Consider the following 72,089-nt stretch of genomic DNA (forward strand, 5'->3'; position numbering starts at 1 on the left):
AACATTCGATGAAAAGGATATTAAGATTGGCAAAGCATGATAACTAAACCTATGCAACAAGTGAGAAGCAACACTCACGTTGTAGCACTGGAAATCAAGCATAGCTTTGAATTCCATGAATTGTTTTAGAAGATGGGTTTGAGGCCCATGGTTGTAAAACATTGGGGTTGAACATTTATCATATATGAAATGTATTTTCATATTCCATTTAATCTTGGTTTAGTATTAAATGATGAGTCCCTTCAAATTTGACGATATATTCAAGATAGACTGTCAGGACCAGTCCTGTGACTAAGAAATGTCTATCAAGTGAACTTGAATGTCAAAAGTTGAAAATGGTCCCTGGTCGGAGTTATCTATAAAATTGGACGCATAGAAAACGTTAGACGATTAGAATGCAAGATGACTAGTAGTTCTGTTTCTTGAACTATGTGGACATGGCAATGTCATAATCATTTGCATAGATACTTACTTTGGGAAGACTAGTATCGGACAAGACCTATGAAACTTTACTGTAAGAGATGAAAGTCTGTCATAAGTAAATTTCATTAAATTATTAGACACTAAATCCTCAATACCTGAGTGATTTGAGATTACTTGTTTGAGAACTGGTTGCTTTGACGTTGACCAACCGTCGCACCGTAAAAGGAGGCTATAAAGGCAACGCTCAGGTAATCACCTATCAAACGAAGTCTAATCTCAAGATCGCAAGATTGGGATTGTCCTCCCATAAATCGGGATGAGATGCTTAAAAGTTGTACAAGGCCACTCGGAGAGCTAGAAACTGTGAAATGCATGGCCGTGCTCGGATGAATCATAGGCTATGATTATCTGTTTATTTGATCAGTTGAACTCTGAAACCGAGGAACACCTCTGGACATAATAAGGATGACAACTCTTACCTTATGTTCAAGAGCAAGCATCGAGCGACAAAGGAATTAGGAAATGCACACTTGTCCCTAAGGACAAGTGGGAGACTGAAGGAAATAATGCCCTTGGTCCAAGTATGCATTCTATGTTAAGTCTAATAAATGCGGTTCAGTATTAATTAACAAGTTAATAATTCAGTGAGATCAAGTGAGCTGAATGCCTAGCTAGAGGCCGCTTCAGTTCAAGTGGAATTAATGATATTAATCCACAGCTTACTCTTGACTGAACCCGTAGGGTCACACAAATAGTACGTAAACGGATCAAGTATTTAATGGCATTAAATACTCCATCTATGAATATTCGGAACCGACGGATCTTGGTTTCAGTGGGAGCTAAGATCGTCACAGGCAAGAAATGAATACTCCGGAAACGATGATATTGCCGGAAACGGAAATATGGATCGTATCGGAAATATGAATATTATCCAAATCGTAAATGTTGCCGGAAACGGAAACATGGTACGTATCGGAAAATATTATTGGAAATGGAAATTTAATCGGAAGCGTATCGTACGAATTAGCATCGGACGAGGCTTGCCGGACGAAGGCCCAGCACGAAGCCGGGGCCATCGCCCAGCAAGCATGCGCGCCACAAGCCCAGCCAAGGCAGCGCCCAGGCCTACCGCAAGGCAGGCCCAGCGCGCGCCAAGGGCCACGGCTGCGTGGGCCGTGCTGCGCGGGCTGCTGCTCGCACGCGCATGGGCAGCCCTTGTGGCTGCCGTGTGTGTGTGAGTTTGTGCTCATGCGTGATTCCTGAATCTACAAGAGTCAGTGTATGATTAAGTTTCTATTCCTAATTGGATAAATTAATTAAATAGAATTCATGTAGGATTCTAATTTCGATTAATTCGTATCCTACTAGGATTACGATTCCTTTTCCATAACTCTATAAATAAAGGCCTAGGGGTCATAATTTATATATAAGTTTCAAAGTATTCAAAAGTGAGTTTTTTGAGAGAAAATTAAAACACACATCTTGCTCAAAAGTGCCGAAATTTTCTAGTACCTTAAGGGCGATTCTAGTTGGTCAATCTTAAGGCGGATCCGGACGTGCTGTGGACTATCTACGGAGGGACGACACTTGGAGTCCTAAAAGACTTGTTCTTGTTCGGTTCGGGCGCAGCTAGGGAGGGCACGCAACAAAGAGTATGCATCCAAATTATGCTATATGATTATGTGTAAATAATATGTTGTCCTGGGTTAATGGTTGTTTCCGCATGATTTATGTAATGTCATATGTATCATAACCTAACAAACACCCCTTAAGGGTAACACGTAGCGTCCATTGCTTTGTGCGTGCAAAATTCATGAACGAATTATATAAAAATTAAAACTTTTTAATTCAAATTTATAGACAAATTAATAAATTATATTAATTTCATAAATTTAGGGCGAAAAATCGAAAATTTATTAATCAATTAATTTCCGATTATCATGGATTCAAATCTAGGTCATAAAAACTTTAAAATTTATCAAAAATTAACAACTTTATGGTGGTTTTTAATCATGGATGCCTAATTAAATCATCAATTAATTATGAAAATCAAATCAAATTCTAAATTATTCGAATTTCAACAAATTAATTACAATTACAAATTAGGTTGTATAATTAACGAGCTTAGGCACTTAAATTTGTTAAACATATACTGTAGGTCAATCAAAAATTAAAGATTTAACAACAAGAAGCGCAAATATTTAATTTAACATCTTAAAAATTACAAATTTTGCGTTCGAAAAACTAAAACCTCCGAAAAGTTATAGTTAGGCTTCGAATTTGGGAATTCTGGGTTGGCCGAAAAATAATAATTTTGTCAAAATTTTAGAATGCCTTTTACATACAGAATTGACACAAAAATCACTCGATTTCGTTGAGAAACGAAGAAATTGCCGAAAAACTGCGAACATATAATTAAATAATTGCAAATTTGCAATTAATTACAATTACGAAATTAATCACCCATTTTAATTCCTTGCAAATTTATAAAATTTAACCATGTTAACTAATTATTATGGAATTAATTAGAGGCTCGTGATACCACTGTTAGGTTATGATACATACTAGTATTTTATGCACGCGATGCGTGCGAGATTATACACAGGGTGGATATATTGTCACAAACCTCTTTAAAACAAAATGCTACGATTATGAGACTTGAATACTTGATTGTGAGTTAAAAAAGAAATTGAGTATAAAAATAAGACTTGATTGCGAGTACAACGACTATTCTGTCTCTTACGCTTCGACTTGTCACTTGACATTCTGACATCTCTCATTCTACGATTATGAAGGGTCCTTGGAAGCATCTTTTTTTGCAGGCTATGGAAGGGTCCTTGGAAGAATATTAAATCTCTATGTTCATGTTATCTATTGTTCCACATTAAGCTAGGACTTTTATTTTTATTTTAAATCTAAAAATCTAATTCATTAAAAGGAAGTCAAAATTAACTCCAATACTTGTTCAATCAAACATGAATTCGACCAAAACAAAACTCAAATCCAATAAAATCGACCATATCTCAATAAAATACCATATTAAATTCATAAAATCAAACAAAAAATTCGAGATCTAAATAAAAGAACAAAAACCGAAAAAAGGAAAAATTCAAAATACCTGCTCGAAACACAGCCAGCCAAGAGGCTTTATGCAGGCATGGCCGGCGATCTTGCGGCCATGCGACACTAAGCCACAAATCTGTCCCAACATTAAAAGGAAAAAAACACCAAAGCAACCAAAGGTTATTCCTAAGCCAAACATAACCTAGTAAAAAAAAGCAATAAAGTATAAGAAACCTGAAGATTATTCCTCACCAGATATTTGGAAAAGTTGATGCATGCAATTCTTTTATAGCCAATGGTGAGTCAGATCAAGTCAGGTATAAAATAGCTGCTTGATCTGCTAATATTGTGTAATCGCTCACCTGAATTGATTTGAGAAAGGAGAGGATATGAGAGTATTTCACTAGTAGAAAAATATTTATTTGCTGCTATGCGTTAGTAGCGTTAATTTAAAAACGCCTCTAACTAAATGATAAAATGGAGGAATCAGGTGAAGGAGCATTCATTGGCGGCATTAGTTTTAATTATAACGCCTCGAATCGGTGTTAATTTTTAGTTAGCGGCGTCTTCATGTATAACGCTGCAGTGTTCTAGCTCCCAATGCAGGAACAAAATTTCACCCCGCGCATAATTCTTTGTTTAGGTTCTCGTCATTTCATAAAACCTCCTCCCTAAACTGGGTCTGACTATGAACTCTCTCTTCACCAGCGAGTCTCGCCGGAAAAATGAAGCTTGAGATTCATCTCCACCGTGATTGTCTGGCCTTCGAACTCATATCCACCGTCGCCGTTCTTACTAAAGGTAAATTATGCTTCCACTCGTCTCTCCTCCTCCTTGCCATTTTTTCCGTTCAATTACTATATTCCCCTTGTTTCAGTCTCTCAATTTTACATGAATATGTTTGAATTATCGAATTATTTCTCTCTTGCTCTCCCCTCTCCTCTCTCCCGCTGAAACTGTAAAACCCTAATTATCAATTTCAAATTTTCGCTTTAAAACCTTAAAAATCCTTCGAATTTGAGGTCAGGTAATTTCGTGTGTCTAATTTATTATGAAAATTTGATTTTTAGGTCAGGTGCTTGGAAGAAAGAGGACCTCAAATTTAAGAGAAACACGAGTTTTATTCCAGTAAGACATACTTTTACTTGCTAAAACATGAGTTTTACTTTAATTGTCTATTTATATTTTCTGGGTTTGGTTTGAAATGAGTGCAGAAATCAGGGAGGTTGTTGCAACATCAAGTGCTATAATATAATTCAGAAGGTGAATTTTTAAATTGAAGTTATTAATTTTTGTTGTTCTGATAATTAACTTGAGTGAGTTGTTATGGTATTGTTATTTTGTTTCAACTTTCATTATCTCTTGCTGTTGGATCTTTTCAATACACTAAATTATGGTGATTTAGCAAGTACTTAGTTCTACTTTAGGTGATTAAAATTAAACAATCAAATGATTGAGAAAATTTGGACTTATACAACTTTTTCTTGTACGACTACTGATTATGGTGATATAAAGTCTAAAGAATGTCTGTACATACTGTAGTATATTAAGTTTTGATATTGTAGTGGTAGTGTTGGACACTGTTGTTTGATTGTTATTGTTGAGGAACATATGAGTTATATTACACGGTTATATTGTTCATTGTTGCTCTTTGGAACTAGACGTCGGCAATACAAGAGTATAGAGTAATACACTTAGCTTAAATCTGAGGTTTCAATCCCCTTGTTTTATAAATGTATCTTGGCGTTGCTTAAATTTTTAGTATCTTTACCAGGAAGGGGAAAAAGTGTCTTGTGGTAGGTGATAAGTCTTGCTACTTCGTTGAATCTTAGCCCAGAAACACACCTGACTAATCAATTTTCAGAAGGCGACAAAGGGTGTGTCCCTCATCTCTCTGTGTAAAGTAGGTCGCAGTTCAGATAGTTGAGTCTGCTCTTTAGCTAGAAGTCTTATTGTGGAAGAAGTTTATTAGAACCTATCTTTATTTATTGTTGGAGGTTGCTAAATTTTGATTGCATATGTAGGAGTATCATACTAGCTCACTGTAGGACAAAAGAACTCAATTACCAGCTTTTCTGGTTTAGTTTTGAGCAGCATATTGTAGAGATTTGAAGAAATTAAACAACTCCTGAAATAGATTGGCATTTGTTGCTTCTGATGTATTGTGATGTTGATGTCTGATGTATTGTTGCTTCTACTATACTGTGTTGTTGCTATCTGTTGTTGTTGTTGTTATACTATGCTGTTATTATGAGATGTTGTTGCTGCTATGCACAATCTGTTGTTGATGTTGTTGTTGTTCTAAGTTGTAGCATCTGCTGTTATGCACAAGTTATTGCTGGTATAGATTTAGATAACTTTTACACTTCTTTTCGTATTATTTATCTACTATGTTTCAGCTAGGAACGTCTTTCTTGGGTGGTCTTTGGCAAGATACAATTACCAATTGGTTGCATGGTGCTGTGTTGTACTTCTGTCTCTAACTTATTACTTTCCATGTCCTACTTAGATGACTCCCAAACTATGAATTTCCCCTTTAATAGCATCCAAAAGCTTCACCTACCTCCTCTCATTAGTTCTAATGTAGGCTAAGCTTTACTGCGGACAAGTCCCAGAATAATTTAGAGCTTTATTATTTGTGATTTGTGACAGCATGCCCCCTTTGCCTTTATGCTCCTAGGTTATTCATGGGTGTTTTATATAACGCCAGTACACTTTGACTACTGTTTACAGGGTTTTATTAGCTTTAAACTGGTTTATATCAGCTGGATAATGGCCTGATATATGAGACTAGCTCTGAGGAGAGCTAATATGACCCTAGGTTTTATTGGCTTTAAACTGATTCAGGTGTTGTCTATTAACTGGTCTTTGCCAGGAGAAGGCTGCTCTGTTTTTTTTGGCAGAAGATACAAACACACAAAGGAAGAATCACCCATATTTTCTAGCTTTTTGAGCCAGATCATGGGAAAACTTAACTCTATTTCTACTACATTTGACAATGGAGCAGTGTTCAAAACTATCAGCTATCATTCTAATCTCACTGCAAATTGAAACCAGTTCTAATCTACATTCAGGAAACTCCCTTAATGCTTTAATACTGTTGTACCAATCAGTGAGAATTGTTAAACATCGAAGTTGAAGAGATACAGCTTTCTGCATACCAGCCGAAATTGCCTTCATTTTAGATTGTCCAACATTTACTGCTTGTACTCTCTGACCATCTGCACACACAATTCTTCTATTTACTTCTATACCCCATCCTACTGCAGCAATCTGTTAGGTTATGATACATATGACATTACATAGATCATGCGGAAACAACCATTAACCCAGGAAACATATTATTTACACATAATCATTTAGCATAGTTTAGATGCATACTCTTTGTTGCGTGCCTTCCCTAGCTGCGCCCGAACCGAACAAGAACAAGTCTTTTAGGACTCCAAGTGTCGTCCCTCCGTAGAAAGTCCACAGCACGTCCGGATCCGCCTTAAGATTGACCAACTAGAATCGCCCTTAAGGTACTCAGAAAATTCGGCACTTTTGGGGCAAGATGGGTGTTTGAATTTTCTCTCAAAAACTCACTTTTGAATACTTTAAAACTTGTGTATAAATTATGACCCCTAGGCCTTTATTTATAGAGTTATGGAAAAGGAATCGTAATCCTAGTAGGATGCGAATTAATTGGAATTAGAATTCTACATGAATTCTACTTAATCAATTTATCCAATAGGAATAGACATTTAATCATACACTGACTCTTGCAGATTCAGGAATCTCGCATGAGCTCAAACTCACACACACACGGCAGCCACAAGGACTGCCCACGCATGCGAGCAGCAGCCCACGCAGCGCGGCCCACGCATGCGTGGCCTTGTGCGCGCTGGGCTGTGGCGTGCGTGCTTGCTGGGCGATGGCCTGGCTTCGTGCTGGGCCTTCGTCCGGCAGGCCTCGTCCGATGCTAATTCGTACGATACGCTTCCGATTAAAATTCCATTTCCGGAATCTATTTCCGATACGAACAATATTCAATATTTCCGATTCCGGAATTAATTTCCGTTTCGAACAAATATTTAATATTTCCGTTTCCGGATTTATTTTCCGATTCCGGAATATTTCCGATTCTGACAATATTTCCGTTTCCGGCAATATTTCCGATTCTGGTAATATTTCCATTTCCAACAATATTTTCCGATACGTACCATGTTTCCGTTTCCGGCAACATCTACGACTTGGATAATATTCATATTTCCGATACGATCCATATTTCCGTTTCCGGCAATATCATCGTTTCCGGAGTATTCATTTCTTGCCTGTGACGATCTTAGCTCCCACTGAAACCAAGATCCGTCGGTTCCGAATATTCATAGATGGAGTATTTAATGCCATTAAATACTTGATCCGTTTACGTACTATTTGTGTGACCCTACGGGTTCAGTCAAGAGTAAGCTGTGGATTAATATCATTAATTCCACTTGAACTGAAGCGGCCTCTAGCTAGGCATTCAGCTCACTTGATCTCACTGAATTATTAACTTGTTAATTAATACTGAACCGCATTTATTAGACTTAACATAGAATGCATACTTGGACCAAGGGCATTATTTCCTTCAGTCTCCCACTTGTCCTTAGGGACAAGTGTGCATTTCCTAATTCCTTTGTCGCTCGATGCTTGCTCTTGAACATAAGGTAAGAGTTGTCATCCTTATTATGTCCAGAGGTGTTCCTCGGTTTCAGAGTTCAACTGATCAAATAAACAGATAATCATAGCCTATGATTCATCCGAGCACGGCCATGCATTTCACAGTTTCTAGCTCTCCGAGTGGCCTTGTACAACTTTTAAGAATCTCTTCCCGATTTATGGGAGGACAATCCCAATCTTGCGATCTTGAGATTAGACTTCGTTTGATAGGTGATTACCTGAGCGTTGCCTTTATAGCCTCCTTTTACGGTGCGACGGTTGGTCAACGTCAAAGCAACCAGTTCTCAAACAAGTAATCTCAAATCACTCAGGTATTGAGGATTTAGTGTCTAATAATTTAATGAAATTTACTTATGACAGACTTTCATCTCTTACAGTAAAGTTTCATAGGTCTTGTCCGATACTAGTCTTCCCAAAGTAAGTATCTATGCAAATGATTATGACATTGCCATGTCCACATAGTTCAAGAAACAGAACTACTAGTCATCTTGCATTCTAATCGTCTAACGTTTTCTATGCGTCCAATTTTATAGAAAACTCCGATTAGGGACCATTTTCAACCTTTGACATTCAAGTTCACTTGATAGACATTTCTTAGTCACAGGACTGGTCCTGACAGTCTATCTTGAATATATCGTCAAGTTGAAGGGACTCATCATTTAATAAACCACAAATTAAATGGAAAAATGAATTTCTTTCATTTATTGTGAATGATTAACCAATAATGTTTTACAAAGATTTAAACTCTAAAACTTTAAAACATTAAACAGAGACATCAAAGCCATTCTCCAATATGCTTGATTCCCATAGCTGCAGTGTGCGAGTTGTGCTTCGCTTGCGGCAGAGGTTTAGTTAATGGATCTGATATGTTGTCATCAGTTCCAATTTTGCTTATCTCGACTTCTTTTCTTTCAACGAACTCTCGTAGAAGGTGAAATCTACGAAGTACATGCTTGACTCTCTGGTGGTGTCTAGGCTCTTTTGCCTGTGCAATAGCTCCGTTATTATCACAATACAGGGCTATTGGTCCTTTAATGGAGGGGACTACACCAAGTTCTCCTATGAACTTCCTTAGCCATATAGCTTCCTTTGCTGCTTCATGTGCAGCAATGTACTCCGCTTCAGTTGTAGAATCCGCAATGGTGCTTTGCTTAGCACTTTTCCAGCTTACTGCTCCTCCGTTGAGGCAGAAGACAAACCCAGACTGTGATCTGAAATCATCTTTGTCGGTTTGGAAACTTGCGTCCGTATAGCCTTTAACAATTAATTCATCATCTCCACCATAGACCAGGAAGTCATCTTTGTGCCTTTTCAGGTACTTCAGAATATTCTTGGCAGCAGTCCAATGCGCCTCTCCTGGGTCTGACTGGTATCTGCTCGTAGCACTGAGTGCGTACGCAACATCCGGGCGTGTACATATCATAGCATACATTATTGAACCAATCAATGATGCATATGGAATCCCATTCATTCGTCTACGCTCATCAAGTGTTTTTGGGCACTGAGTCTTGCTTAGAGTCATTCCATGAGACATGGGTAGGTAGCCTCGCTTGGAGTCCGCCATCTTGAACCTATCAAGCACCTTATTGATATAAGTGCTTTGACTAAGTCCAATCATCTTTTTAGATCTATCTCTGTAAATCTTGATGCCCAATATGTACTGTGCTTCTCCTAGATCCTTCATCGAAAAACATTTCCCAAGCCAAATCTTGACAGAGTTCAACATAGGAATGTCATTTCCGATAAGCAATATGTCGTCGACATATAATACTAGGAAAGCAATTTTGCTCCCACTGACCTTCTTGTATACACAAGATTCGTCCGCGTTCTTGATGAAACCAAAGTCACTGACTGCTTCATCAAAACGTATATTCCAGCTCCTGGATGCCTGCTTCAATCCGTAGATTGACTTCTTTAGCTTGCATACCTTTTTAGCATTCTTTGGATCCTCAAAACCTTCAGGCTGTGTCATAAACACAGTTTCTGTTAAAACGCCGTTTAAGAAAGCAGTTTTGACATCCATCTGCCATATTTCGTAATCGTAATATGCAGCGATTGCTAACATTATTCGAATAGACTTTAGCATTGCAACTGGTGAAAAGGTTTCATCGTAATCCACACCGTGGACTTGCCTGTAACCTTTCGCAACCAATATAGCTTTGAAAACTTCAAGTTTCCCATCCTTGTCCTTTTTCAGTTTGAAAACCCATTTGCTTCCAATGGCTTGGTAGCCATCTGGCAAATCGACCAAATCCCATACTTGGTTTTCAGACATGGAGTCTAATTCAGATTGCATGGCTTCTTGCCATTGCTTGGAGCTAGGGCTCGTCATAGCTTGCTTGTAAGTCGCAGGTTCATCACTTTCAAGTAATAGAACGTCATAGCTCTCGTTCGTCAAAATACCCAAGTACCTTTCCGGTTGAGATCTATATCTTTGCGATCTACGCGGGGTAACATTTCTAGATTGACCATGATTCTCACCAGATTCTTCTAAAGATCTCTGAGTTTCATCCTGAATGTCATCTTGAGCATTCTCTAGAGTTTGTTGTTCGACTCGAATTTCTTCGAGGTCTACTTTTCTCCCACTTGTCATTTTGGAAATATGATCCTTCTCCAAAAAGACACCATCTCGAGCAACAAACACTTTGTTCTCAGATGTATTGTAGAAGTAATACCCCTTTGTTTCCTTTGGATAGCCCACAAGGATACATTTGTCAGATTTTGGATGAAGTTTGTCTGAAATTAATCGTTTGACGTATACTTCACATCCCCAAATCTTAAGAAAAGACACATTTGGAGGCTTTCCAAACCATAATTCGTATGGAGTCTTTTCGACAGCTTTAGACGGAGCTCTATTTATAGTGAGTGCAGCTGTATTTAGTGCATGTCCCCAAAATTCTAATGGAAGTTCGGCCTGACCCATCATTGACCTGACCATGTCTAGCAAGGTTCTGTTCCTCCGTTCTGACACACCGTTCCATTGTGGTGTTCCAGGAGGAGTCAATTCTGATAGAATTCCACATTCTTTCAGATGGTCATCAAATTCATAGCTCAGATATTCACCGCCTCTATCAGACCGCAGTGCCTTGATCTTCTTGCCTAATTGATTCTCTACTTCACTCTGAAATTCCTTGAATTTGTCAAAGGATTCAGACTTATGCTTCATTAGGTAGACATAACCATACCTACTGAAGTCATCAGTGAAAGTGATAAAGTAGCTGAAACCACCTTTAGCATTTGTACTCATTGGTCCACATACATCTGTATGGATTAAACCCAATAGTTCATTTGCTCTTTCTCCAACTTTAGAGAAAGGTTGCTTTGTCATTTTGCCAAGTAAACATGATTCGCATTTACCATAATCCTCTAAGTCAAATGGTTCTAGAATTCCTTCCCTTTGAAGTCTTTCTAAGCGTTTCAAGTTTATATGGCCTAATCGACAATGCCACAGATAGGTGAGATCTGAATCATCCTTTTTGGCCTTTTTGGTATTTATGTTATATACTTGTTTGTCGTGATCTAATAAATAAAGTCCATTGACTAATCTAGCAGATCCATAAAACATCTCTTTAAAATAAAACGAACAACTATTGTCTTTTATTATAAAGGAAAATCCCTTAGCATCTAAGCAAGAAACTGAAATGATGTTTTTAGTAAGACTTGGAACATGGAAACATTCTTCCAGTTCCAAAACTAGCCCGGAGGGCAACGACAAATAGTAAGTTCCTACGGCTAATGCAGCAATCCGTGCTCCATTTCCCACTCGTAGGTCGACTTCACCCTTGCTTAACTTTCTACTTCTTCTTAGTCCCTGTGGATTGGAACATAAGTGTGAGCCACAACCTGTATCTAATACCCAAGAAGTTGAATTAGCAAGTATACAGTCTATAACGAAAATACCTGAAGATGGAACGACTGTTCCGTTCTTCTGATCTTCCTTTAGCTTCAAGCAATCTCTCTTCCAATGCCCCTTCTTCTTGCAGTAGAAGCATTCGGATTCAGAAGTGGGTTGACTGACCTTCCTCTTTGCAGATTTGGCGCCAGTTTGCTTAGTTGGGCTGGCCTTGTTGCCACCTTTCTTAGCATTCCTCTTCTTTCCAGATTTCTTGAACTTGCCCCCACGCACCATAAGCACATCCTGCTTATCACTTTTGAGCGTCTTTTCAGCGGTCTTCAGCATACCGTGAAGCTCAGTGAGCGTTTTGTCCAGACTATTCATACTGTAGTTCAGTTTGAACTGATCATACCCGCTATGAAGAGAATGGAGGATGGTGTCTATAGCCATTTCCTGAGAAAATTGCTGATCCAGCCGACTCATATTCTCAATGAGTCCAATCATTTTGAGAACATGTGGACTTACGGGCTCGCCTTTCTTAAGCTTGGTCTCAAGAATTTGCCTATGAGTCTCGAATCTTTCGACTCGAGCCAGATCTTGGAACATGTTCTTCAACTCACTGATGATTGTGAAAGCATCTGAGTTGATGAACGTTTTCTGCAGATCCGCACTCATGGTGGCGAGCATTAGACATTTCACATCCTTGTTGGCATCAATCCAACGATTGAGGGCTGCCTGAGTGATCCCGTCGCCTGGAGCTTCGGGCATCGCCTCATCTAGGACATACTCCTTTTCTTCCTGCATAAGAACTATTTGCAAGTTCCTTTGCCAGTCAAGGAAGTTTTTCCCGTTCAACTTCTCCTTTTCGAGAATTGATCGAATGTTGAATGAATTGTTGTTTGCCATATTAAAAACTACAATTGAAAAGAATAAACAAATAAATAACCATTCACAGTTTCTCTTAATAAACTTAAATTCTAGCATTCATGCATAATTCAATGTTTATTAAGCATTTTATTCAAGTTATGTGTTCCGGCAGGTGTGAATAAAATGATTCCAAGATCCTAAAATCATTGAAGAACTAAGCACAGTTTGTCGACTTAATCCTAGAACATCTTAGGTAAGAAAAAGCCTTTTGCTAATAGTCTAGAAACTATTCTTGGTTGATAGGTACGTCTAAGAACTTATTAGGTAAACCTATCGAATTTGCCACGACATAAAAGGACTCCTTACTTATATCGTTGAGTTTCACCAAAACTAACATGTACTCACAATTATTTGTGTACCTTGCCCCTTTAGGACCAATAAGTAACACCTCGCTGAGCGAAAACTATTACTAGATTGATGTAAAGGATATCCAAGCAAGTGTATATTTTGGCATGGCACCTTTTAACTCAATTTTTAAGTTTGGAACTTAAGGCTCTTACTATGTTGGTTAGATTTTAAGTGAACTAAAATCCTTAATCATGCAACATAATCAAGCTTTTGATCTCATGCATTTTAAGACATATTTAAAGCAATAAATAACTTAAAACATGCATAAGATATTTGTGATCTAGTATGGCCCGACTTCATCTTGAAGCTTTGACTTCAAAGTCCGTCTTGAAAATCTCCGTGGGAGGCACCATTTTCTTCAAATAGGATAAGTTATAACTAATTACAACTATTTGATGGTACGCAGACCATATTTGAATTGAAAAACAACTTTGGTACTTTAGACCAATTACATTCAAATTAATGGTACGCAGACCATATTTTCTATCCTATTTGGGCCATACTAGTCACTTCATAACCTGCAAAACAGTACATATACAATATATACCATTCACCCATTCATTATCATGAATGGCCCACATAGCTGGTTAGTTAAACACATTATGCATCACGTAAACATTTGCAGCAATTAATCAAGGGCACCAATAATCTACCAATTATTCAGTCCTTATTAATTCTAATCGAGTTGTTTTAACCTTAAGGATTTGTAGACCTAATCAAGAGTTTATGACTAAAAGCACTCCCACTTAAACCAATAAATTCATATGCTTTACTAATTTTAAACATAAAATTGTATTTCTAGTCTAACCGGAAACATACAAATTTAATTAAAATTTAAAGCTCATATAAATTTATAATTGAATCCAAAAATTTAATTTTAATTTCAGTCACATTTAAATTAATTTATAATTTTAATTTTAGTAAAATAATTAGAATAAATGCCATTTATTATAATTATAATATTCAAAATTAAAATCCAAGAAATTAATTCAAATTATTAATTTTAAAATCAATTAAAAATTACGTGAACTGAAATTTTCAAATTAAACATTCAAAACGATCTAATCGTAACGCAAACACCCTACGCGTTGCACGCCCATGGGCTGTACGCACACAGCCATTGCTGGCCATGTGCGCGCAGCCCATGCGCTCGTTGCATAGTTGCTGCTGTCCCATACGCAAGCCTCCGCACAGCGCCCACCGCACGCGAGCTATCGCTCGCAGCGCGCGCGCGTTACCGCGCTCGCTGGTGCGCGAGATCGCTCGCTGGTTTGCGCGAGCCATCGCTCGCTGGGGCGCTGCATCGCTCGCTGGCGCGCGAGATCGCGCGCTGGTGCGCGCGAGCCATCGCTCGCTGGGGCGCTGCATCGCTCGCTGGCGCGCGAGATCGCGCGCTGGCGCGCGAGATCGCTCGCTGGTGCGCGCGAGTGATGCTGGGCGCAGCGCTCGTGGCACGCGAGCTTGCGCTCGCTGCGCACGAGGCTGCGCGCTGTTGTGCGAGGCAGCGCGCGCTGTGGCGCAGCTCGCTTGCTGCCCACACGCGACTGCCTTGGCTCGCCCCTCGCCCATGCCCATCCGTTCATTGCTCGTGGCACACGACACAAGGCAGGGCTGCTGCCTTGTGCTCGTGCACTACGCCCTTGCTCATTGCATTCGTGCCGCACGGGCGACGAGCTCCCTTGCTCGTCGTCGCATGCCCGCATTATACAACACCCCTTAAGGGTAACACGAAGCGTCCATTGCTTCGTGCGTGCAAGTTATTTGAACGAATCGCATAAAATTTAAAATTTATATTTAAAATTAATGACAAATTAATAAATAATATTAATTTCATAATTTTAGGGCGAAAAATCGAAAATTTATTATCCAATTGATTTCCGATTGATATGGATTCAAGTCTAGGTCATAAAAATTTAAAATTTATCGTAAATTTACAATTTTTATGGTGGTTTTTAATCATAGGTTTCTAATTAAATTACAATTAATTATGAAAATCAAATTAATTCTAAATTATTCTAATTTTCAACAAATTAATCATAATTACAAATTAGATTGCATAATTAACAAGACTAGGCATTCAAACTTGTTAAACATATGCAATAGGTCAATCAAAAATTCAAGATTTATCAACAAGAATCGCAAATATTTAATTTAACATCTTAAATTTACGAAATTTTGCATTCGAAAAACTAAAACCTTCGAAAAGTCATAGTTAGGCTTCGAATTTGAGAATTCTGGGTTCGGCAGAAAAATAATATTTTTGTCAAAATTTTAGAATGCCTTTTACATGCGGAATTGACACAAAAATCACTCAATTCGGATGAGTAATGAAGAAACTGCCGAAAAAACTGCGTACGTATAATTAAATAAACGCAATTTGCAACTAATTAACAATTACGAAAATTAATCACCCCTTTTAATTCTTGCAAATTTGTAATATTTAACCATGTTCATGCAATTTAGATTATGAAAATAATAAGGGGCTCGTGATACCACTGTTAGGTTATGATACATATGACATTACATAGATCATGCGGAAACAACCATTAACCCAGGAAACATATTATTTACACATAATCATTTAGCATAGTTTAGATGCATACTCTTTGTTGCGTGCCTTCCCTAGCTGCGCCCGAACCGAACAAGAACAAGTCTTTTAGGACTCCAAGTGTCGTCCCTCCGTAGAAAGTCCACAGCACGTCCGGATCCGCCTTAAGATTGACCAACTAGAATCGCCCTTAAGGTACTCAGAAAATTCGGCACTTTTGGGGCAAGATGGGTGTTTGAATTTTCTCTCAAAAACTCACTTTTGAATACTTTAAAACTTGTGTATAAATTATGACCCCTAGGCCTTTATTTATAGAGTTATGGAAAAGGAATCGTAATCCTAGTAGGATGCGAATTAATTGGAATTAGAATTCTACATGAATTCTACTTAATCAATTTATCCAATAGGAATAGACATTTAATCATACACTGACTCTTGCAGATTCAGGAATCTCGCATGAGCTCAAACTCACACACACACGGCAGCCACAAGGGCTGCCCACGCATGCGAGCAGCAGCCCACGCAGCGCGGCCCACGCATGCGTGGCCTTGTGCGCGCTGGGCTGTGGCGTGCGTGCTTGCTGGGCGATGGCCTGGCTTCGTGCTGGGCCTTCGTCCGGCAGGCCTCGTCCGATGCTAATTCGTACGATACGCTTCCGATTAAAATTCCATTTCCGGAATCTATTTCCGATACGAACAATATTCAATATTTCCGATTCCGGAATTAATTTCCGTTTCGAACAAATATTTAATATTTCCGTTTCCGGATTTATTTTCCGATTCCGGTAATATTTCCGATTCTGACAATATTTCCGTTTCCGGCAATATTTCCGATTCTGGTAATATTTCCATTTCCAACAATATTTTCCGATACGTACCATGTTTCCGTTTCCGGCAACATCTACGACTTGGATAATATTCATATTTCCGATACGATCCATATTTCCGTTTCCGGCAATATCATCGTTTCCGGAGTATTCATTTCTTGCCTGTGACGATCTTAGCTCCCACTGAAACCAAGATCCGTCGGTTCCGAATATTCATAGATGGAGTATTTAATGCCATTAATACTTGATCCGTTTACGTACTATTTGTGTGACCCTACGGGTTCAGTCAAGAGTAAGCTGTGGATTAATATCATTAATTCCACTTGAACTGAAGCGGCCTCTAGCTAGGCATTCAGCTCACTTGATCTCACTGAATTATTAACTTGTTAATTAATACTGAACCGCATTTATTAGACTTAACATAGAATGCATACTTGGACCAAGGGCATTATTTCCTTCACAATCATACTCCCTTTCTTCTTTAAGTTTTTCCATGCCCCATCAACAATAAGTACATCTGCATTATCATCAGATAAACCTTTTAGAATCAGCCTGTTTTCATTAGTGCTAGACCAATCTGTTTCTGAATGTGTATTCTCCCTTTTGAAAGTCATGTTGCGCATTCTATCTGCTTCAATTGCTTCTTTCAAAAACACTTGACTTGTTTCAATTATCTGCAATGGATCAAAAGAAGTGCCTTAGAAAATAATACAGTTTCTATGAATCCAGATGATGATGCTTCAAAGTTAATTGATTTTCAGAAGATCATGAACTTTTCTTCTGAATTTGAGACTGTTTTAAAGGAGGTTATGTTCATTTCGGAATCTGATAAGAATGATGAAAGATTAAACAACTTTGCTGATAACGTGGAGGTACACTTTGCTGTGAGGAAAAAGAGAGAAATGCTGGCAAATGCTAGACAGTTGATTCTACGATGTGACTTTACTGTTCCAGAAGTAAGTCTCATTCAACCTGTCTTATATCTTTGTGCTCATCTGCTGGAATTACGTACTAACAATTAGCTCTCAGGAGTTTAGCAGCAAAGGACCTAAGTTCATAAATAACACATACAATGATTGTGCTGTCAATTTGCTTTTTTCGTCAGAGAGGTGTATAGTGTCCCTTGCTGCTTATCAGTTGATGAAGTTGGTGCATCAAACACTTCAAGTAAGATAGTTATTTCTGGCTATTATTCTGACTTGTTCACTTGTTTATATTATCATTATGTATAATCACACTAAGCTTTCATTTTGGCAAATTATGATGGAATGTGATACATGGATCATTCTGATTAGCGGATAAACCCCATGAAATGTTAAACTTGACATGTTTAAGAGTTACTTCACATGAACATTTTTCTTCACCATTTTATCACAGTTATACCTATTAGTTTTGCTTCGTGAACATTTTGCTTCATTTAGACCCATTAGTTTCTGAAATGGAAACTATTTTGTGTTATGATCATCTATTATGATACAACTAGGTTTATTTTTTTTGACTGTTGGTTAATTAAATAGAAATTGTGTTAGTTGAGATTTTAAGGGTGTTAATGTTAGGTTATGATACATATGACATTTACATAAATCATGCGGAAACAACCATTAACCCAGGAAACATATTATTTACACATAATCATTTAGCATAGTTTAGATGCATACTCTTTGTTGCGTGCCTTCCCTAGCTGCGCCCGAACCGAACAAGAACAAGTCTTTTAGGACTCCAAGTGTCGTCCCTCCGTAGAAAGTCCACAGCACGTCCGGATCCGCCTTAAGATTGACCAACTAGAATCGCCCTTAAGGTACTCAGAAAATTCGGCACTTTTGGGGCAAGATGGGTGTTTGAATTTTTTCTCAAAAAAAACTCACTTTTGAATACTTTGAAACTTGTATATAAATTATGACCCCTAGGCCTTTATTTATAGAGTTATGGAAAAGGAATCGTAATCCTAGTAGGATGCGAATTAATTGGAATTAGAATTCTACATGAATTCTACTTAATCAATTTATCCAATAGGAATAGACATTTAATCATACACTGACTCTTGCAGATTCAGGAATCTCGCATGAGCTCAAACTCACACACACACGGCAGCCACAAGGGCTGCCCACGCATGCGAGCAGCAGCCCACGCAGCGCGGCCCACGCATGCGCGGCCTTGTGCGCGCTGGGCTGTGGCGTGCGTGCTTGCTGGGCGATGGCCTGGCTTCGTGCTGGGCCTTCGTCCGGCAGGCCTCGTCCGATGCTAATTCGTACGATACGCTTCCGATTAAATTTCCATTTCCGGAATCTATTTCCGATACGAACAATATTTAATATTTCCGATTCCGGAATTAATTTCCGTTTCGAACAAATATTTAATATTTCCGTTTCCGGAATTATTTTCCGATTCCGGTAATATTTCCGATTCTGACAATATTTCCGTTTCCGGCAATATTTCCGATTCTGGTAATATTTCCATTTCCAACAATATTTTCCGATACGTACCATGTTTCCGTTTCCGGCAACATCTACGACTTGGATAATATTCATATTTCCGATACGATCCATATTTCCGTTTCCGGCAATATCATCGTTTCCGGAGTATTCATTTCTTGCCTGTGACGATCTTAGCTCCCACTGAAACCAAGATCCGTCGGTTCCGAATATTCATAGATGGAGTATTTAATGCCATTAAATACTTGATCCGTTTACGTACTATTTGTGTGACCCTACGGGTTCAGTCAAGAGTAAGCTGTGGATTAATATCATTAATTCCACTTGAACTGAAGCGGCCTCTAGCTAGGCATTCAGCTCACTTGATCTCACTGAATTATTAACTTGTTAATTAATACTGAACCGCATTTATTAGACTTAACATAGAATGCATACTTGGACCAAGGGCATTATTTCCTTCAGTCTCCCACTTGTCCTTAGGGACAAGTGTGCATTTCCTAATTCCTTTGTCGCTCGATGCTTGCTCTTGAACATAAGGTAAGAGTTGTCATCCTTATTATGTCCAGAGGTGTTCCTCGGTTTCAGAGTTCAACTGATCAAATAAACAGATAATCATAGCCTATGATTCATCCGAGCACGGCCATGCATTTCACAGTTTCTAGCTCTCCGAGTGGCCTTGTACAACTTTTAAGCATCTCATCCCGATTTATGGGAGGACAATCCCAATCTTGCGATCTTGAGATTAGACTTCGTTTGATAGGTGATTACCTGAGCGTTGCCTTTATAGCCTCCTTTTACGGTGCGACGGTTGGTCAACGTCAAAGCAACCAGTTCTCAAACAAGTAATCTCAAATCACTCAGGTATTGAGGATTTAGTGTCTAATAATTTAATGAAATTTACTTATGACAGACTTTCATCTCTTACAGTAAAGTTTCATAGGTCTTGTCCGATACTAGTCTTCCCAAAGTAAGTATCTATGCAAATGATTATGACATTGCCATGTCCACATAGTTCAAGAAACAGAACTACTAGTCATCTTGCATTCTAATCGTCTAACGTTTTCTATGCGTCCAATTTTATAGAAAACTCCGACTAGGGACCATTTTCAACCTTTGACATTCAAGTTCACTTGATAGACATTTCTTAGTCACAGGACTGGTCCTGACAGTCTATCTTGAATATATCGTCAAGTTGAAGGGACTCATCATTTAATAAACCACAAATTAAATGGAAAAATGAATTCCTTTCATTTATTGTGAATGATTAACCAATAATGTTTTACAAAGATTTAAACTCTAAAACTTTAAAACATTAAACAGAGACATCAAAGCCATTCTCCAATATGCTTGATTCCCATAGCTGCAGTGTGCGAGTTGTGCTTCGCTTGCGGCAGAGGTTTAGTTAATGGATCTGATATGTTGTCATCAGTTCCAATTTTGCTTATCTCGACTTCTTTTCTTTCAACGAACTCTCGTAGAAGGTGAAATCTACGAAGTACATGCTTGACTCTCTGGTGGTGTCTAGGCTCTTTTGCCTGTGCAATAGCTCCGTTATTATCACAATACAGGGCTATTGGTCCTTTAATGGAGGGGACTACACCAAGTTCTCCTATGAACTTCCTTAGCCATATAGCTTCCTTTGCTGCTTCATGTGCAGCAATGTACTCCGCTTCAGTTGTAGAATCCGCAATGGTGCTTTGCTTAGCACTTTTCCAGCTTACTGCTCCTCCGTTGAGGCAGAAGACAAACCCAGACTGTGATCTGAAATCATCTTTGTCGGTTTGGAAACTTGCGTCCGTATAGCCTTTAACAATTAATTCATCATCTCCACCATAGACCAGGAAGTCATCTTTGTGCCTTTTCAGGTACTTCAGAATATTCTTGGCAGCAGTCCAATGCGCCTCTCCTGGGTCTGACTGGTATCTGCTCGTAGCACTGAGTGCGTACGCAACATCCGGGCGTGTACATATCATAGCATACATTATTGAACCAATCAATGATGCATATGGAATCCCATTCATTCGTCTACGCTCATCAAGTGTTTTTGGGCACTGAGTCTTGTTTAGAGTCATTCCATGAGACATGGGTAGGTAGCCTCGCTTGGAGTCCGCCATCTTGAACCAATCAAGCACCTTATTGATATAAGTGCTTTGACTAAGTCCAATCATCTTTTTAGATCTATCTCTGTAAATCTTGATGCCCAATATGTACTGTGCTTCTCCTAGATCCTTCATCGAAAAACATTTCCCAAGCCAAATCTTGACAGAGTTCAACATAGGAATGTCATTTCCGATAAGCAATATGTCGTCGACATATAATACTAGGAAAGCAATTTTGCTCCCACTGACCTTCTTGTATACACAAGATTCGTCCGCGTTCTTGATGAAACCAAAGTCACTGACTGCTTCATCAAAACGTATATTCCAGCTCCTGGATGCCTGCTTCAATCCGTAGATTGACTTCTTTAGCTTGCATACCTTTTTAGCATTCTTTGGATCCTCAAAACCTTCAGGCTGTGTCATAAACACAGTTTCTGTTAAAACGCCGTTTAAGAAAGCAGTTTTGACATCCATCTGCCATATTTCGTAATCGTAATATGCAGCGATTGCTAATATTATTCGAATAGACTTTAGCATTGCAACTGGTGAAAAGGTTTCATCGTAATCCACACCGTGGACTTGCCTGTAACCTTTCGCAACCAATCTAGCTTTGAAAACTTCAAGTTTCCCATCCTTGTCCTTTTTCAGTTTGAAAACCCATTTGCTTCCAATGGCTTGGTAGCCATCTGGCAAATCGACCAAATCCCATACTTGGTTTTCAGACATGGAGTCTAATTCAGATTGCATGGCTTCTTGCCACTGCTTGGAGCTAGGGCTCGTCATAGCTTGCTTGTAAGTCGCAGGTTCATCACTTTCAAGTAATAGAACGTCATAGCTCTCGTTCGTCAAAATACCTAAGTACCTTTCCGGTTGAGATCTATATCTTTGCGATCTACGCGGGGTAACATTTCTAGATTGACCATGATTCTCACCAGATTCTTCTAAAGATCTCTGAGTTTCATCCTGAATGTCATCTTGAGCATTCTCTAGAGTTTGTTGTTCGACTCGAATTTCTTCGAGGTCTACTTTTCTCCCACTTGTCATTTTGGAAATGTGATCTTTCTCCAAAAAGACACCATCTCGAGCAACAAACACTTTGTTCTCAGATGTATTGTAGAAGTAATACCCCTTTGTTTCCTTTGGATAGCCCACAAGGATACATTTGTCAGATTTTGGATGAAGTTTGTCTGAAATTAATCGTTTGACGTATACTTCACATCCCCAAATCTTAAGAAAAGACACATTTGGAGGCTTTCCAAACCATAATTCGTATGGAGTCTTTTCGACAGCTTTAGACGGAGCTCTATTTATAGTGAGTGCAGCTGTATTTAGTGCATGTCCCCAAAATTCTAATGGAAGTTCGGCCTGACCCATCATTGACCTGACCATGTCTAGCAAGGTTCTGTTCCTCCGTTCTGACACACCGTTCCATTGTGGTGTTCCAGGAGGAGTCAATTCTGATAGAATTCCACATTCTTTCAGATGGTCATCAAATTCATAGCTCAGATATTCACCGCCTCTATCAGACCGCAGTGCCTTGATCTTCTTGCCTAATTGATTCTCTACTTCACTCTGAAATTCCTTGAATTTGTCAAAGGATTCAGACTTATGCTTCATTAGGTAGACATAACCATACCTACTGAAGTCATCAGTGAAAGTGATAAAGTAGCTGAAACCACCTCTAGCATTTGTACTCATTGGTCCACATACATCTGTATGGATTAAACCCAATAGTTCATTTGCTCTTTCTCCAACTTTAGAGAAAGGTTGCTTTGTCATTTTGCCAAGTAAACATGATTCGCATTTACCATAATCCTCTAAGTCAAATGGTTCTAGAATTCCTTCCCTTTGAAGTCTTTCTAAGCGTTTCAAGTTTATATGGCCTAATCGACAATGCCACAGATAGGTGAGATCTGAATCATCCTTTTTGGCCTTTTTGGTATTTATGTTATATACTTGTTTGTCGTGATCTAATAAATAAAGTCCATTGACTAATCTAGCAGATCCATAAAACATCTCTTTAAAATAAAACGAACAACTATTGTCTTTTATTATAAAGGAAAATCCCTTAGCATCTAAGCAAGAAACTGAAATGATGTTTTTAGTAAGACTTGGAACATGGAAACATTCTTCCAGTTCCAAAACTAGCCCGGAGGGCAACGACAAATAGTAAGTTCCTACGGCTAATGCAGCAATCCGTGCTCCATTTCCCACTCGTAGGTCGACTTCTCCCTTGCTTAACTTTCTACTTCTTCTTAGTCCCTGTGGATTGGAACATAAGTGTGAGCCACAACCTGTATCTAATACCCAAGAAGTTGAATTAGCAAGTATACAGTCTATAACGAAAATACCTGAAGATGGAACGACTGTTCCGTTCTTCTGATCTTCCTTTAGCTTTGGACATTCTCTTTTGTAATGGCCTATTCCATCACAATAAAGACAGCTTGATGTGGACTTGTCCTGCTTTGATTTAGCATTGCCCTTGGACTTTCCACCTTTCTTGAATGGTCTCTTTCTAGCCTTGAGTAAATCTTTGGCTTCACAGTCCAGTACTATTTCAGCCTTTCTGACAAGGTGAATAAATTCTGCAACTGTTTCTTCTCTTGGTTCACTTAGGTATTGTTGCTTGAAGCGACCAAACCCACTGTGTAGTGAATTGAGCAAGACAGAGACTGCCATCCTTTCGCTTATTGGTGTTCCTAGTAGACTTAGGCGATCAAAATATGAACACATAAGATCCACATGGAACCTCAGTGGGACGCCTACCCTCTGTTTAGTGCGAAGGAGCTGAACATGTGTTTCTTGGACCTCCATCCTATAACACCTGTTGGGAGAACTAACCTTTAGCCCAGACATTGATTCAATCAACTCATGGACGTTCAGGTCCCTGTCCTCCGTACTTCCACGACAGATATCCCTCAGATTCTTGATGAGCGTAAAAGGTTCATAGGCTACAAACCTTCTAGCCCAATCATCAGGGATATTGTTCAGCATGAGACTCATAACCTTTTTGAGATCCGCATCCCAGGCGTAAAATCTCTCAGGGGTCATGTCTCTGGCATAGTAGCTTGGCATGGGATGTGATAGTACATACTCAAGTCCATTGAGTTTGACTATTTCAACTAGCTTAGCTTCCCATTCAAGAAAATTTGTCAGGTTCAGCTTGACCATAAGCTCAGAACCCATGATGATGTTTTGATTGTTGTTTGCCATATTAAAACTACAATTGAAAAGAATAAACAAATAAATAACCATTCACAGTTTCTCTTAATAAACTTAAATTCTAGCATACATGCATAATTCAATGTTTATTAAGCATTTTATTCAAGTTATGTGTTCCGGCAGGTGTGAATAAAATGATTCCAAGATCCTAAAATCATTGAAGAACTAAGCACAGTTTGTCGACTTAATCCTAGAACATCTTAGGTAAGCAAAAGCCTTTTGCTAATAGTCTAGAAACTATTCTTGGTTGATAGGTACGTCTAAGAACTTATTAGGTAAACCTATCGAATTTGCCACGACATAAAAGGACTCCTTACTTATATCGTTGAGTTTCACCAAAACTAACATGTACTCACAATTATTTGTGTACCTTGCCCCTTTAGGACCAATAAGTAACACCTCGCTGAGCGAAAACTATTACTAGATTGATGTAAAGGATATCCAAGCAAGTGTATATTTTGGCATGGCACCTTTTAACTCAATTTTTAAGTTTGGAACTTAAGGCTCTTACTATGTTGGTTAGATTTTAAGTGAACTAAAATCCTTAATCATGCAACATAATCAAGCTTTTGATCTCATGCATTTTAAGACATATTTAAAGCAATAAATAACTTAAAACATGCATAAGATATTTGTGATCTAGTATGGCCCGACTTCATCTTGAAGCTTTGACTTCAAAGTCCGTCTTGAAAAATCTCCGTGGGAGGCACCATTTTCTTCAAATAGGATAAGTTATAACTAATTACAACTATTTGATGGTACGCAGACCATATTTGAATTGAAAAATAACTTTGGTGCTTTAGACCAATTACATTCAAATTAATGGTACGCAGACCATATTTTCTATCCTATTTGGGCCATACTAGTCACTTCATAACCTGCAAAACAGTACATATACAATATATACCATTCACCCATTCATTATCATGAATGGCCCACATAGCTGGTTAGTTAAAACACATTATGCATCACGTAAACATTTGCAGCAATTAATCAAGGTCACCAATAATCTACCAATTATTCAGTCCTTATTAATTCTAATCGAGTTGTTTTAACCTTAAGGATTTGTAGACCTAATCAAGAGTTTATGACTAAAAGCACTCCCACTCAAACCAATAAATTCATATGCTTTACTAATTTTAAACATAAAATTGTATTTCTAGTCTAACCGGAAACATACAAATTTAATTAAAATTTAAAGCTCATATAAATTTATAATTGAATCCAAAAATTTAATTTTAATTTCAGTCACATTTAAATTAATTTATGATTTTAATTTTAGTAAAATAATTAGAATAAATGCCATTTATTATAATTATAATATTCAAAATTAAAATCCAAGAAATTAATTCAAATTATTAATTTTAAAATCAATTAAAATTACGTGAACTGAAATTTTCAAATTAAACATTCAAAAACGATCTAATCGAAACGCAAACATCCTACGCGTTGCACGCCCATGGGCTGTACGCACACAGCCATTGCTGGCCATGTGCGCGCAGCCCATGCGCTCGTTGCATAGCTGCTGCTGTCCCATACGCAAGCCTCCGCACAGCGCCCACCGCACGCGAGCTATCGCTCGCAGCGCGCGCGCGTTACCGCGCTCGCTGGTGCGCGAGATCGCTCGCTGGTGCGCGCGAGCCATCGCTCGCTGGGGCGCTGCATCGCTCGCTGGTGCGCGCGAGCCATCGCTCGCTGGCGCGCGAGATCGCTCGCTGCGCGCGCGCGAGCCATCGCTCGCTGGTGCGCGATATCGCTCGCTGGGCGGGCGACGTCGCGCGCTGTGCGCGCGAGTGATGCTGTGCGCAGCGCTCGTGGCACGCGAGCTTGCGCTCGCTGCGCACGAGGTTGCGCGCTGTTGTGCGAGGCAGCGCGCGCTGTGGCGCAGCTCGCTTGCTGCCCACACGCGACTGCCTTGGCTCGCCCCTCGCCCATGCCCATCCGTTCATTGCTCGTGGCACACGACACAAGGCAGGGCTGCTGCCTTGCGCTCGTGCACTACGCCCTTGCTCATTGCATTCGTGCCGCACGGGCGACGAGCTCCCTTGCTCGTCGTCGCATGCCCGCATTATACAACACCCCTTAAGGGTAACACGAAGCGTCCATTGCTTCGTGCGTGCAAGTTATTTGAACGAATCGCATAAAAATTTAAAATTTATATTTAAAATTAATGACAAATTAATAAATAATATTAATTTCATAATTTTAGGGCGAAAAATCGAAAATTTATTATCCAATTGATTTCCGATTGATATGGATTCAAGTCTAGGTCATAAAAATTTAAAATTTATCGTAAATTTACAATTTTTATGGTGGTTTTTAATCATAGGTTTCTAATTAAATTACAATTAATTATGAAAATCAAATTAATTCTAAATTATTCTAATTTTCAACAAATTAATCATAATTACAAATTAGATTGCATAATTAACAAGACTAGGCATTCAAACTTGTTAAACATATGCAGTAGGTCAATCAAAAATTCAAGATTTATCAACAAGAATCGCAAATATTTAATTTAACATCTTAAATTTACGAAATTTTGCATCCGAAAAACTAAAACCTTCGAAAAGTCATAGTTAGGCTTCGAATTTGAGAATTCTGGGTTCGGCAGAAAAATACTATTTTTGTCAAAATTTTAGAATGCCTTTTACATGCGGAATTGACACAAAAATCACTCAATTCGGATGAGTAATGAAGAAACTGCCGAAAAGCTGCGTACATATAATTAAATAAACGCAATTTGCAATTAATTAACAATTACGAAAATTAATCACCCCTTTTAATTCTTGCAAATTTGTAATATTTAACCATGTTCATGCAATTTAGATTATGAAAATAATAAGGGGCTCGTGATACCACTGTTAGGTTATGATACATATGACATTTACATAAATCATGCGGAAACAACCATTAACCCAGGAAACATATTATTTACACATAATCATTTAGCATAGTTTAGATGCATACTCTTTGTTGCGTGCCTTCCCTAGCTGCGCCCGAACCGAACAAGAACAAGTCTTTTAGGACTCCAAGTGTCGTCCCTCCGTAGAAAGTCCACAGCACGTCCGGATCCGCCTTAAGATTGACCAACTAGAATCGCCCTTAAGGTACTCAGAAAATTCGGCACTTTTGGGGCAAGATGGGTGTTTGAATTTTTTCTCAAAAAAAACTCACTTTTGAATACTTTGAAACTTGTATATAAATTATGACCCCTAGGCCTTTATTTATAGAGTTATGGAAAAGGAATCGTAATCCTAGTAGGATGCGAATTAATTGGAATTAGAATTCTACATGAATTCTACTTAATCAATTTATCCAATAGGAATAGACATTTAATCATACACTGACTCTTGCAGATTCAGGAATCTCGCATGAGCTCAAACTCACACACACACGGCAGCCACAAGGGCTGCCCACGCATGCGAGCAGCAGCCCACGCAGCGCGGCCCACGCATGCGCGGCCTTGTGCGCGCTGGGCTGTGGCGTGCGTGCTTGCTGGGCGATGGCCTGGCTTCGTGCTGGGCCTTCGTCCGGCAGGCCTCGTCCGATGCTAATTCGTACGATACGCTTCCGATTAAATTTCCATTTCCGGAATCTATTTCCGATACGAACAATATTTAATATTTCCGATTCCGGAATTAATTTCCGTTTCGAACAAATATTTAATATTTCCGTTTCCGGAATTATTTTCCGATTCCGGTAATATTTCCGATTCTGACAATATTTCCGTTTCCGGCAATATTTCCGATTCTGGTAATATTTCCATTTCCAACAATATTTTCCGATACGTACCATGTTTCCGTTTCCGGCAACATCTACGACTTGGATAATATTCATATTTCCGATACGATCCATATTTCCGTTTCCGGCAATATCATCGTTTCCGGAGTATTCATTTCTTGCCTGTGACGATCTTAGCTCCCACTGAAACCAAGATCCGTCGGTTCCGAATATTCATAGATGGAGTATTTAATGCCATTAAATACTTGATCCGTTTACGTACTATTTGTGTGACCCTACGGGTTCAGTCAATAGTAAGCTGTGGATTAATATCATTAATTCCACTTGAACTGAAGCGGCCTCTAGCTAGGCATTCAGCTCACTTGATCTCACTGAATTATTAACTTGTTAATTAATACTGAACCGCATTTATTAGACTTAACATAGAATGCATACTTGGACCAAGGGCATTATTTCCTTCAGTTAATTGCAAAATTGCAATGCTGCTTTTTTCTTGAAGTATGCTCACTTTTAGGAAGCTTCATTTGCAAATACTGTTATTAGGATTAGGTTATGGTTCTTGGCTTCCTATTGGAGTTACCTGATGCAGTTTTTATACAGCGTGGAACAGGCTTGTCAACTCCCCTGAACACATCTTCTACGCGGCAAATGAAATCTGCAGAAGATCTGGCTGAATATTTGAAAAATTTCCGTGCAGACAACATTGTGAACAATGCTGAATTCATTAGAGAGAGCATTGTTCCAGAAGCTGGGCCTTGGACTATCTTGGGTCAGGTGTAAATTGACTTAGGTACTTGTCTCTTGATTGTTTTGCATGATTTCATGCATAGTTTGCGAGTACAGACGCTGTATATTTTGCAACGTTCCATGTATTATCTTAACTAAGTTTTAACTAGTATTTGTTCCCCATAACCTTTCCATGCTTGATCCAACTTTTCACAGTCTAGTGGAAAGAAGTGTATTTATAGAGTAAACAAAAGAATGTTCGTGGGTGTTTTCTATTCTTTTTTATCCTAGGTATTTAGGATTCATGTCATCTTTTTATTCTATTTTGAGATCTCTGCCTGTGTAGTTTGCATACTAATTGTTGAGCTCCTTGTCACTATTTAGTCATAAAAATTAATGACCCTAATTATATACCGTAATTCTTTAGTCTTCCCAATTTCTTCTTTTCTTTGTTCGTTCCCTTAATTCCTCTGTTTTTGACAGGCTTAAGAGAGCCTGGGATCCTGTTATAACTCCAGGTGCACAAAAGCAACTCAGTTATTACTTTCTGAATGCAGTAAGTAAAACCAATACCTGTAAGGTTGTAATTCAAGTACACTGACTCTATTATTTACTTGGTATGACAATTATTTGCTTGAAACTTTCATGGATGGCAGTTTGATAATTCGGGGGGTTTCAACACGAACCCACTATATGCGATACTTCATGAGGTGATTTACTGCCAAGTAAGTTTAGTCTCTATCAGTATAGATTTTTTTTTAAATAATAAAAACAAGCCGCCCGCATGCATACATTGGAGCATAAATGCTTGCTTCTGCATGTCTAGCAAAGATTTCATCATAATCATGATTAATGTTTTCGATTCTGCAGGGTGTTCCATCTCAGTGGGCTGCTCAAAGAATAAGGGAGGCCAACGGAAGCAAGTTTGACGCAATCAAAGCAGCAAAAGAAGGGCGTCCTGTATATTTTACGGGAGAGGTAACTTTCTGGAGATTGTATTTCATAATTATGTAGTGTAGTAAACTAGTAATCATTGGGATATAACGTATGCTCAGTTCTGGTAATGGGCTGAAGCTAATGCTACAACTACAATTATAGTATGTTAGTATTACTTCTGGACTTCAAGGAGATATTTCATATTCTTATCCAAGAATTGACCATAGACTGCTAATAATACCCGAGTGCCTTATTATATTGCTTAACCATGCGAACTGATCGAGCTCTTTGAATTTGATATTTTGATTTAACAAGCACCACACAGAAGTACATGGTTTACAGTTTGTATCTGTTTACTAATTTCTTAACACCACACAGAAGTACATGGTTATGGTTAGTATTGTCATATACTGGAGTTCACATTATATGCATCAATAATTCTTTGATTTCCAATGAACCTAAGAGAACAGGTCTTGCATAAAATTAAAAATAGTTGTCTATTTAAGCATGAAACAGAAAATTTAAATCTCAAATGTTAAAGATAAGAAGGAATGACAGTTTCCTGGGAGAATATTCATATCGGCGCAGTTGAAAGAAACAAAACACAAGCTTTGTTCTGATCAGACTTTCAATTCTGACCAGTTTCAGACTTTCAGTTCTGATTAGTTCAAGCTTTGTTCTGATCAGACTTTCAGTTCTGATCAGTTTCAGACTTTCAGTTCTGATCATTTCAAGCTTTGTTTTGATTAGACTTTCAGTTCTGATTAGTTTTAGACTTTTAGTTGTGATCAGATGCAAGCTTCTGTTTTTGTTTTCAGCTATCTGTACGTTTATCTGACACAGCACATCAGAACACACACACATCACACACACACACCTGAAATACACACAACACACACAAACACACAGCACAGGTAACACAGACAGTAGAACACACACACAACATAACACACGCAGCAATTCTATTGCATGTTAGTTCTGGTCAAAGTTGACCAGGATTGACTTTTTTGAGATTTTGGTCAAAGTTGACCAGCGTTGCAGTGTGGAGGTAACCTAATACTAAGTATATTAAAAATTGAAAGGGTTTAGAATACCAATCTAAGTTCACGGGTTAGAGTTGGGAGCAAAAACGACTATAACACTCAAAATATGACCTATAATGATCAATAAAGCGTTAAACGCGCATAACTTGACCAAAGTAGATGAGAATGAGTCTAAGTAACCTAATACTAAGTATATTAAACATTTAAAGGGTTTAGAATACCAATCTAAGTTCGCGGGTTAGAGTTGGGAGCAAAAACGACTATAACAGCCAAAATATGACCTATAATGATCATTAAAGCCTTAAACACGCATAACTTGACCAAAGTAGATGAGAATGAGTCTAAGTAACCTAATACTAAGTATATTAAACATTTAAAGGGTTTAGAATACCAATCTAAGTTCACGGGTTAGAGTTGGGAGCAAAAACGACTATAACAGTCAAATATGACCTATAATGATCAATAAAGCCTTAAACGCGCATAACTTGACCAAAGTAGATGAGAATGAGTCTAAGTAACCTAATACTAAGTATATTAAACATTTAAAGGTTTTATAATACCAATCTAACTTCACGGGTTTGAGTTGGGAGCAAAAACGACTATAACAGTCAAAATATGACCTATAATGATCAATAAAGCCTTAAACGCGCATAACTTGACCAAAGTAGAAGAGAATGAGTCTAAGTAACCTAATACTAAGTATATTAAACATTTAAAGGGTTTAGAATACCAATCTAAGTTCACGGGTTAGAGTTGGGAGCAAAAACGACTATAATAGTCAAAATATGACCTATAATGATCAATAAAGCCTTAAACGCACATAACTTAACCAAAGTAGATGAGAATGAGTCTAAGTAACCTAATACTAAGTATATTAAACATTTAAAGGGTTTAGAGTACCAATCTAAGTTCGCGGGTATGACATTTATTGTCATGAATATGACTATAACAGTCAAAATATGACCTTTATTGTTTAAGTGGACTAAGTTTTATTGATGGAAAGACACACGATTTTTGGTTGCTTTATTGTCATGAATAATGTTGTTGTCATGTTGTCAAGGTTCTTGATTCTAAGGGTTTCGCCCTTCCATGCTTAGCCATGGTTCGAGGACCTAGGAGACAACAACATTTTAGATCATCTAACCGAAGATAACTAATTTTATGATATATATATTATTTTGTTAGGTTTGCACATCACTGAGTGGAGATCCTTTCACCGATGAGAAATTTGATAAAATACGAGACAAATGGGCATCATACTTCACCGAACATTGTGTGTAATTAACGCTTCATCGATTTCTTTTTGTGGATGTTTCATGCTATTAAAATCATATATAATTGCCTTATTATATTTTTGGTGCAATTTTGTAACGTATGAAGTGTAAAAGATATAGTTATTATAGACTTGAAACTATTAGGTGGTTTATTTTTGTAAACATATGATGTTTAACTTATATGTAAAAATCAAAGTTTCTTGGAAGTTATTGGTGGTTGATGACACTTTTGGACGTTGTATAAATGTGGCGTGAGTACAGGTTCTATATTTTTGGGATTGTTGAATATAAAAATAATATATTATTTATCAAAAAAAGTTACACATTATTTGCGGCGTTTAAACTCCCGCAATTTTACCAAAGTTTGAGGCGTTTAGGTAGAAACGCCGCAATACAATACTATTCATTTGAGGCGTTTTTCCTGCATTACGCCGCAAATGAATGATTAATTTGAGGCGTTTTTTAACGCCGCAAATCAATACCATTCATTTGCTGCCACTCTATTTGCTGCTACGCCTAAAACGCCGCTAATGAATATAAAAGTGACGCCTCAAATGAATGTTTTTCTACTAGTGTTTTAATACAGGTTGAAGGAGAGGATTTGAGGAAGAAAAACAGGAGGGAGGAGAGAGAAGTTCAGATGTCAGAAACACACCAGAGGCAGCCGTCTCCACGATGTCAGAAACATCACCAACACCAAAGAAGTTCAGAGAGCTGTGAAGGCCCAAGGCAGCAGTTGTTTGGGCAAGGAGTCGTTGGCTCTCATTCAAGGTTCGACCTATAAATGACCAACAATCAATTTTTCAAGTTCAATCAATTTGTAATAACTGACACTTCAAAATCACAGCACAAAAGAAATTAAGATCCTTATCAACCACGTCGAAATCATTATTTTTTGAAAAATCAAAAATAAAAAGAAAATTATCCTTAATAAAAACGTTTGGTAGACGGCCATCAATTACTACTGTCACCATACATTACGACCTACCAAAGAGGCGGTTAAAGTCAGTTCAATGCCGAACAGTAAGAGTATTTCCATATTCATATCCAATCTCCCTCGGGAAGCAATCACCTACATAAAAACCAAAGCTCTCTCCATACCCTTGGACAATGATTTCAACTAATTAGACTATCACACAGATTAAGCAAACTACAAATATTAGGTGTACTTTGGACCAAATCAATCAAATTTAAACCGACAAATCTTAAATTTGGAGGAAATAGACAGAAATGCTAACTCAAAATCAAATTTAAGTAAACAAATGGAGATTGAATTTATGTCTTGCTAATTAATGTAATTTAATTCAAAATCAATTGAAACCGATCAATTGAAGTATTATATGAAAATTTCAAAATCAGATTAACAAAAAATTGCATAAATTCATCTCTTAAAAGATGTATAAGGATTAAGGAGTCTCTGAAGTCAGATCCAGACAACTTTTAATACATGACAATCAGAATCAGAATCACAATCTTACACATTTTAATCAAATTCTAAAAACAACTAAGATCCTAGTTTTGAATAATAACTTGGAATCCTTAGTAAAAGAACGAAAATTCAGCAATTCACATTATGAACAAACAATCACAATTCACAGAAATGCCCTAAAAATTACATCTTATCAAATATACAATATTAAACCTGAAAAGGATAGTAGTGAAAAGGAGCAAAACCTGGGAAAAAACTTGAAAAAAAGCGACGGCTTCGACACCAGTAATCCGACCATCATGATCCAAATCAACCCAAATTACCGAAATTTCTCCATTCACTACAATACAAACTCCATGAAAATTAAACAAATTACCAAAAAGAAGAACCAACAAAACACCCAATTAAATGAGTAATTCAAATACAACAAATAGTTTTCAGTATCATAATTTAAAAAAATAAAAATAAAACAATTCAAATCAGAGGAGAGAGACCAACCTGGTAACGCAACAGCTTGGAACGCGATTTAGTGAGGGACGACGGCGAGGAAATGTAACCCTAGAAATGGGGACGCGAAGAGAGAGAAAAGTGAGAGGGTGGAGCGTCTAATATAGGATGAGAGGGAAAAGAGAGAGGGGGCTCAGCGAGCTGCCGAGCAGCGTTAATGAACGAAATTCAAGGGTGTTTTGGTCATTTAGTTTGGGGACACGAAAAGTTAATTTACCAAAAAATCCTCAGGAGCTGGCTTATATAATAGAGATTAATGCAAAAAGCACTTAATTTTGCAAAAAGTTAAGTTGCAAAATCCCAATCTTAATTAAACTCTTAACTGACAAATCTAAAATTAGACTAACATTCAAAATTGAAAGAGGACAAAAATGGAAACTTTATTAGTAGCTGGAGTTGATCCAGTGGAAGCCGAAGAAGATGGAGATTGTGCTACATCTGAACAACAGGGTAAAAGTTTAATTGAAGTTCAGATTTATGTGTATTAAACATTATATACTTTATACAAAAACAAACTAATTTAGTTTTTTAAAGTAATTGAACAATACTATTCTGTACTACTTGAATTATCAAATGCAAATTAAGAAAACCACCATGGTTGATTTATCCATTCTAAAAGGCTGAAATGAAATGAAAGAAAGCAACATACCACATGAAATGGTGTTGTCATTAGATCAAACACCTTACGGACAGAACCAAACAACAGAACTGAGAATCAATGAAGGAGAAAAAATGGCTTACAATAGCATTGAAAAGAAATCGTCAACATTAGGGAGACCAACCATGCCAGCTCTCAAGTACTTATCTTCCCCTCCTACCGTGAATGAGTGGTTTGCGACTAAGAAGAAGAGATCTTGGTTTATGGCCGCGTTGATCACTCGTAGTAATCAACAATTCATTAAAGTTTCTTATTTAAATTATCTTCTTATTCAAATTAATGGTTACAATTTGGATAAGAAGATACTTTAAATAAAAATTAAAATAAAAACAAAAACCAAAATCCAAAACCCAAAACAGGAAGAAAATATTGAATGACATGAAGATCCGATTTTAGAGATAACCTAATTGATTGACCATGAATTGTAAAAAACAATCTAAGGTAATGCTAAACAACGATCTATACCCACCCTAAATTAATCATTTCTAGACTAAACACTATAAAATCACATCAACAATATCCAATCAAAACAAATTTATCCAAAAATCATAAATTCGCCTCTCTAAAAACTTCACCCAAAAAAAAATTCTAAATTCACATACGACCAAATTGACATAAGTAAAGCAAAATTGAAACAGTAATTATACGAAAATAAGAAATTGGGAAACTCAACTGGTTAGGTGATGATGAAGGTTTTGATTTTTGAAGAGATTCAACGTAAAAAGGGCCGACCGATGCCGCCTCCTTATCCATCCCCACCAATTGATGATTAAAAAACCTCAATAACACAAAGATGAAACAAATAAGAAAAATGAGTTATAATACGAATTTATCGAATCTCTGTGAAGTTTCTTGAGAAATGAATAGAACTGGAAAAGCAGCGAGTGAGAACTCAATAACACAAATCAAATACCGATCTATCTGCAACATTCGACGAAGATGACAAACCCATCTCAAAATCTGACCCAAACCCCAATTCAAGTCGCATTTAAATTTTCCCAAAATTAACGAATCGTATTGGGGATGAACAAACATTAGGTCTCGTATCTTTTGTTTAGATCTAGATTATTTTTTTAATTTTATGGATTTTTTCAATCTGAGATGAACATCGAAGGAGAGGACGGGAGGGAGGAAAGAGAGAAGACGGGGGAGGATAGAGAGAAGACGGGAGGAAGGAGAGCAGGAAGCCAGGAAGGGTTGAATGTGAATATGTGGGGGTATTTTGGTCAATTCAAAGGTATACACCAAAAGTTAATTTACCAAACTAACCTCAGCTCTTGGCTTATATAATAGAGATAACTGAATATAAATGATGCGGAAAAACCATAAAAGCCATGATTCCAAATTAATTGCCACATAACAATTAGCATAATTTAGGACACATACACTTCGTAGCGTGCCCTCCCTAGCTGCGCCCGAACCGAACAAGAACAAGTCTAGGACTCCAAATGTCGTCCCTCCGTAGATAGTCCACAGCACGCTCGGATCCGCCTTAGATTTAATTAACTAGAATTGCACCTAAGGTTCTATGAATAATTTTCGGATATTATGGAAAATAATATACTTTGTTTTAATCCTTAAAACTTGATGTATGATTGAAAATTATGTTGTTATAAATTTGTGAATGCGATCACATATTTATAGAGTAGGAATATGGTATTGGAATTCTACTAGGACTTTAAGAATCCTAATTCTATTAGAATTAGAGTTCCATTAAAACTAGTAAATCAGAAAATTAATCTAATCCTAACACTTAAGGATTCGAAGTATGCACAAACTCCAACACGCACACGAGCATGGCCCACATGCGAGCAGGCCATGCCCGCGCGCACGCATAGCCCGTAGCAGGCCTGCAGCCCATACGAGCTCGCTGCCATGTGCTCGCAGCCTTGGCGCGCTGGGCCTGGCGTTGCGCTGGGCCTGGCGTTGCCTTGGGCTGCTGTGACGCGCGTTGGGCTTGCTGGACGTGGGCCTGGCTTCGCGTTGGGCCTTCTTCTAGCAAGCTCGTCCGATGCTTATTTGTACGACGCGCTTCCGATTAATTTTCCGATTCCGGAATTCATTTCCGATACGAACAATATTTAACATTTCCGATTCCGGAATTAATTTCCGTTTCGAACAAATATTTAATTTTCCGTTTCCGGAATTATTTTCTGATTCCGATAATATTTCCGATTCTGACAATATTTCCGTTTCCGGCAATATTTCCGATTCCGGCAATATTTCCATTTCCGATAATATTTTCCAAACGTACCATGTTTCCGTTTCCGGCAACATCTACGACTTGGATAATATTTATATTTCCGATACGATCCATATTTCCGTTTCCGGCAATATCATCGTTTCCGGAGTATCCATAATTTTCCTTTGACGATTTCAGCTCCCACTGGAACCGAGATCCGTCGATTCCGAATATCCATAGATGGAGTATTTAATTCCATTAAATACTTGATCCGTTCACGTACTATTTTTGTGACCCTACGGGTCAGTCAAGAGTAAGTTGTGGATTAATATTATTAATTACACTTGAACTGAAGCGGCCTCTAGCTAGGCATTCAGTTCACTTGATCTCACTGAATTATTAACTTGTATAATTAACACTGAACCGCATTTATTAGACTTACCATTAAATTCATACTTGAACCAAGGGCATTATTTCCTTCATGCACAAAGGTCGGAATGTCTTCAAAGCTTGTAATGTTAGGCTTAGGTAAGGGTGCGGTAAATTTGGGTAAAATATGAGCTTAAAGCCTTGGCTTTGGGGAGCATAAATCCTAGTAAAACCCATGATCAATCACAAGTGATGACCACAACTCTCCCAATCAACACATGATGAAACAAAAAACAAACTACACTATGCTTTCTTGCCATCTTTCACAATTATAACCAATCACTCATAAAGATGAGAAATTACAAAACTTGAGTGAATTCATGCTTTGAAATTTTTCGAGCATAATGAAATTTTGTTTTCTTGCTTGAATTCTTTCTCTTTTTTTTTCTTTTTCTTTTTGAAGGCCTTCAAGTTTTTCATCCTTCTCATCTCTTTCACTATTCATTTTTTTTTCTTTTCAAACAACATACAAGATAAGAAGAATTAACTTATTTCCTTTTTTCAACACCCAATTTGTGCTCAAAATGTAACACACTACAACTCCCTCACCTCACTTACTATTAGCTCCCCCAAGCTAGGATTGGGACTAGTAACCAATGGGGCTTTCATGGGTTAGTAATATGGCTAGTCACCCAATAAAGGGCACAGGCAACAACATGGGCAGAAAAGACGGGAACAAATATATCTAATTTCATCTGAAGGCTACCTAAATAGAAAAATGCCTTCGTCCTCCTCAATGTGCATGTATAAGAGTCATAAAACATTACTAACAGTTGCAAACCAATACTCAAAATCAAAGACACACCAGGAAGCTATCAACACATTCCTAACTAAATCAACTAGCCAAGCACCAAGTCCACAAATAGTTGGTCAAAGTTGACTCGTGTCAAGGCATCAAAGTAGTCAAAAATCAAATCATGGCTAACATATCAACATTCCTTGTCATCAAATACCAAGAATCAAAACAATTTTCAATCAAGGGGCACAGGGAAGCATGGTTTTTGTATTCATCAAAACGTTTTTTTTTAAAAAAAAAGCGATAAACTACTCTAGAAATCAATAACACATACCTCCCCCAAGCCAAACTCAGCAATGTCCTCAGTGCTTGAAGGAGTGGAGATCAAGGGTCTCAATCTTCACTAATCCCCTCCGACTCCAACTCTTTTGTGCCTCCCGCAAAGAGATTGGTTAGTAAATAACCAACGAGAGCAGAAGCTTGTCATGCGCACTCGCACAACTTTCGTGCAACAAGACATGCACGATAATCAACAACAACATTTGCATAAAGTCCGAATGAACTCTATGCCAGTAAGGAGTGGGATGCCTAAAGGAAGAAGAACAAAAAGAAAAAACAATAATAAAAGAAGAATACGAAAAAGAAGGAAAAGATAAAGTAGGCATACTCTCCTTATGAAAGTTATTTTTGCGGACTATTGATTCTTCAACCTCAATGATCAATGAAATAGCTCTCTCTGTGTTTTGGCATTCATGGTGTACATGCTCTTCACCATATATAGCTCTCTGCAAAGCATCCACCTCTTCTTTGTAAGTACTGCAAGTACCTACAAAGGATTCACAAAGAGGAACAGACTTTATTGGTTCATTGGGCTTTTGATTTTCGGGGGAAGGAGAAAGATCCTTAAGGAAAGGTTTTATAGGGAAAGAGAAGGGGAGTAAGACGGTGTAAACAGGACTAAGAATAACCCTTCTTGGACTTGGAATATGAGGGGTAGGGGTTGACACAACAACAATGGTTTTATCAACTTCAACTTCCTCATGGACTTGCTCTATACCATATGGCTTTTCAGCTTCAACAAATCCTTCATCCATTGATCCAACAGTCACATCATCATCCTCCAACTCATGCTCAACCTCCGTTATAAGTTCCTCCCACTCTTGTTTATCTATGGGTTCACTCAGTTGACCCTCATCCCCAACACAACTCGAATTATTATTTTCAATAATTTCTTGAGTTTTTCTACATCTCTCAAGAGTAGCCTTGCTAGCTTTAATAATCTCATTAGTAGCCTCTTGAGATCTAGTACACTGAATCTCAATCTCAGAGTTTAATCTTCTTAATTCCTCTAAGAAGCTTTCTGATTCGGGTTGAACATGAATGGGCAAAAGTTCACAATAATACACGGGAGGAGCAATAGTGGAATCACATGGAGCAACATTGATATCCATGCAAGGGTTAGATAAGTCATTAGAATAGGCATGATTATCATAAACATTAGAATGCACATCATTATAACAAGCATTCAAGGGAGAGGGGGTAGAAACATGTAGATTATTCTCATAATTTGGAATAGCACATGGAACGTGAATGGCCATTTCACGCTCATACGAATCCCTTGAAAACCACATATAGTAATCCCACATATAATCCAAAGACGAGGCTCGAAAATCACCATTAAATCTAGTTTCTATCACATTCCTTGTATACTCATTTAAACCACCATAAGCAAAACCACAAGAATCCCAAAGATTAAGATTATGGTAACCACTAAAATCATTTAGTCTATCGAAATACACTCGAAAAGGCTAATTTACAAATTGAGGGAAAGAATAATAATCCATTTTTTTCAAAAAAAAATTAAAAAAATTAAATAAATTAAATAATTAAAAATAAAATAAAAATAAAATAAAAATAAAGAAAATAAAATATATACATGGTCTCAAAGAACCGGAAGTTCTCTAAGACTAAAGAAAATAATCTAGATCATAAAATTAATAGTAGAAAATTAAACCGTTTCCCCGGAAACGGCGCCAAAATTTGACAGGCTTAAGTCGTATCACCTAATCAAAGATAAACCTAAAATCACTATCTAGGTAGCAAGGGAAGTCAGGATCGAATCCACAGGGAAACAACGTTCTTTTTATTACTAAGAATAAAATCTAGACTATTGCGAACAAGAGTTTGGTTGATTTGTATACTAAGATTACGACAATAATTAAACAAGAGAATTCAGATATTAAAAGGTCTATGGTATAGGTTCACCAATGAATAACAATCCAAGATGATAAATAATCGACAACAATCAATAAAGCAATTAATTAGACTAGCATGCTCTCTCGAATCGATACTAATCATAGACTTAGAATTGACGGGCTCTCGCTACGTATTAATACCAATTCTACCTATTGACACAAGCCTAAACATCAAATTGCATCTCTTGAATCTTAACTTGATATTGCTTGAATAATACAATGAAACCTGCGCAAATCTAATCACATAGTAAATTAAACCAATCAATAAGAATTAATCACAATACCAACAATCAACAACATTCAATCATCCCTTCATATTAATTCTTGGATCCCCAAAACCCTAGAAAATATACTACTCACACATATTACCAATAAACAAAGAAATTAATACTATTGAAAACATGATTAAGTCAAAATAATAAATCAAAGTAAGAATCAATACCTAAATGAAGAACAATGAAATATGAAAGCTTGAATTTTTTATTAAAAATAAAAACTAAGTATTTGGAACCAATTGAGAGGATAAACTAAGTAAAAGAAAATAGACTATGTGTTCAATACTAGAATAAAATATAAGGTTTCAACTAAAAAAATAGGGCTTAGTATTTATAGTTTGCCCAAAATAACACTCAAAAGCCGGAAATAATTAATCTCGCGAAAAACCGCATCAGGTTGACGTCGCCAGATCGGGTAAAAGGCCGCCCGATCGGGCATTCTGCTCGACAAACAGGTCGATCGGGTGAAAATCGACCCGATTGGCCGGATGAGAAAAGCTCCATTTACCTTCCAGGATGGCCGCCCGATCCGGATCGGGCGAAGCCCGCCCGACAGGACGCGCGTTGAAACTACACGATTCTCTATATTCAAAACATCATATCGCCTTCGCTATTCGTCGGAATTAGGCGAGTAACCACTCGTTGGAAAGATATTGATGTCTAGAATCCAACCCGATTAGAATGACTTAATTTGGAGTTGTAGAACATGAGTTATGATTAAAATAGTGGACTACGGTCATTTTTCTACTTCTTTCGTTATTCGCTTTGCTTCAAAACTCTTCCAACTTAATGTTTGTGCTCTCGAAAGTACATAATCTCTTGATTGATTCAAATGAGTAGGAAATGCACAAAAATATGATAATTCCTACAATGATGGACCTGAAAATACAAACACACTACAAGGAGCACATTAGTACTAAAAATCGCTCCGAAGAGCTCATTTGAGATCAAAAAGTACTAAGGGACGGGGGTAAAAACACTATAAAATATGAACATATCACGACCACACCATTTGTCAAAGGCATTACATGATTGTTGTTGATGTGAATTATATCATGTGGATTCATATTTATTTTCGTGAACGATCATGTGGATTATTATATTGGAATTTTTGATTTATTGGTTGAACAAGCATGTTGGGATTATTGTAAGTATATATGGATTTCATTGTCAATCATGTTGTTTAATATTTATGCATGTATGTTTTTTTCACATGCAAGAAATGAATTATTTATTGTTATGCTATTGTACGGAATGTCTAGCATACTTTTGAGCCAATTATTCGTACCACGTTGTACTATTTATTTTACCACGTGTGAAGGGTTAGCTCACGTAATCCACCGCACATGTAGGGTTCAGTTGGGAATATTTTATATGAAATGAATTAGGATTTGTCGTGCAAGGGCACAACCCTCATGTTAATAGGAATGATGTGGAATCTCACTTTATGAGAAGGAACTTGGTAGTAATTTCAATACGTCTTCATTTATTGATCACAAGTCCAAAAGGAATTAAAATGAATTGTTTTGGTTGTCGTTTTTTAATTGTATGTATGTATGTATGTTCGTTGAGTCTCGAGTTCACCATTAATAAAATATTAATAAACGTAAAGTGCAACCAGAACAAGCTTCAAAACTCTAGGAACGTATATACCTTGAGTATGAACAATGGGGGGAGACTTGCCGGAAAGCTCATTCTCCAACTAATGATACAAGACGTTTCATTTCATTTATGCGCTGGAATTTCGTCGGTATGGCCCGACACTCGGTATGGTCCGATATTTTATTATTTATTATGGTGTTTGGTGGGATCCCAACACCCTTCTGATATGTGTATTTTATATAGAGTTTTTGTAACGCCCCAACTTTTCGGCACCTTAATTACCGGTAATAAACCGTACTTAACTGATCATTAGCAGCGGAATTAGGCTTAATTAATCCTGGGACCTGTGGGTATGGGGCCCACAAATAAAATAATCCTCAATAATATTCCACAAATAATACAATATTCCCAAGATAAAATATAATTCAATATTCTCATAATCAAAAACTCAATAACAGGATTTCCATAATAAATAATTTCTCGTCTCGATATCTCCAAAATAAATTACCAACTCCAGTAATAACTCTCATTTGAGCAACTTGAGCTCCTTAATCGAACCTGTGCATCATCATAAAAATAGAAAACAGGAAAAACACAGAAAAATCCAAAAATGAGTGGAAAACTCAGTAATATTACTCCAGCCCGTCAAAACGATTTTATTTTGAAAATCATTTGGCACATATCAATCATTAGCATTTATTGTTCGGAAATAACTAACTTAATCTCGTTATCTTGAAAACTGTGTCGGCAAGGAATCATTTCCTTTATAGCTCATTGGCAAGTACAGGCTTTGGCGGGGCTTTCCTTACATCTTTTCAGGGGGGAACTGGTTCCCATTTAACTTTTAACTTTAACATGACCTCTACCTGTAACTCGTCCATTTACTAGTTCAGTTCACTTTACCAGGCCGACAAAAGCAACATCGTATTTCTTTAAAATAACTTTATAAATATCATCATTATTCCCGAACAATAACATCATAAAATAATAATATATTATCATAATCGTACTTATAAACTTTAAATCATACATCATGTTATTAGCACATAAATCACATAATAATCATATAATCACACATACGGGCATATAAAGCTTAAATGCTAGACATAATAGTCATATGACATATACGGGCATATAAGATAAAATGCTAGACATAATAATTACCTCGATCGTTAACCGTATTGTCTAACTCAATACCGAAGTTTAACTCTTAAACTATCATTGCCGCCAATTTCTTTAGACCAACTCCAACAACTACCTCAAAAATATACGTAGAAGTTAGGAAACATTTACCCAACAAAAGGTCTTGCGCGCACAAGGTGCACAATAAATTTATTGTACACCAAGATAACTTTAACTATTTTTTTTGTAACTTTAACTTAGTTTTGATTAACTTTTATATTAGTAAAAAAAAATGATAGATAAATATTTTAAAGGGTTAAATTATTAATTTTATACATTATTAGTGATTTTGAAGAAATAAGTTTTACTAAAATGAAAAAATTTATCACTTAAAAATAGATAACTTTTACATATATATGCTTAACTTTTAAGCATTTTGAGTTAACTTTTACTCCGATGTACAATATTTATTGTACACCCATTGTAAATAAGAATTTGTGTTTACCCAATATAATTAAATGAGGAAATTGTAATTAATTAGAACACTTACCTAGATTATTGTCTTATTCTCCAAATAATTAAGGCCCAACATATCTTTTGTTTGACTTTGGCCCACTCAATTACAATTGGGCAGTAAACACAAGGAGGAAAATTACAAGAACAAGAGTATAGCAGATAAGAAGCTCACGCAACAACCATACCCATAGCAACATGGGTTGCAATGGAATCCGGCGACTGCGCCGGGTCGGAGAGGTGAAAGAGGTGGCTGAATGGATTTTCCGGCCGAAAGTGGTGGTCCACAGCAGCGGCCAAGGGGTGGCTCCGCGGTGGTCGAATGGAGGAGAGAGAAAATGGGTATAATTCAATTGTTGGTTCCTTGAATTGGAGAACATAAACAATGGAGAAAAAGGAATGAAACCAGAAATATTAGCTTGAGTATGCATAGCAATGGAGTTTTCAGGCCTATTTATACAAATTGTTCACAAGGATGAGTCATGTAAGCAAAGAATTTTTCAGACATTTGTCTCTCCAAAATGTTGCCATGCAAGGAAGGAGAAGGATGAGGTGAAATTGCTATGAACTTGGACTGAATTTAGGAACAAATGAGTCAAAATAACTTGTTGTCCAACCTCACCATTGCCAGTACAGAGGAAGAAATGAGAAAAGTGAATTTTGCTTTGTACTTTAGAAAAGAAATAAGTCAAAAGCTTGTTGGTTAAGGCCTTCGCTCTACACGTAAGATGAAGAGGAAGAAAATGGGCTTGTTTGTCTTTGGAGAAATAAGGGTACAAATGATAATTGCGGACTGTTGTACCCGGGTACAGCCAGCTCTGGCTGTACCCCAAAAACGACGCGCTCATATTGTTTGTTCATTCTTGTCGACTGTTTGTTCTTTTTTATTGTACTGTTTGTTCATTCTTATTGTACTGATTGTTCTTTCTTGTTGTACTGTTTGTTCTTTCATGTTGTTTTTTAAATTCATCATCAAATTTTCATAATTGTTGTATTTTTTGTTATTTCTTCTGGAATTTTATGTTCTTTTTTATATTGTTTGTTCTTTCTTGTTTATTTGTTTGTTTATAATAATCATATGGTTAATGTTCATAATTAAATTCTCCATTAATCTTTTATTCTTTCTTTTGGTATTGTTTGTTCTTTCTTGTTGTACTGTTTGTTATTTCTTGTTGTTTTTTAAATTCATTCATCAAACTTATTGTTGTATTGTTTGTTCTTTCATGCTGGCTTTAAAATTCATCATAAAATTGTTCATAATTGTTGTATTGTTTGTTCTTTTTTCTGGAATTTTATGTTCTTTTTTATATTGTTTGTTCTTTTTTGTTGAATTATTTGTTCTTTCTTGTTTATTTGTTTGTTCATAATAATTATTTGCTTTATTGTTTTTTCTTTCTTGTTGTATTGTTTGTTCTTTCATGTTGGCTTTAAAATTCATCATAAATTAAAATTGTTCATAATTGTTGTATTGTTTGTTCTTTTTTCTGAAATTTTATGTTCTTTTTTATATTGTTTGTTCTTTTTTGTTGAATTATTTGTTTGTTCACAATAAATATATGGTTAATGTTCATAATGAAATTGTTCACTTCATTGGTCTTTTATGTTTTTACAAGCGCCTATATTGTTTATTTCCAAATAAATAAATAAATGTTCATTTCCAAAATAGTAAATGTTCATTCCAAATAAATAAATAAATATTCTTTTCCGAAATAGTAAATGTTCATTTCCGAAATAGTAAATGCTCATTTTTGTAGTGTATTTCCAAATAAATAAATAAAGGTTCATTTCCAAAATAGTAAATGTTCATTCCAAATAAATAAATAAACGTTCATTTTCGAAATAGTAAATGTTCATTTTTGTACCAGTATTTGTTCTTTCTTGTTTTATTGTTTGTTCTTTCATGTTGGCTTTAAAATTCATCATAAAATTGTTCATAATTGTTGTTTTGGTTGTTCTTTTTTCTGGAATTTTATGTTCTTTTTTATATTGTTTGTTCTTTTTTGTTGAATTATTTGTTCTTTCTTGTTTATTTGTTTGTTCACAATAAATATATGGTTAATGTTCATAATGAAATTGTTCACTTAATTGGTCTTTTATGTTTTTACAAGCGCCTATATTGTTTATTTCCAAATAAATACATAAATGTTCATATCCAAAATAGTAAATGTTCATTCCAAATAAATAAATAAATGTTCATTTCCGAAATAGTAAATGCTCATTTTTGTAGTTTATTTCCAAATAAATAAATAAATGTTCATTTCCAAAATAGTAAATGTTCATTCCAAATAAATAAATAAATGTTCATTTTCGAAATAGTAAATGTTCATTTTTGTACCAGTATATTAATGTTCATTTTAAACAACACAAAACGACATCGTTTTGGATGGGGGTACAGCCAGCTTTGGCTGTACCCGTAAATGTTCATTCCAAATAAATAAATAAATGTTCATTTTCGAAATAGTAAATGTTCATTTTTGTACCAGTATATTAATGTTCATTTTAAACAACACAAAACGACATCGTTTTGGATGGGGGTACAGCCAGCTTTGGCTGTACCCGGGTATAGCCAAAAATTTGCGGTACAAATGAAATTTCCAATGGTTCAAAGATCATTTAAAACAATTGGATTTGAAATATGGGTAAAACCCACGAATGATACAAGAATGAAGCACCAATACTTAGTATTGTGTCTTTAAAGTAGAAATAATAAGATGATTTAAAATAGCTTGAGAAAAAAAGAAAAAAGAAAAGATTAATAACGTAATTACGTTAATAATCGTAATTACAGAATAATAAAAGAGACTTAAAAAGACGGGGTATTTTTATGCATCAAATGAGCTCTTAGGAGCCGTTTGTAGTACTAATATGGGTTATTGAGTGCGCCTTGAGTTTCAGGTTTGATTAGTGAGAAATTGGTATTTTTAGACCCGTTTCATGGTGATTTAGGCCACTACACGAGCCCGAGGAAGTTCGGGACCATTATCGTCGACTTTCGGGAGCCTTAGATGCTTACGGTTGAGCCCCGGGAGTTAGAATAGGTGATATGGGCGAAGGATGTTGATGATTGAAAATCGCCTTTGAGCTGAGGTCGAAACGCGAAGATCGGGCGGAAAGAAAAGGATTTAAAGTCTTCCGTGCGCGCCCGATCGGGCGCACATCGCCCGGTCCGGATCGGGGGGCCATCTGGGTGCAGTTGTGAACCTTTCGCAAACCGCCCGATTCGGCAGAATTTGGCCCGCTCGGGGCCGACTATCGAGCACATCGCCCGATCGGGCGAAGCGATGCCCGATCGGGCGACGCCAGCCCCTGCAGTTTTTCGCGAGTTTATTTTCCCTTTTTGGGCTTTATTTTGGGCAAACTATATATACTAAGCCCTATTATTTTTAGTGACATCTTTCATTCTAATTTTCTAGCACTTAGTTTAATTTAGTTTTTCTCTAATTTTTTAGAACACTTAGTTTTTATTTCTAATAAAAAATTCAAGCTTTATTATTTCATTGTCCTTCAATTAGGTATTGTTCTTTACTTTAATTTATTTTATCACTTTAATCATGTTTTCCATTATATTAATCGCTTTGTTATTTGTTATCATGAGTGAGTAGTTTACTTTCTAGGGTTTAGGGGATCCATAATGCATGATTGGGATTATATGTGGACTTGATTATTTATTGATTGATTATAATTTCTATAGCTTATTATTATTGCTCGTCAATTCTGTTTGGCCGGACTATTTTGATTTGAGTTTGATTAACCTTAGATTATGCGCCGAGAGGAATAAATCTGATGTTTTTGGTCTGTGGCTATTAGATAGGAATTATTTCTAGTAGATAGCGAGAGCATGCTAGTTATTTTATCCTAAGGAATTCATAAGATTCGAGAGATGCATGTTTTCCTAGTTATGATTGTTATTTGATTGTTATTGTCCGTTGTCCAATCTCGGTCTGCATTTATGGTGAACCGCTGCCCTAGATTCCCTTAATATTGTTATATTCCGATTTGATTATTGCCTTAGTTTAGTATAAAACCAATCCAACCCTTTGTTACTAGTAGTCTAGATTAGTTAATTAATAGTAGAAAGAACATTGTTTCCCTGTGGATTCGATCCTGACTTCCCTTGCTACCCAGCTAGTGGACTTAGGTTTATTTTTGATAAGGTGATACGACTTAAGCCTGTCAAATTTTGGCGCCGTTGCCGGGGAAACAGTTTTATTTTCTGTTATTAATTGTTATTTCTAGATTATTGTTTGTTACTTCTCAAGGAACTCCCGTTCCTTGAGATCGGATCTCACGACTGTTTTCTTGTTTTGCTTGTTTATGCCCAGGACTGTCCATACCAGCGATCTGACTTCGTTCGATCCTGAACCTGAACGGACCTTTCGTAGACGACGTAGATTCGTTGAACAGTTGAGAGACTATTCGGACTCTGAATCCGACCATCTGATTGGCAATCTATTCCATACAGATTCAGAGATGGGTGACCAAACACCACCACCACCACTCCCACCTGCGCCAAGGCTTACAGACTATTCTAAGCCAAGTATGTCTGTGCTTCCCAAGGCAATCATTCCTTCTATTGCGCTCGAGAATTTCAAGATTGAACCCCAGCTGATAAATATGATTGAGAGACACCAATTCGGTGGGGAAAAGGGTGAAGACCCTAATCTCCATATTCAGTCTTTCATTCAATATTGTGCTACTGTTAAGCAGAAGAATCTAACACCAGAGCAGACTATGGAGATGCTCTTTCCATTTTCATTGAGTGAGAAGGCAAAGCTATGGATTAATAGTCTCAACTGCGCAGCTATGAAAATCACCGATTGGGATTCTTTGGCTCTTGCTTTCTATGTGAAATACTTCCCACATGAGAAGACGTACGGCTCGTCTGAGGGCAGAGATAATTTCCATTACCCAACGAGCAGACGAGAGCTTGTTTGAAGTCTGGGAAAGGTTCAAGGATCTGCAGAGAGAGTGCCCACACCATGGTATGGATGACTGGTTCTTGATCCAACAATTTTACAACGGTCTGGGTAACGAGTCTAGACTTATTCTAGATTCTGCTACTAGTGGGAGATTTATGCAACAGGAGGTGTCTAGAGCTTTAGAGGTGATTGAGGAGATGGCCATTCATAGTGCCCAATATGGGAATCCTAGAGGTTTTGCCGACCGGGGTGTTAAGCATGAGATGAATTCTATTGAACAACTTACTGCTCAGCTAACTGCCCTACATCCCAAGCTGGATAATATGCAAATCGCATATTCCCAGTCCACCCAACATGCTAGTGTCGCTGCAATGAGTGCCCAATTTGCCAATGTCTATAATAGTTGTGGGATGCAAGGTCATTATGCACAGGAATATAGGAGCTCTATCGAACAATGCAATGCATTCCAGTCCTACAAGCAGAATAATCCGCACTCCAACTCTTACAATGAGGGGTATAAAAATAACCCCCTGCTATCATATAGGAGTACCCCCATCAGATTCAACACCCTCCACCACCATAACAACCTTACCAACCACCACCACAGCAGTCATACCAACAGCGGAGTAACTACATCCCGCAGTCTAGTGGACCACCTGGGTTTCCTCCACAACCTCAACCCACACAGTCTGATCCTATGCTTGTAGAGATGAGGAATATGATGTTGCAATTGCAGAAGTCTCTGAGCGAAAAGGATGCTAAAATTGATGCTCTCACTGCTCATAACAAGATCATGGTAACACAGTTGGCACAAATGGCTACTACTCTTGCAGGGAGACCCCAAGGTCATCTCCCTTCACAGCCCGAGAACAGAGAGTCTGTAAATGCTGTCACTTTGCGGAGTGGATATGAGTATGATGGGCCGCCTATGAATATTGTAGGAGATGTTGAAGCGTCTGTCAGTGATGCCGTGCCAGAAGAAAGTGAGAGGGTGGTCAAGGAGAAGGAAGCTAGCACAAGGGTTGAGAAGAAAGTTGAGATACAAGTCCCACCTATCAAACTTCCCTTCCCTCACCGTCCGCTTAAGAACAAGCTAGACAAGCAGTTTGGTAAGTTCTTAGAAGTGGTAAAGAATCTGCAGGTAACAGTCCCTTTCACTGAATTAATTACTCAAGTACCTGCATATGCTATATACATTAAAGACATCTTGACTAGGAAGAGAGCATTCAGTGAAGTGGAGACTGTTGCATTTACTGAAGAGTGCAGTGCCTTACTACAAAATAAGTCTCCACCCAAGTAGAAGGACCCCGAGAATTTCTCTATCCCGTGTAACATTGGAAATCTTTTTTATTGACAAAGCTTTATGTGATTTAGGTGCCAGTGTTAGTGTCATGCCCCTGTCTGTCTGTACTAAATTGAACATGGGTAATTTAAAAGTTACCAACATAACTCTGCAAATGGCTGATCGATATATGAAGTACCCCCTAGGTGTTATAGAATATGTGCCTGTTAGAGTAGGTAAATTTTTCATTCCTGTTAACTTCGTTGTGTTGGACATGGAAGAGGACAGGCAGATTCCTATTATTTTAGGTCGACCCTTCCTACACACTGCGGGGGCAATTATTGATGTCAAAAATGGCAAGCTTACTTTAAATGTGGGGGATGACAAAGTTACTTTCAATTTACCCATGTTGCTAAGAGTCCTATGATAGAGGAGTCATGTTGTGGTTTCAATGTATCTAATGATTATTTCAATGATGGATTAACTCATACTAACTCTAACAACTCTTCGGAGAAAGCACGTGTTCCGAACTGTTTTGCAGGTAGAGGTGACCGGAGTATCAACTCATTGGCATGGATTCAAAAGGGGGAACGATTTGATGACGCTATGACCCAAAAAGCTGAAGGTTCTGTCAACGGTGGGCACAGTATTCATGATCGGGGTCGTGAACTGTCACTTTTTGCGCCACATAGCCCATCCAAGGCAACTGATTAACACCAGATGGCACCATTTTTGGTGCCCCCATTCGATGAGTTGTCGTGGCTCTCATCCCCTTCTTTTCGTATTCTGCGCATAAACAGGGATTGTGTAATGGGGACATTGCATCAATCTAATCAGGGAATGAGTACTTCACTATCCATTTATCGCTTTCAGTAGTATACTTTTATCTTTCGTTTGTGTGTTTTAGTGTAATTCTTTTTAAGTGTGTTTCAGTGTAGTTTTTGGTATTGGAGAGGTGAGAATAGGGTATTTTACAGTTTGGGTGTTTAATGCTGTGCAGGTCTAAGGCTCCCCAAGTTCGAAAAAGTGGAATTAAAGCTGAAACGGAGTAGCCTGCAAATCGCCCGATCCGGATCGGGCGAGGTGCGCCCGATCGGGCGCATGTCGGTCCAAGGAAAAGGGTTGAAAATCGCCCGAACGGGCGATGGTTGCCCGATCGACTCCAAAGGCGAGTAGGATGCCTGATCGGGCGAGTGATGATGACGTCATTTGGAAGTCAAGAGGCGAAAATTTGGTCAAAGAAGGAGTTCATAAATGGTTTTGCATTCCGCCCGATCCGGATCGGGCGAGGTGCGCCCGATCGGGCGCGCGCATATGGTTTCAGAAACTTACTTTTTTTGCCCGATCGGGCGAGCTGCTGCCCGATCGGGTGACGCGCGATTTCAGCGATAAACCACAGATCTAACCTATTTCTTTCACTTTCATCTCCTTCTTCAACTTATTTTCTCTCTCTTCCTCCATTAAACCCCAAGCTTCAAACATCTTCCAACCCTCATATCTCATTCAATTCTTCACCAAATTCAACACACCATACATCAAAATCTTCCTCTCATCATCCTCTACAACTTCCACCTAATTAATTTCAGATTCTTCCACTCTCCATCAACTCCCCAAATTCCACCAAAAACCTTCAAAACTCAGATTTTCAACAATGTCTAGCCGTCTTAAGAGGAATTGCACCATACAAGCAAGGAACCCACACGAGGCTTCTACAAGCTGAGCTCGTGAGCCGACACCACCACCGCCGCCGCCCCAGTTCGAAGCTGACCGAGATTTTCCGGACATTATCTTTGCTACGGAGTGGCAACCGCATCGGTTCGTCCACCTCAAAAAGAGGGAGGTAATTCCGACCCGCCTTATCTGTCAAAAATATTTGCATGATATGGGTCTTGAACAGGATGTGAAACGAGTTTTTTATGGTGTTGGTATGAGGAATATGTATAGCATGTTGCGTCTTACCTTTAGGCGATTGTCTTTGGAATTTTTGAGTTCTTTGCATTTGCGTAAAGATGGTTATAGGAATGTGTCTTCGGTTCATTTTCGTTTGTTGAACCGTGATGTTCATTTGAGTATTGCTGATTTTGGTGGAATTTTCGGTCTGTCCACTACCCCTAGTAGGAAGCCTGGTAATGCCCATAACAATAGTGTAATGTGAGGAAAGCTGATCGGAAATGATGATCCCGGTAGTATGCAACACTTGCATGCTTCCAAGATTCAACACCCTGTCCCCATTGTATTTTACAGGTTCCTGGGGTTCACTATATTTGGTAGAGAGGAGAATCAGAATGTTAGGAGTACGGAGCTGGAGATTTTGGGTGGTTATGTTCTAGAGGGGGGAGAGAGGTATACAATGAACTTAGCCCATCATATAAAGTGCGTAGTACACGTACTAAGGATGTGAAAATTGTCAAAGTGTTGTGGTCTAATCAAGAATATGAGGAAGCAACTTGGGAAGCGGAGGACGAAATGAGAAAGAAATATCCCGAGCTTTTTCCCGAGGTTAGTTGAGTTACGGGGTCGTAAGTCGTGTCTTTTAAGGGGGGTAGAGTGCGGTAGAATTTCGTGCTTTTTACCTTGTTTTCCCCTAATTTATGCTCAATTTAGTGCTTTCTATTGAATTTGCACTTATTATTGTCATGTTTAATCATGTAAAGAGTACAACAACTTAAAAGTTTTGCAAGTGAACACATTAAAGTCTCATAAAGTCTCAAGTAATGAGTTTGAATTTTGATTTCCGAACCCATGTTTCGGACGAAACTTCTTTTAAGGAGGGTAGACTATAATACCTCGTATTTTTATAATAATTATAAATATATTTTATTATATTTATAAAGCAGTTTACGATTTTTAGAATTTATTTCGCATTTAAATATTATTTAAATGTATTTTAATTAATTAGAATATTTATTATTTTAATTAATTACGAAACGAATTTAATTTTCGAGTCGGGAAAATTAATGGGTCGCAAGTAATTTTAAAAAGATTTGGGTTTTAAATGAAGAGTCCAACTCGTTTTATTAATCGAGCCCAATCAAAAGAATTTAATTCTAAGGTTAAGGCTAGCCCAATCATTTAAATGCTAAGCCAATGTTAAATTGCCAAGCCTAGCTCACTAGGGATATGAGAGCCTATAAATAGGACTCTTCTCATTAATGAACCCCTTATTTTTCACTAAGCCTTTCCTCTCTTGCTTGCCCCACACTCCTCCTCTCCTCTCTCTCTTGTCCGGCTCGCAGCCCGCACAGCACGAGCAGTGCCTTCGTGCCCTTGCCTTCGTGCCCTCGCCCTCGTGTGTTGCGTGCCCTCCCGCCCAGCGCTGCCCCCTTGCTCGCCCATCGCCCTGAAGTGCGATGTTGCCCCTCTCGTCCAGCGCGCGCACCCCGCGCCCAGCGCGCACGTCCCTCGCTCTCTCGTCTCTCCCTCACGCACAGCGCCCAGTGCCCAGCACTGCTGTGCCTTGCTCGTCGCCCCTCTGCCGCGCACACACACGTCGAGTGTGTGTGTGTGTTTTTGTTCCGTTCGTTCAATTCTTTCGTCCAATCACATTAATTCGTGGTTGTTCCGTGCTATAGGCCGGATTGGTATAATTCTCTTCTTCCTTACCTATTCTCTTTCAATTCCGTATTTTAAATTATATTACTATTATTGTTTTGAATAATTAAACTGCTGGGAATCGGTTATGAACATTGTATTTGGAGGATTTATATGTTTTAATTCATGAGGCGTATTTTAATTATCACAGCATGAATTTTCAGATTTGTTTATTTAATAAAGGTTTGATTTTTATGATGTTAAATTGGTTTTATTGAGAAATCCAAGTTAGGGTTTTAACCTAGACTTAATGGGTCAATTGATTAGCATAATTAGGTGCTGAATTTAATTATGATAATCAATTATATTTTCAGATTTATATAAAGGCCTAAAGTGTTGATTTTTATTGATTTTAAGGGCGGAAAAAGTATGTTTTCATACTAGGGATTAGTTTTGCAAATTGAGACGATTATTTCATTAAAGAACGATTGAATTCTAATTATTAACAAGGTTTTATATTTTATAAAGTTTCTGGAAATTTAATGAACATGGAAATAATTAAAGTTTCATTATTTTGGTGATAGGAGGTGATTTCTAAGTAAGTGATCGTTTTGCAAAGTGGCCCTACACTTAGGTATTCAAGGTACGTACAAGTCTATGGCGACCACACCATTTGTCAATGGCATTACATGATTGTTGTTGATGTGAATTATATTATGTGGATTCATATTTGTTTTGGTGAACGATCATGTGGATTATTATATTGGAATTATTGATTTATTGGTTGAACAAGCATGTTGGGATTATTGTGAGTATGGATTTCATTGTCAATCATGTTGTTCAATATTTTTGCATGTATGGTTTGTTTCACATGCAAGGGATGAATTATTTATTGTTATGCTATTGTACGGGATGTCTAGCATACTTTTGAGCCAATGTGAAGGGTTAACTCACGTAAGCCACCGCACATGTAGGGTTTAGTTGGGAATATTTTATATGAAATGAATTAGGATTTGTCGTGCAAGGGCACAACCCTTCATGTTAATAGGCATGATGTGAATCTCACTCTGTGAAAGGGAACTTGGTAGTAATTTCAATACGTCTTGATTTATTGATCACAAGTCCTAAAGGAATTAAAATGAATTGTTTTGGTTGTCGTTTATTAATTGTATGTATGTATGTATGTTCGTTGAGTCTCGAGTTCACCATTAATAAAATATTAATAAACGTAAAGTGCAACCAGAACAAGCTTCAAAACTCTTGGAACGTATATACCTTGAGTATGAACAATGGGGGGAGACTTGCCGGAAAGCTCGTTCTCCTACTAATGATACAAGACGTTGTTTCATTTAATTTATGCGCTGGAATTCCGTCGTTATGGCCCGACACTCGGTATGGTCCGATATTTTATTATTTATTATGGTGTTTGGTGGGCTCCCAACACCCTTCCTTTATGGAATATTCTTTTGGCTCGTTCGAAGCTTATTCTAATTAAATTGTGAGTCCAGAGTCGAGTCAAGAGTCGAGTCTTGTATTCAAGATTTACGTGTTAATTACTAAATGGATTTTGCATGTTGATTAGTACCTAGTGTGTGATGTATGTTTATAGTTTTATTTCACTCTAGTTTTGTTAGTACTCAGCTTTTTGCTGATTACGTGCTTTGTGTCTTTTGGTCATGGCCTTTTCCTTAATGACCCTATGATGATCCATCATTTGCACTTGCATTGTTGGGGAGTAGATCGAAGTACGATCGAAATCATGTGGCTTGGGATGATTGAGAGAGTTGCATGCTTTCGTACTTTAAAACTATTTTTAACTATACTTTAATTATGTTTTGGCCGTTACTTTGAGAGAGTTGAATTTTTTTACTTTGGTTTTTGGGCCGTTATGGTTCCAACTTGTAGGAGGCCTCGATAATTTATGTTTTTGAAAAGTTAGTTGACATTAAATTCCACTGCGTAATTATGGTAATAGCCTTAACCGTTATCACGGCGGCGGTAATACTTTAGTAATTCCATTATTTTATGTTGGAAAATGGTTTTATAAAAGCAAGGAATTATTAGAGTGTTACATTGTCGGTTAGGCCATATTAACATGAAGCGCATAGAAAGACTTCAAAAGGAAGGAATTCTATAACCATTTGACTTAGAGGACTATGGTAAGTGCGAATCATGTTTACTTGGCAAAATGACAAAGCAATCTTTCTCTAAAGTTGGAGAAAGAGAAACTGAACTATTGGGTTTAATCCATACTGATGTGTGTGGACCAATGAGTACAAATGCTAGAGGTGGTTTCAGCTACTTTATCACTTTCACTGATGACTTCAGTTGATATGGTTATGTCTACCTAATGAAGCATAAGTCTGAATCCTTTGACAAATTCAAGGAATTTTAGAGTGAAGTATTGAATTAGTTAGGCAAGAAGATTAAGGCACTGCGGTCTGATAGAGGCGGTGAATATCTGAGCTATGAATTTGATGACCATCTGAAAGAATGTGGAATTCTATCAGAATTGACTCCTCCCAGAACACCTCAATGGAACGGTGTGTCAGAACGGAGGAACAAAACCTTGCTAGACATGGTTAGATCAATGATGGGTCAGGCCGAACTTCCAATAGAATTTTGGGGACATGCACTAAACATAGCTGCACTCACACTAAATAGAGCTGCGACTAAAGCTGTCGAAAAGACTCCATACGAGTTATGGTTTGGAAAGCCTCCAAATTAAATGTGTCTTTTCTTAAGATTTGGGGTTGTGAAGTATATGTCAAACGATTAATTTCAGACAAACTTCAACCAAAATCTGACAAATGTATCCTTGTGGGCTATCCAAAGGAAACAAAAGGGTATTACTTCTACAATACATCTGAGAACAAGGTGTTGGTTGCTCGAGATGGTATCTTTTTGGAAAGAGATCACATTTCCAAAATGACAAGTGGGAGAAAAGTAGACCTCGGAGAAATTCGAGTCAAACAACAAACTCTAGAGAATGCTCAAGATGACATTCAGGTTGAAACATAGAGATCTTTAGAAGTATCTGGTAAGAATCAAGGACCATCTAGAAATGTAACCCCACGTAGATCGCATAGATATAGGTCTCAACCGGAAAGGTACTTAGGTATTTTGACGAACGAGAGCCATGAAGTTCTATTGCTTGAAAGTGATGAACCTGCGACTTACAAACAAGCTATGATGAGCCCTAACTTCAAGAAATGGCAAGAAGCCATGCAATCTGAATTAGACTCCATGTCTGAAAACCAAGTTTGGGATTTGGTCGATTTGCCAGATGGCTACCAAGCCATAGGAAGCAAATGGGTTTTCAAACCAAGATTGGTTGCAAAAGGTTACAGGCAAGTCCACGGTGTGGATTACCATGAAACCTTTTCACCAATTGCAATGCTAAAGTCTATTCGGATAATGTTAGCAATCGCTATTACGATTACGAAATATGACAGATGGATGTCAAAACTGCTTTCTTAAACAGAGTTTTAACAAAAACTGTGTTTATGACACATCCTGAGGGTTATGAGGATCCAAAGAATGCTAAAAAGGTATGCAAGCTTAAGAAATCCATTTACGGATTAAAGCAAGCATCAAGAAGCTGGAATATACGTTTTGATGAAGCAGTCAGTGACTTTGGCTTCGTCAAGAATGCAGACGAATCTTGTGTATACAAGAAGGTCAGTGGGAGAAAATTTTCTTTTCTAGTATTATATGTCGATGACATATTACTTATCGGAAATGGCATTCCTATGTTGAACTCTGTCAAGATTTGGCTTAGGAAATGTTTTTGGATGAAGGATCTAGGAGAAGCACAGTACATACTAGGCATCAAGATTTACAGAGATAGATCTAAAAGGATGATTGGACTTAGTCAAAGCACTTATATCAATAAGGTGCTTGAAAGGTTCAATATGGCAGACTCCAAGCGAGGCTACCTACCCATGTCTCATGGAATAACTCTAAGCAAGACTCAGTGCCCAAAAACACTGGATGAGCGTAGACAGTGAGTGCGATTCCATATGCATCATTGATTGGTTCAATAATGTATGCTATGGCCCGGATGTTGCGTATGCACTTAGTGCTACGAGCAAATACCAGTCAGACCCATGAGAGGCACATTGGACTGCTGCCAAGAATATTCTGAAGTACCTGAAAGGCACAAAGATGATTTCCTGGTCTATGGTGGAGATGATGAATTAATTGTTAAAGGCTATACGGATGATTTCATATCACAGTCTGGGTTTGTCTTCTGCCTCAACGGAGGTGCAGTAAGCTGGAAAAGTGCTAAGCAAAGCACCATTGCGGATTCTACAACTGAAGTGGAATACATTGCTGCACATAAAGAAGCAAAGGAATCTATTTAGCTAAGGAAGTTCATAGGAGAACTTGGTGTAGTCCCCTCCATTAAAGGGCCAATAGCTCTATATTCTGACAATAACGGAGCTATTGCACAGGCAAAGGAACCTAGACACCACCAGATAGTTAAGCATGTACTTCGTAGATTTCACCTTCTACGAGAGTTCGTTGAAAGAAAAGAAGTCGAGATAAGCAATATTGGAACTGACGACAACATCTCAGATCCGTTAGCTAAACCTCTGCCGCAAACGAAGCACAACACGCACACTGCAGCTATGGGGATCAAGCATGTTGGAGAATGGCTTTGATGTCCTTAAATTAATGTTTTGAAGTTTTAGAGTATAATACTTTGTAAAACGTTTTGGTTAACAATTCACCTAAATGAATAGAATTCATTTTCCATTTAATTTGTGTTTTATTAAATGATGAGTCCCTTCAATTTGACGATATATTCAAGATAGACTATCAGGACCAGTCTTGTGACTAAGAAATTGAAGGAAATAGTGCCCTTGGTCCAAGTATGCATATAATATTAAGTCTAATAAATGCGGTTCACTATTAATTAACAAGTTAATAATTCAGTGAGATCAAGTGAGGTGAATGCCTAGCTAGAGGCCCACTAGTGGAAAATGACTCATTTGCATCGCACATTTAAGGTCATTTGCGTCGCACATTGCGCGACGCAAAAGGTCGCGACGCAAATGACTAAAAGTCATTTGCGTCGCACAAAAGTGCGACGCAAATAACTCTCATTTGCCACGCACATTAGCTTAATGTGCGTGGCAAATGACTTTTCAGCATGGTGCTGAAAAGTCATTTGCCACGCACATTAAGCTAATGTGCGTGGCAAATGACTTTTCAGCATGGTGCTGAAAAGTCATTTTCCACGCACATTAAGATAATGTGCGTGGCAAATGAACTTTTGGCGCCAAAAAAAATTAGCCATTTGCGTCGCACATTAAGCTAATGTGCGACGCAAATGACTTTGAATTTTGTAAAAAAATAGGTTTCATTTTAATATATACATATATATATATATATATATACATATATATACATATATATATATACATATATATACATATATATATATACATATATATATATATATATATATATATATATATATATTAAAATGAAACCGATTATATAGTAAAATGGACAACTCATATTATTAAATAGAACAATAATTAGGCTAAAATCAGTGTAGTATCGAGCAACGTCCCAACAATCAAGGCCAAGGCATAGCAAGTGATGAGATCGAACGAAAAGCAAAAGACTGACTGTGATGCAAACAACATCAATTAGGCTAAAATCAGGTCTATTTAGCTACGAAAGCTGCTAAACCCCAAAAAAACACAATTTCTGATATTTCTCTCTCTTCTTCCCAGGAACAATCAACCCAAAAAACATGCAATTATCCGAAAATCAACTTGAGAAAATCAAACTTTTCAAAATTCTCCTGATACACTCTGTTGAGCATACAAAACCTTTGGCCTAACAGACCATAATATCTGAGATATGTCCTCTCCTGGCTGCAGCACTCCAATAATATTATATTCAACTCCATCTGCAGTGACAATTTCAGATGAGTTTCACATAATAACCAATTACAAACAGCAAAAACAATAAAATCAGCATAAAGAAAACAGCAGTGCTACACAAACAAATAAAACCGGCATAAAGGCAAAGAAATAATTAAATTTTACTGACAATCTTAAGAACTACAACTAATGATAAATGTTCAGACTTTGCATGCTTCAATGTATGTTTTAATTATTGTTTATAATTAAATATCTTGCACTGCAATAAATCCTTTTAGAAAGGTAACAGTAAATTTCCTCGATTGGTAGTGAATCCAAGAACGATTCACGGAAATGAGAGAAAGTGAGCAATTTAAAATGTACGTTTCTTATATCGACTTTTATGGTTGTTTTCGAGTATCAAAGTCGAATGGCAAACCGATTGGTGCTTGTGAATTCAAAATACAATGTAGTTTTGGGATCATAAAGCATTGATTTTAAAACGCTCAGCTTTACCAATGGTTAACAACCTAACATCTTTTATCCATTTAATTTTCGAATGAGTCTAGTCCCTAGACATTCGAATAGATCGATGCTTAGAGAACTTTAGGAGCTTCTGGTAAGATCATCTAGTTGAAAAAAAATATTCAACATAAATTAAAATGGTAAAGAACCTTATTGGTGACATTGGACATGTCTAACAGTCAACACTAAAGAATCAATTCTTAAGACTATAAGAAAGGGTACAAGAAATAGGAAAACAAGGAACAAATGAAAGGAATTTACGATTCCGTTTCTACCTATAAGTTTATGTTTAAAGAAAAGTAACCTAGCAATCGAACTTCCTTGGTATCATATACCGCTTAAGGTTCTTACTTCGGTAATAACTCAAACAATGGAATCTAGGCTACACTAATGACCTACAAGTGGGAAATGAAGCATGGCAATGCTACATTAGTTGTAGGGTCATCTAGTTTGTTTTAAGTCCTTTCAAAGGCTGGAACTTGATGGCTATTTTGTTCCATAATCAGCATACCTAAATTTCTGCTTCAAACACAGAAAGACTCACATTTAAAGAAAACAAAAACAATGTTCGTTTGTTTATTTGAGTGAAATGGTCAATTACGGGTTGAGTCAATATGCTTGATTAAAACAAACAAATCTTTAACAATAAAACTTTACTAGGTTCAAATCAATCTCTTGATTTGAGTTCCACTAATCTTTGGCATTGTTTCTTAGACCATATCAACAAGTTAACATTCATAAGCTCTATTTCGATGGACTTTGAAAGTTGATTGATTTCTAGATCAATTCAAGACAAGCTAGTCTTACTTGTTGAAAGTAACAAAAGATATGAACTATTGTTAGAACGCCTAGACAGTAGAATTCAAAGCTAAAGAAAGAGATTTTATGACTTTATTATTTCACATGGATTTGAGTGAATATAGGTTTATTTACTCAAATTTGATATAAGTTGAATCTGTTTGGCTAGTTCAAAGATTCAGAAGTATAAAATCCACTTGGCAAGAAATCATAAAGATCTAGGTTAGATCATGTTGATGATTACTTGAGACTAAATAAGATCATCAATGTTTGTGTGTTGTAATTTCACAATCTAGGTCCATAAGATATGGCATATCTTAGTTGGAATAATCGAAGTCAATTAGTACTTGATTCGATTAATGATGAATCATAAAGACTTTTCCTATAATTTCTAAAACAAAATGCTCAACTACCACCAAACTAAACCAAATTCGTCAAATCTATTGAAAAGTAATTTCAGAATAACTTTTCATAAAATATATCTAGAGAGTTGCAAAACTCAATGGGAGCTTAGTGTTTGTTATTCGACAAACTAAGGCCCATGTCTAGATATATGTTTCATTGTGATTTATTCAAATGAGACACAAGGGTATTGTTTCTACCACGAATTTTTGAGAACATAATGTTTGTTTGCTCGAAATAATGTCCTTTTGGAGATTCGTTTCCAAAATGACAAGTGGGAGAAAATAGACCTCGAAAGTCTTCGAGGCGAACAACAAACATAAACGGACATTCCGGAGGCTTTTCGAAGTTCTTCAGAAAATCCGAACACTTATTCTTTAAGGACTTTAGAAGTGGCTTTAAAGAATAGACATCTCTTAGAAGACTTTACAAGTGCTTCAAGGGGAACAGAATATTCAAAGGACTTTCAAGTGGCTATTGATATTCTATTGTTTGATGTTCTATACCCAAGTAGGCATAGAGATCAAATCACTGAAACTATGAGATTCATCTATTAGATAGTAAAGAAACCTACAACTTGCAGTCAAACTATTATTACGTAGATTAATGAGTTTGTGACCTGTAAGAAAGCTATGACGAAACCCAGATTCCCTAAAATGGTTAGAGGCCATATATAGACTCAAATGTTTTAAATGGTTAGAGGCCATAAAACATACTCAATGTTTTGATGATAAAATTGAAATTTTGTTGATTTGCAAGAATAGTTTCACACCTATTGGTTGCAAGTTTGTTTTAAGGATAAAAACCATCAAACATGAAATTGTCTTCACACACAAAGCTAGATTAGTTGCTAAAGGTTACAAGCAAATTCATGACATGGATTGTGTTGAAACCTCATGCATAATCATAATGCTCAAGTCTATAATTCAAGCAATAATTGCATATTGGTACATATAGCAATTGGATGACAAAACCTATTCCTCAATCGAATGTTGGAATAAACTATGTGCATGGTATGTCATAGGATTTGTGGATCCAAATAAATGCTTGAAAAGGAATGCTAGCTTATGAAATGTAAGTACAGATTTAAGCAAGCAATTGGGAATTGGAATTGTATTTTAGTGAAGCTAATAAGTATTTAAGTTTCATAAAATGTACATAATTCTTATAGATATATAAGAAGTTTAGTGGGAGTACGTAAAACTTAATTGGTCCTATGTGTATCACACACATATCTCTCTATTGTGAAATAACATTCAAATGCTAATGACTTAGGTTTGAAATTATTCATCAATGATGGACCAAGGCGAAACTTAGTACATACTGGGTATTAAGATCTATTTACAAATATCTTATGATATTGTTTTGGATTAAGTAACGGAATTTACTAAATCAAACACGAAAGACTCCATTGGAGATATTCGACCCATATGAATAAATCTAAGTAAAGGATGTTTGAACTATGTATAAGCATTTACTAAGTTAAACATCAAAGAGTCTAAATGAGATTCTTAACCTATATTATATGTCAAAGAATTTAGCTGGAATTAGTATCTACTGAAACTAGATGAGCTAAAGTTACATGAATAGAATTAAATTGGGAATTATTCTGTAAAAGAATTTATCATGTATGATATAATATGAGGATCGCCAAAAACGTATCGTATGGCTTTAGGCATGACGAACATATACCAGTCTCTATTGATCTAAGTGAAGATCAACTAGATTGAGATCAAGAAAAACTTATGGTACTTGAAAAGTTACATAGGAATAGTTCTTGATTAAAGGAAATAAAGATATGCTAAATATTGATGCTACACGCATAAACACTGGCAAAGGATCAAGCAAGATTCCTTTGGAGTTAACCATTGACAAGGATGAGCTATAGAGCATCGTCTTTTGAAATGGCAACATGGATTGGAAACTATGAGTTGTTGCGTGGGAAATTAAATATTAATTTCTATGTTCTAAGATACAGTTGGAAAGTCTTCCGCATATCTATGAACTGCTTGGATAAGTAAATCCAAACAAAGCATCACTAGCAACCTAAACAGTTGAAGTAAAAATATTTATTGCCTAAGAAGCAATAAAACAGGGTTGTTTACGTTAAAGAGTTCTTCACTGAACTTGGGTGGATCATATGTTTGCTGACTTGATGGTTCTTCATTGCAAAATGCGTAGAACCACTATCGAAGTAAGAAAGACTAGATCACATAATAAACAAACTCAAAAGATCTTATCATCCTATCTCTAACAACATTCGATGAAATGGATATTAAGATTGGCAAAGCATGATAACTAAACCTATGCAACAAGTGAGAAACAACACTCATATTGTGGCACTGGAAATCAAGCATAGCTTTGAAATCCATGAACTGTTTTAAAGATGGGTTTGAGGCCCGTGGTTGTAAAACATTGGAGTTAAACATTTATCATATATGAAATCTATTTTCATATTCCATTTAATCTTGGTTTAGTATTAAATGATGAGTCCCTTCAATTTGACGAAATATTCGAGATAGACTGTCAGGACCAGTCCTGTGACTAAGAAATGTCTATCAAGTGAACTTGAATGTCAAAAGTTGAAAATGGTCCCTGGTGGGAGTTCTCTATAAAGATGGACGCATAGAAAACGTTAGACGACTAGAATTCAAGATGACTAGTAGTTCTGTTTCTTGAACTATATGGACATGGCAATGTCGTAATCATTTGCATAGATACTTACTTTGGGAACACTAGTATCGGACAGACCTATGAAACTTTACTATAAGAGATGAAAATCTGTCATAAGTAAATTTCATTAAAATTATTAGACACTAAATCCTCAATACCTGAGTGATTTGAGATTACTTGTTTGAGAACTGGTTGTTTTGACGTTGACCAACCGTCCCACCGTAAAAGGAGGCTATAAAGGCAACGCTCAGGTAATCACCTATCAAACGAAGTCTAATCTCAACACTACTACATAAATTCTATTTAACAGCGCTTGTTTTGGCATTTAACAGCGCTTGTAGAAGCGCTGTTAATCGCCCCGCTGTTAAAACAAAAAAGCACATTTAACAGCGCTTGCTATAAGCGCTGTAAAAGGTCCCTTTAGGAATATTCAAATGATTCTTTTACAGCACATTATAAGCGCTGTTAAAGGTATGCTGTTAAAGTTTTGCCGCCAACTTTAAATTATTATATAATAGCGGATGTCTTAGAAACGCTGTTAAAGTAATTTTTTAAAAAACAAAAAACAGTTTCGTTTGCTGTACAATATTTTTCATTTTATGATACCACAAAACTATAAATAGTTCATTATAAGAGGTATAAATAATATAGTAAATAGTTAAATATTAATTCCAAACCTCCAATAAATGTATTTTTGAAATTGTGACTATTATATAACAGATTACATAAATTTATTCTAAAATAAGCACACAAACATTAAATTACGCAAAAATGTAATGTATCTACTATACATTTGTTGAACAAGATGCAAAAAGTAATCCTACAACACAAGTAATTCTACGGCACAAGTGCATAAGAAACAAAGTGTCTTCAACGTCACCCTTTTCAGCTAGATGCGGAAAGTAATCCTACAAACACAAGTGCATAAGAAACAAAGTTACAAAAAAATTATTAAATTGATAAACATATGATGATATTAAAAATGCATTTCCCACGTCTTGCTCAAATCGAGCATATCCTCTACGAGTACGCTTCAGATGATATAAAAGTCCCTCTGCAGACTTTTTCGCGGCATCACTCTTCTTCTGATAAACAATAAACAGAGTAAAGTTAATTGCAACGTCCCAACAGAATGAGAGCACAGAATGAAATCATTTTTCTGTCAACTGATATAATACAATTTACAGTAAAACATACTGTAATGAGTGCAACATTATATAAACCATATAAACTAAAGATCCACCATGCCGCAGTTGCGATCACTTATATACATTCATTTTTAGATTCGACCAATTCCATACAGCAAATAAAAGAAACAAGCACACTCCCTGATCACCTTAAAGTTTCACTGACACATATGACAACTCCAACAATGAATGTATGCTAAGAATCAGTATGCTAAGAAGCTTCAATCCCACTTCTTAGTTAAACATGATTCAGAAAAAAAAAAAAAAAAAAATAAAAAAAAAGAAAAGAAAAGAGGATATTTACAGGAATAATATACATTGGTTGGTTCAGCCACCGCGAGATGAAATTGTGAAAATCACATACATGCAGGAACTTACTGTCCCAAGTCATTTAAAGTCAATGAGAAAATGGGAACAACCCTTTCGGTAAGTAATAATATAATAGTCTAATAGAGTTTCTGATCTATGGAGTATACCTCCTTTTCCAATTAAATTTAGACCTCTGAAATGTGGTAATGTACCTATATTTGCTTAGCCACTATCAACTGTGATTCCGCTTATCATTCATGCCTAAATAATTATTGTTTGTACCTTCAAACTTTCAGAAGTCGAAGAAATGTATAGGGACTTTGCTGCCAGGCAGGTCTTCCTGTGTTTTATTCTTTTGTAATTGAGCTAAGCCTTCACATTATGATAATGATTTGTATTATTTTTGGAAAATAAGGAGTATTATTACCAAAAGAGAGATAATTACAGCAGTTCACCAATACAATGAACCACCTTAGACTGAAAAGAAGGATCACTCACCAACAGGGTGGTGTCCCCCCAAAGTCACTACCTAAGAAACACAAAGCTCATTTCCTCAGTGCACCTACAGGCTACATGGAAAAGAATTCTAGAAACAATAACACTACAACTGCCTAGCGTATTGCTGAAGACTTTAGCATTCATGTGGAGCCAAATGTGATAATGCTTTGTATTGGTTGCATGGAATTTGACTAAGTGACTACTGGTGCTTGCAGATTATATCCCATCAAGTATCAAAAGATAGAAATCATCAAATGGATGAATAAAAGTCCCAGTTCTTCAAAAGACTAACACTACAACAACTAACTACAATCAGTCAATGACAAAAACACATCTAACATCAGTAGGACGATGGGAGAATGGTCATCTCATCACCAACCCCCTTTTCAGACTGAGTTGTCTTTCAATTTTTTAACATCAATAAGCATTTTTTAAGTCGCTTTAGTAGAGCATTTCGCTAGTAAAATTCTTAAAGAGGTGTGATTTAGGAAAATTTTACTTCGAAATCTCTTACTTCAGTGCCCTGTTTTCTAAAACTGTCTTTTAAATCTGCTATATGGCTTCCAAATTTTTTTAGTGGGATTTTTTACGAAAAACAAGAAAACATACTTTATAAAAACAAATATGAACTATATAAAAACTTGATCATAGAGCCCTTCGATTCATAATCTAAACTCAATAATCCATAAACCAAATAAAGAATTAGAAAGAAAAGAAATAACATTCACAAACTTCATCTATGGCAGAATTACAATTCCCAAAATGAGTCGAAGCTCAACTCTAGGAAAAAAGCTCATAAATTATAAATCTGATTAGCATGCTTCTATTTGTTATGATTAATGAAGTACCAAAATAAGACTCAAAACTTCAAACAACTTCTAATCTGCAGTAGTCAGAATGTTTGATCTACCAACGAATGATGATCAACCAAAAATGTACTCAACTAAAGAAAATATAAAATGGATTCAACTATTAAAGATATTAAGTTGCAAACTAAAATGCTTCTCTTCCAAGTACATCACTTAATTAACGGTTAAATGACACTATTCTAAGTATCTAACTCAAATAAACTTTTACACAATGTGCAGGCCCCATGTTCAGCGGACCAAGGAATGATCAAACATACAGAATGTAACCGACCTTCTTTATTACATGCCCACTGTCGGTTTTCCAATGTAGAAATAGTCTCCTGCATCTTAGTGAGCATAACAAGTTGCCAGTCGTGGTATAACAATGCCCCTAGTCATGTTATTTTACTATTAAGAAGTAATTATAATATGATAGTTTGATCAATTACGATATAGACATATCAGATCTTATTTTGGACAGAATAATTAAACAAAATATATTGGCCACAAGCTAATCACAACCCAAAAACAGGAGGCAAAGGTGAATGAATTCATACCTCTTCATATCCGGATATAAGATATAACCGGAAAGAGAAAATGACTCCTTGAGCTTTTGTTGAGATGCCTTTACAGAAACACCATTGCCGGCTTTAACAACCTTAGCCTATACTAAAGGATATAATAGAGCAAGTTAGCTTCTTTTCATATTATAGAATAAAAGGTCCAATGAAGAACGAAAGTGTACCTCTTCCTTGAAGTTTAAGCTGAAGGTCTTGTTTAGTTGTCCTTACTGTAGAGCTCAGCTGCAGCAACAACCATTCCAATGACCACCATGTTGCTGTATCGAGCTTTATGAACGACAGTCTTCAGAAACTGAAGACATCCCTTATTCTCCTGTAAATTCAAAGAAAACACATGAAAATATCCCTACAATCTTATCTACATGCAAATTGTACTATGCATCGTGGCAAGTGGCTTACCATGTTTGTATAAATCCATACCATGTCTATAATTATGGTATTACATGTTATGTGCTTGTAAATTTAATTATTATTGAAATCTGGTAAATAGGCAGTCAAGGATAACATGAAACTTTAGACATGAAATGATCCCTGTTGTAAGTTAATGTCTGAAGCTTTAAAATTGACCTGAAAATATACAAGTCAAAGAATGGTTGAAACTGAGTATTTATATGTCTGTATACTATCATAAACAAGCAAGCAACCTTAGAATCTCAGTAAATGACAAGATAGATGATAATTAAGAAAATGTTTTTACTTTTAGGTTTATAGTTGTGGTAGAGAAGTAAGGCAACTGATTCGATTTCTTAAGAGACGTTCCTGTTTTTATATTTATTTTTCATGTTCTTCATTAAGCTAGTTTTAACTTTTCATAATTGTTCGATACTATCTGTCTAGTTAATGGAGTAAAGCAGCATGATTGCTTTTTACACAATGATAATGCATACTGGGATCTTTAGAAGTTCTAACTAAATGTCTACAGGATCCAAACATTATGAAGGGAGTAAGGAAGTTGTTCATTTATGAACAAGCTCCTCAATCACTTAGACAATTATGGCATACTAACCTGCTACGTGTAGTATTCAAATCTCCTAATTCCTAACATTAAGTATAGGAGACCAAATGAAAGAAATTTTATTACTGAATAGAATAATATCATTTTCCTGTCATTTTGAGCGAGGAAGGAACAGTAAGCAGGGTATTCTAAGATCTGTTTAGAGTGACGATTCGAAATGCAAAGCTCTCATCCTTAATCCATTATTGTTTTATTTTATGCCTCACAAACAACATAATCGATTAACCGCTTTGTTTAGGTGCATTTCACCAGCGATAACATTTCCCAAATTACAGGGAAACTAATTCAAATCAACAAAATCTAAAATTTGATATCTAAAACAAGTACCAAGAGCTAATTCCTCTCAATTGTAGAAAGCATAATGCATTTTACACAAGAACTAAGCCATGATTTCATCATTTTGACACAATTTCTAGCAAACTCACCAATTATATCCTCAACAAAAATTGCGATCAATTACAAAATGCAAAAATTAACAAATTATAACTGACACAATGTAATTATGTAAACATCATACTACATTAAATCTGAAAGAGAATAAAGAACCTTAATTAGAGAAAGGAAATTACCCATTCCTAGAGCAGAAAGCTCAACCTGAGAGTGTTGTTGCATATACCTCTGCAAACCAAACCCTAATTAATTCAAAATTTGAGGGAAAACTCGAAAAATATAGTCAATTTCGCTAATAGTGTAGGCGTAATTTCTAACAGTGAAATTTGAGGAGAGAAAAGAAAAGAAAGGAATTGAAGGTTTAATTTAATGAAAGTTTCAAAACCTTGAATCTGAAAATTAATAGAGCAATATCTTAGAACTATACCTCGAGCAGTTTCGCAAGCAACCAAAACTCGTGTTTGAGTTTTATTGTGGAACGAAATTAGGTTGAAGATCTTCGAGTGTTGGAGAAGTTTCTGAGTGGAAATGTGGAATGGTGTAGGCGTGTAAAAGAGTAGAGGAGAGAGAAAGAAGACAGGGGAGAGAGAGAGAGAGAGAGAGAGAGAGAGAGAGAGAGAGAGAGGGGAAATGAGTGCAGAAAGAGAAGAGAAGAGAAGGGAGAGGACAACAACGCTTGTACCATACGCGGTACAGTATGTATGTACATAAGACAGCGCCTCTATCCTAAGCGCTATAGTATGTACATTTACGACAGCGCTTGCACGATAAGAGATGTTATATGCTACTTCCTCCGTCTTTTAATACTCGCAACGTTTGGTTTTTTGCCACTATTCATATAATCTACTTTGACTATTCTTAGTGCTTTTTATGTAAGATAAAACATAGTCATGTGTGATCTTGTTAGATTCGTCTCAATGTGTATTTTCAAAATATCAACTTTTTATAATTTTTACATAAAGAGAATTTAGAATATAAATGATCAAAGTTGTGCACTGGCATGCGTGAAACTAACAAACGTTGCGAGTATTTAAAGACGGAGGAAGTATATATTTTATACCTTTAACAGCATTAGGGTGAAAAGCGTTGTTAAATTAACGCTGTTAAATGACATTTCTGTAGTAGTGCAAGATCGCAAGATTGGGATTGTCCTCCCATAAATCGGGATGAGATGCTTAAAAGTTGTACAAGGCCACTCGGTGAGCTATAAACTGTAAAATGCATGGCCGGGCTCGGATGAATCATAGGCTATGATTATCTGTTTATTTGATCAGTTGAACTCTGAAACCGAGAAACACCTCTGGACATAATAAGGATGACAACTCTTACCTTATGTTCAAGAGCAAGCATCGAGCGACAAAGGAATCGAGACTGAAGGAAATAGTGCCCTTGGTCCAAGTATGCATATAATATTAAGTCTGATAAATGCGGTTCAGTATTAATTAACAAGTTAATAATTCAGTGAGATCAAGTGAGCTGAATGCCTAGCTAGAGGCCGCTTCAGTTCAAGTGAAATTAATGATATTAATCCATAGCTTACTCTTGACTGAACCCGTAGGGTCACACAAATAGTACGTAAACGGATCAAGTATTTAATGGCATTAAATACTCCATCTATGGATATTCGGAATCGACGGATCTTGGTTTCAGTGGGAGCTGAGATCGTCACAAGCAAGAAATGAATACTTCGGAAACGATGATATTGCCGGAAACGGAAATATGGATCGTATCGGAAATATAAATATTATTCAAGTCGTAGATGTTGCCGGAAACGGAAACATGGTACGTATCGGAAAATATTATTGGAAATGGAAATATTACTGGAATCGGAAATATTGCCGGAAACGGAAATATTGTCTGAATCGGAAATATTATCGAAATCGGAAAATAATTCCGGAAACGGAAATATTAAATATTTGTTCGAAACGGAAATTAATTCCGGAATCGGAAATATTAAATATTGTTCATATCGGAAATGAATTCCGGAATCGGGAATTTAATCGGAAGCGTATCGTACGAATTAGCATCGGACGAGGCTTGCTAGACGAAGGCCCAGCACGAAGCCAGGCCGTCGCCCAGCAAGCCACACGCAACAAACACACGCCAGGCCCAGCGCAAGGCCAGGCCCAGCCAAGCCTTGGCGCGCGCGCATAATGGGCTGCGGGCAAAGGGGATGTGCACCGTGCGTGGGCCGCGAGGCTTGCGCATGGGCATGCGGCTCGTGCGTGCATAAGTGTTTGTGTTCCTGTACGAATTCTAAAGCTATCGGTATTCTACATATTGATTAAATCCTAATCCTAATAAGATTATATTTATTATTTAGAGTTCAAGTTGGATTCTAATTAATAAATCCAAATCCTAGTAGGATTATAATTCCTTTTCCATACCTCCATAAATAGGAGCCTAGGTTCATAATTTATAGACACAATTAAAGTATTCAAAAGGTAAGTTTTTGAAAGAAAAATTCAGCCATACACTTGCACTAACCTAGCCGAAAATCCTAAGTACCTTAAGGGTGATTCTAGTTGGTCAATCTTGAGGCGGATCCGGACGTACTGTGGACTATCTACGGAGGGACGACACTTGGAGTCCTAAAGACTTGTTCTTTTTCGGTTCGGGCGCAGCTAGGGATGGCACGCAACAAAGTGTATGCATCTAAACTATGCTAAATGATTATGTGTAAATAATATACTTTCATGGCTTTATGGTTTTTCCGCATGATTTATGTTTTGTCATATGAATCATAACCTAACAGAAATGTCTTTCAAGTGAACTTGAATGTCAAAAGTTGAAAATGCTCCCTGGTCGGAGTTTTCTATAAAGGTGGACGCATAGAAAACGCTAGACTGCTAGAATGCAAGATGACTTGTAGTTCTGTTTCTTGAATTATGTGGACATGGCAATGTCGCAATTATTTGCATAGATACTTACTTTAGAAGACTAGTATCGGACAGACCTATGAAACTTTACTGTAAGAGATGAAAATCTGTCAAAAGTAAATTTCATTAAAATTATTAAACACTAATCCTCAATACCTGAGTGATTTGAGATTAATTGTTTGAGAACTGGTTACTTTGACGTTGTCAACCGTCGCACCGTAAAAGGAGGCTATAACGACAACGCTCGGGTAATCACCTATCAAACGAAGTCTAATCTCAAGATCACAAGATTGGGATTGTCCTCCCATAAATCGGGATGAGATGCTGAAAGTTGTACAAGGCCACTCAGAGAGCTAGAAACTGTAAAATGCATGGTCGTGCTCAAATGAATCATAGGCTATAATTATCTGTTTATTTGATCAGTTGAACTCTGAAACCGAGAAATACCTTTGGACATAATATGGATGACAACTCTTACCTTATGTTCATGAGCAAGCATCAAGCGACAAAGGAAT

The 72,089-nt window shown here is 37.0% G+C and overlaps 1 long non-coding RNA gene and 1 other non-coding gene across 2 annotated transcripts; both read right to left on the reverse strand.

The window, feature by feature from the left end:
* Positions 1 to 42,443: 42,443 nt before the first annotated feature.
* Positions 42,444 to 44,947, reverse strand: LOC130469580 (uncharacterized). The gene is made up of 3 exons (XR_008930019.1): positions 43,893 to 44,947; positions 43,385 to 43,474; positions 42,444 to 42,778 (listed from the first exon to the last, which is right to left on the reverse strand). It is a non-coding gene; the product is annotated as an uncharacterized lncRNA (long non-coding RNA).
* A 3,787-nt stretch (positions 44,948 to 48,734) lies between these two features.
* LOC130471148 (small nucleolar RNA R71) lies at positions 48,735 to 48,841 on the reverse strand. Its single transcript, XR_008931812.1, has one exon. It is a non-coding gene; the product is annotated as a small nucleolar RNA R71 (small nucleolar RNA).
* Between the last annotated feature and the right edge of the window lie 23,248 nt (positions 48,842 to 72,089).

This window comes from Spinacia oleracea, chromosome 3, assembly GCF_020520425.1.
Source record: "Spinacia oleracea cultivar Varoflay chromosome 3, BTI_SOV_V1, whole genome shotgun sequence".
In the NCBI taxonomy this organism is placed as follows: Eukaryota; Viridiplantae; Streptophyta; class Magnoliopsida; order Caryophyllales; family Amaranthaceae; genus Spinacia; species Spinacia oleracea.